The sequence below is a fragment of the Carassius carassius genome, chromosome 31, assembly GCF_963082965.1.
Source record: "Carassius carassius chromosome 31, fCarCar2.1, whole genome shotgun sequence".
Taxonomy (NCBI): Eukaryota; Metazoa; Chordata; class Actinopteri; order Cypriniformes; family Cyprinidae; genus Carassius; species Carassius carassius.
This window is the reverse complement of record NC_081785.1, coordinates 5,205,639-5,266,586: the sequence shown is the minus strand read 5'-3', so window position 1 is coordinate 5,266,586 and position 60,948 is coordinate 5,205,639. Positions and strand designations below refer to the sequence as shown.

The 60,948-nt window shown below is 36.0% G+C and overlaps 2 protein-coding genes across 4 annotated transcripts; one reads left to right on the top strand and one right to left on the bottom strand.

The window, feature by feature from the left end:
• Positions 1-4,391: 4,391 nt before the first annotated feature.
• LOC132111390 (disheveled-associated activator of morphogenesis 1-like) lies at positions 4,392-55,772 on the top strand. Of its 3 annotated transcripts, none has more exons than XM_059518632.1 (26): positions 4,392-4,491; positions 33,332-33,565; positions 36,170-36,259; positions 40,094-40,165; positions 40,586-40,680; positions 41,102-41,435; positions 41,685-41,795; positions 41,882-41,985; positions 42,076-42,142; positions 42,223-42,340; positions 43,254-43,392; positions 44,291-44,349; positions 44,541-44,728; positions 45,208-45,486; positions 46,004-46,111; positions 46,351-46,377; positions 47,838-47,935; positions 48,639-48,723; positions 49,526-49,632; positions 50,528-50,616; positions 50,715-50,883; positions 50,969-51,076; positions 52,310-52,370; positions 52,668-52,799; positions 53,834-54,004; positions 54,427-55,772. In XM_059518632.1, exons 2-26 carry the CDS (start codon positions 33,380-33,382, stop codon positions 54,634-54,636), a joined length of 3,207 nt encoding a protein of 1,068 aa, XP_059374615.1. In that variant the 5' UTR covers positions 4,392-4,491; positions 33,332-33,379; the 3' UTR covers positions 54,637-55,772. The 3 variants fall into 3 exon arrangements, with proteins under 3 accessions (XP_059374615.1, XP_059374614.1, XP_059374616.1); XM_059518631.1 differs by lacking the exon at positions 4,392-4,491 and adding an exon at positions 15,493-15,823; XM_059518633.1 differs by lacking the exons at positions 4,392-4,491; positions 46,351-46,377 and adding an exon at positions 15,493-15,823.
• Positions 55,773-58,915: 3,143 nt separating this feature from the next.
• LOC132112012 (G-protein coupled receptor 135-like) lies at positions 58,916-60,725 on the bottom strand. The gene has a single exon (XM_059519609.1). It carries the CDS (start codon positions 60,503-60,505, stop codon positions 59,156-59,158), a length of 1,350 nt encoding a protein of 449 aa, XP_059375592.1. The 5' UTR covers positions 60,506-60,725; the 3' UTR covers positions 58,916-59,155.
• Between the last annotated feature and the right edge of the window lie 223 nt (positions 60,726-60,948).

Here is a 60,948-nt window from a genome sequence, read left to right as displayed (position 1 = left end):
ATGCCAGCAAGCATTTGAGTACAACAAACAGCCCAGTGTCATTTCAGAGGTGGTGATAGATCTGCAGGCCCTGGAGGCAGTGGAGCTGTTCCTGGGAAAGCTCATTGATATGATTAAGGCAGTCAAACTGCTCAATAACAACAAAGCTTGCTTTGCAGTCGATTACTGTATACTGTATGCAGATGATGAATGAGTGTTGGTGGAGTTGGCCTGCGGAGCATCATTGGCTGCAGTGTACAGCGGTCTCATCCAGAGGTTACAGGAAGAGGGATACCTTCCTAAACCTCTCGACTCGCTGGTAATGATCGTGTGTGGGGGTGGCAGCGTGAACCTGGCTTAGTTGCAGTCATTACAGGCAGTCATACGGAAAAGACCACGTCTGTAGATTCTCACATCTGAGAAAAATTGTAAAATCATCTGCTTTTAGTTGCACTGACATTTTGTGTTACATAAATGAAATGAAAATATGGATAATCTACTGTATTTCAGACAGCTGAGAGCAAACTATCTATCAGAGGAGTCTGTTTTGAGCAAACTTCTAGAACTAGAAAAAAATCTCTGTAAATTTCTGTAAAACCTTGTTTTAGTGAATAAAATCCTTGGATGGATTGCCTCAGAATGTTGTCACTTACCACCTGTAACCAGTAAGTGGTGCTAAAGTCTGTCGGTTTAATATTTGTGTCTTAAATCAAGTGAACAATAACCGGTGCTTTTTTTAGGGCAGTGTACATTAAACAAAATGTTACTTTAAAATATGCTGTTAATATTATATTGTAACTTTAAAGTTTAATTATTAACTGTAAGGGATAATGTACAGTCATCATGTTATTATTGCAACAAATCAAATCAAGGTGTTTAAATCAACTTATTTTTTTCTCTGCATGCTAATTACACTGCTACTTAATAAAATTAATTAATTTAAAATAAGACATTTTATTTTCTAAGAGAGACATTAAACTATTGCGTGTGTAGAAGTTAAAGTGACTTGCAGAAAACACCTTTCTCTTGTTTGCTTGAAAACTTTCTTGTGGACATGCAAAGTCTTCAGATTAATGAAATGAATTTCACCCCAGAATAAAAAAATAAATAAAATAAAGATAATTGTGACTTTTTATCTCACGATTCAGATTTTGATCTTACAATCTTTATATATAAACTCTCAAGTCCTTGTAGAAAATTGCAAGATATAAAGAGTTTTTTAAATTAGGTTTTGGTGGAAACAAGCTTGTCACAATATCTTTTTTTCTGGCCATTGTGAGTTCATACATTATAATTCTGGGGGGGAAAATTGGACTTGTGAGACAAATTTGCAATTCTGAGAATATTTTTTGAATTGTTGAAACAAGTCTGAATTGTGAGTTATGAGAAAAAAAGTCAGAATTGAAAGACAAAAACTTTTTTTTTTTAATACATTGGCTCAAATAAGCATTTTTTCTGGCAATTGCAAGTTCATGTCTTAATTCTGAGAAAAAAGTCAGAATTTTGAGATGCAAACTCAGAATTAAGATATAGAGTCAGAATAGTAAACAAAAAGTCAAATTATTTAGAAAATGGTACAATTACTGTTTTTATTAATTTTTTTAGATTAATTTTGTAAGCTTCCATATCAGATTTTGGAACTAACGGAAAATTGCTCATGCAACAATATAATGTAAACCACTTGGCTTGTTTCCAAAAGCTGCTCCATGATCAATGTAAATTTTGATGAAATTGCCAAGTACTTTGTCATGTGATTGGAAAAGGGCAGGTAATTTTGTTAGAACAAAGTCTGTGATTGTAGTAGCTACATTACATGCTTTATGGTACACTGGAAATGCGGGACAGCATACAAGATACTTTACTGTGATTAAGATATTGTACTGTTTTTGACATGAGCAATGTTCTTTTTGCATTGATTGATGATTGTTTGAAATGAGTGCTATATGAGAATGGCGATGACATACTGCAGGGGAAATTAACGCTTGAAGATGAAGCCTTAGTAATGGATATTTGTGCTCTCTGTGCGGAGTTAAATGAATGAATGCTGTTCCAAACCCATCTTAATTTATTTCTTCTGTGAACTCCAAAGCAGAAAATCCTGGCTGCTCTTTTCCATACAAAGAAAGTGAAGGATGAGACTGCCTAAAAAAATCACAGTGAAATATGATGCATAAAAACCCAGGTTTGATGTCAGATGTCATTTGTTCTGGCATGTCTCATTGTTGATGGCAAACTTGGTGTAACTAGTCTTGATTGGCTTTATTTCAGTGCGAAAGACAAAGACTTTTTTTTTTTGCAAATAATGCTTTACATTTTTTGTCTGCTCTTTACACAAACCTACTGAATGGCTTCAGGAGACATGGAATATAGTGCATACAATGTCTAGACTACTTTTATTGTTCTTTTTGTCAAATTTTGGAGCTCAGCAGCTCTCTTTTGCTTTCATTGTATGGAAAAGAGTTGATTGGACGTTCTGTTAAATGTTAAGAGTGTTTGAAACATCACAAGGGTGAGTAAATACTGTAATGTCATAGTGAACTGCCTCAACTTAATAGAATAACATTTCTAGCAACTCTTCTAAGCAGTTTGAAAGAGCCGTTTGTTTTTGAGCTGCTTATAGAGAGCACAGTCTCATTCCCATTAGTTTCTGTGCAAGTAACGATATGCAGACCTGGGCTGCTTAAATATTTACACACCTCTAATACTCTCTTAGAAGTGCTGCCTGCCCTCTCTATACATTAAACAGACAGTCCTTCCAACAATGACGGCTCTAGTCTGGCGTACTGACTCTGCGCTGAAGTGATTGCCAAGACAATGAGGCATGTTTAAAGCCAAGTTACATGTCCTTAGTGAGATTTTCAGACTAAAGATCTGTTGCCAAAACAGCTGAAGGAGAGATAGCGATTATGTACAGTTGTAGCAGGGAGTGCAGACGGAAATACTGGGACAGGAATTTTGTTTAGATAAAAATAGAAACAAAAGATGTGGAAAGTTTGCATAGAGAACTGAGAATAGATGATTGCTGTGTTCTCAGTCTAGTCGTCATAGTCACAACATGATGATAATAGTTACCTGCATGTCAACGAAGGCTGTGAAAGCTGTTTTTAATGACTTCTTGGTCCACTGACATTTGTTATGACATACACTTTGAATATTGTAATGCTCATGATAAATTTTGTTAACTCTACAAAAAGTAAATCCACTTTACCAGCTAATTACTCTTTAACAGAAGTTCAAAAACAAAATTCTAAAGATGGCTGCTCACTTGTTTCTCTGTTATAAGGTCTGTAGTCTTTAGTTAGTTAAAACTTTCACAAGTTAATAATCATTTATAAAGTATTTTTCCACAAACGCTATATATATATATATATATATATAGGACTATACATCAACAATAAGGACATTGTAGTAGTTAGTAGTAGTATAAACATTGATTCCTGGAAATAAATTAGAGCAGGCAGTAGGCCTATTTCTGCTATTGTAGGCCTACTGTAGATTTGGTAATTAAAATTTGATCATGGGTTAGTGTGGCCCCATGGCCCAATCTCCATCACCAGCTGTTGCCATGTCTGTAATTCCATCATACAGCCCACCATCATACAGTCATTCCCATAATCCTCTGTAAGTCTGTCTGTGGCCTGCTTTTGCCTAAATAAATAGGGACCCTCTTCCCTCAATTGCTTTTAAATGGAATGAGTGCTCCAGCTTCACGTGACGTATATTTTGGGATAGACTGTTAATGAAACACTAGCGTTCAATTGTTACTTCATGCATAAAAAAGTAAAATTAATATTCTTCATTTGTATTGTTATGAGCATTCCATCTTGACTCATTGCACTGCTATGCTTCTTATCATTGCATTACAATTTACATCTTATTGTATGAATACTTTTTGGAAAGAAAGAAAGAAAGAAAGAAAGAAAAAAAGAAAGAAAAGAAAGAGAAACTGAGTGATGTATTCATCCGGCCCATATAAAAATGGAAATTTTTGTCTAAAATGTAAGATTTGCTTGCTAATTAGTGTTCATTATGTTAATGGTCACATAATTGTGTGTTGTTGTGAACTAATTTCATGTTTATCTACTCTAATCAACCCCTGAGATTCGGCAGGACTTCCAGGTGTTCATATTATAAAAGAAATTATGGTAGTAATTCAATGTTACAGAATGGAAAAGAAAGCAAGATTTGAGACCACAACAGGATTTATTTGCTTTTCAAAAAATATTTTATTGTAAAATGAAAACTTGTCTATTTGTCTATTTTTTTCTGTCTATGAGAAATGCAAATAAAAACAATTAATTGTGGTTTAACGGTCCAAACAGCTTTTGTGTTCACCTACCATTCTCGTTGTCTAACTACATTTCCCATGTTAAACATGCGCCCAAAGTTTGCGCATGCGCACTGATGTCAAGCCCGAAGCCTAAAAGGGATGGCGTCATGTGCTTGTCGGATCGTGCTGTATTGTTGAACGGGAATGAGAGCGCTCGCGGGGAGGATGGGACTGTTTACAAGGTAAGTTCTCAATCTCAGACCTCAAACTGACAGCTACATGACACGTCCAGAAAAGCAAATATTGTAAATACAGCCGACTTTGGACTTCTTTTGAAGTGATTTGGCTTTAAAGGGTGGGACATAGAGATCCATGCAAAATCGGCGGAAGACTCTCGTCTGATTTATAAAACAAATGAAACCCATTTGTTTCCATTTTCAGTACGTTTGTTTGTATTGAAACCCTTTCTGTTTGGGTTTATTTCAACACTTTGATGTTGTTCACTTAAGAAACTGCACTTTATAGTGTTTCTCTTTAGTCCACTTGCCACCTCATGACAGTTTGATACAATGTTGCCATTTAAAACTCATCTACACGCTAGATTTACTTCAGTTTAATTCAGACAGTAGTTGTCACCGTTTACCAGATGTTTTGCTATAGTTCAGAAAGGACAAAGGGAGGGTAATGATTAACCAAATGAAGATCTACTTTTCATGCACTGTAGTAGAAAGGTGGGTATTTATTGAAAAAAAGAGGTTTCTCTTGATGTGACTTGTGTTTTGATAATGAAATGTTTTACAAAGTTAAACTTGGAGATAAAATATCAGGAGCAAGATGGTGTTCATTCACAACAGAAGTCTGCAGTAAGTGTAGTGCAATGGAGCACAGTGATTGTTAGTAACTTGTGGTTTTGATGGAGTATGCATTGTTTTATGGCACATTTGTAGTAGATTTTTTTCTCCTGTAATAAGCTTGATACTGCGGTTGTTGGGGATAAAACTGAGGCCATGGCATTCTTTGGAATATGATCCAATCCATGAGGACCCTATGAGTTTGTGGCATTTAGTCTGCTAGATTTGAGGTCATGTAGTAATATGTTTGTGTTCCCCTAAAAATAATCAAAGGTAACATTTAGTAGATATATGCATCTAAACTTAAGTCTTTCTTAAAGTAAATAATATTGGAGCAAAATATTGATGATAATCAAGTGTTTGTTAATGAAAGGAACAGTTCACCCAAATATGAAAATTTGCTAAAAATGTACTCACCCTCAGGCCATTCAAGATGTAGATTGAAGATCTAGATTAATGTAGAGTTTGCTTCTTCTTCGGAACAATTTTGGAGAAATGTACCATTACATCACTCAAGAATACGCTCAAGAAGTGGATCCTCTGCAGTGAATGGGTATCATCAGAATGAGAGTTCAAACAGCTGATAAAACATCATAGTAATCCACACCACTCCAGTCCATCACTTAACGTCTTGTAAAGTGAAAAGATGCACGTTTGTAATAAATCCATCATTTAAGGTGTTTTAACTGTTTAACTGTTGCTTCTGGCTGAAATACTCTCATTCTGACGGCACCCATTCACTGCAAAAGATCCATTGATGAACAAGTGACTTACTGTAATGTTACATTACCCCATATCTGTTCCAATGAAGAAACAAACTCATCTACATACTGGATGGCCTGAGGGTGTGTAAAATTTAAGCAAAATTAAATTTTGGGGTAAACTATCCCTTTAAATCTTCACCATTATTCCAACATCCTTCTTTACTTCAAAAGGAAATGTCAATTTGACAAAAATGACTCCTTGTCAAGCAATTTCGCATTGGGCTTTTTGCATGCATAGCTTTACCACAAAGATCATAGACTGACACTGAAGCTGTGTGGGGTCTGTTTTCTGATGGTTTGGATTATTAAAATAATCCTCCTGGGTGATAATTTGTGTGATAATAATCTCTTTTGTCATTCATTTAAAAGTAGAACAGGTATGCCATAGGTGATATCTGAATGCAGTCCACCTCAGCATTTTAAATTATTTCAATAACAAGCAGTTATAGCATTCTTCTATGATCACGCTCACAAGCACAGACTTGCAGTGACAGTGTAAGTATTAAAGTGAAGAAGAGTCTCTGATCCAACTGAAATTGCTGCTCGCTCATGGATGTAATGCAGGTTTGTTCACATAAAAAATCATTGCCACATTCCTTTATATCCGTGACTGCTCATCCAGAGCTGTTTGATCTTATTATTTGTTGCACCGTGCAGTGTTCAGCATCTCACCTCTTGTGTTTAACATGCTAGGCAATAAGCCAAATCCCTCCAGCATGGCCCATAATTCCTGTGTGGAGTCCCTGCCCTTGGTCTTGTCTTGTTTTTTTTTTTTTTTTGGGAGAGTGTTGATATTGTATGTGAAGGGTGTGTGTGCATGTCACGCACAGCAACGAGAGTTTGTTTTGCCTAATTGGGGAGGCTGGTAGAGATGCTGACATAAGACGTGTGGGAGATGTCTTTAATTACAGAGGTGGGGTCACATTAACACTTCTGCAGTATTTCAGTGCTAGAGGATGCCAAAGTATCGCCAAGACATGATATCAAGACTTCTTTCAGAGTGCAACCAATACCCGACGCAAGACTCCACCCTCTCATGGACTCTGCCTCTGAGCTAATCTGTTTTTTTTTTCAGTTTTCTTTTCTTTTTAGGTTTTACATGGTGTTTATGTGTAGTTTCTGTGTCTCCCAAGCACATAATGTATTATGAAATCTGTTATAAATAGAAAGATGCATAATATGTCTGTAGAGCTGGTTTGCTTTTTTTGTGCTTACAGGATTGAAAGTAAGAGAAGGACAAGTCAGTTTGGATGTTCTGGTCTGTTTATAACATCCTCATGTTGCTTTGATGAGATAGAGAAACTGTAATCTTGTTTCTGGTTTGAAGACAACACCCAAAACCCTCAAGCCCATGCCAACCCCTCTGTTGTATCCATGGCAACAGAGATGTCTTTAAAGCTCTGTGAAGTATGTCTCTAGTTTGTCAAAAGTGCTATGCTGTACTGTACACCTATTATTGCCCCCCCTCCAGTTTGATATTCTCGGTTTGCCACATTTACAGTACGTAACTTTAAAAAATACAATTTTGCATTGTGATATTTTCATGACAATTAAGCACATTTCCCCCCAAGTTTCATTACATTGATGCTAAAACCCCCTTTCTTATAATATAATATAATATAATATAATATAATATAATATAATATAATATAATATAATATAATATAATAGTCCATTATGGCTTTTAATAACATTATTCTATTTACAATTTCTATAATACAATAGTACAATGTTCTAATAATACAAAAAATATATATATAATCGAAAATGTTATATTGTAAAATATATATTATAAAATATATTATAATATTTTATTAAAGAAATATAAATAATTAAATATTCTATTAGAATGTTATCATTGCATTGTGGTGCATAAACAATGATTAGATTACATCTAATCTAATAATCATTGGTGATTTATACAGCATATTGCTATGGAAATATTCAAATTAATTGTAATACATTTTACATGTTTTTCTGTATTAAAATGTAATATTATCCATTGTGATATTTTTTTAATATTTTACATTAGAATTTTATATACATTAAATACATTATATTTACAATATTGTAATTTATTTATTTGTTTTAAGAAAATGATCTTGATTGTCATAAAAATAAGTAAATGAAAAAATCCAATGGTTATAGAATTATATATTTTTTTCTTTTGATTTAGCGGTTAAATATGACCCGTATTATCATTTCAGTTTCCTTTTGAGCAGACTTTATATGTTGTCATTGTAAAGACACCCTCTGTTTCTGTTTTGAGGTAAAAAAAAAGCAGTATCTGCCGATACCGATTACTGATACTGTTCTTTTTAAAGGCTTATTTTTTATCATTTATAACTATATATATATATATATATATATATATATATAGATAGATAGATAGATAGATAGATTTTAGGTTTTGTGACTCTTGTAAGAGGGGAAGCGGACTGTGGCACACATACCGTTGAACTGATCTGTCCTTTTTAAAGGTTCCTGTGGTATCAAGTATTGCCATGGCCAACTAAATGTCTGCCTTTAACATGTTTATGTTATGTTATTTTATGCGCGAGCTTTGTCCAGTTTTAAAATCCATGTTCTTTAGCCTCAGTGACATATGGGCAGGCATGTCAGATAGAGATGGTGGCGGCCAACAGCCATTGTTCTTTGAATCTACATCAGAGGCTTGAGTAGTTTACAGAATCAGCTGAAAGAGTGTAGCCTTGCTTGCACTAGGAAGACGACAAGCTTGGTGATTAAAACAAAGATGTTTTGAAAGTTGAGACATTTGCCAAGTATTGGTAACCCATACTCTGAACTGGTGCTCTGCATTTAACCCATCCAAGTGCACAGACACAGAAGTGAGTAGGGAACACACACACTTCAGCCATGGGTTTTGAGGGTGGAAGAGAGCGCTGTTCATTCACTCCCCTTACCTACAACTGCTGCCGGCAATGAGACTCAAACCTGCAACCTTCGGGTTACAAGTCTGACTCTCTAACCATTAGGCCACGGCTGTCCCCTAGAGGTCTTTTTATTCAAGAACTGAGGGCGATAGGTAGCTTTGCAGAAGGGAATGCTTGCAACCTGCCAGCATCAACTAAACATTTCAGTGGGCCATGAAATGTGTGCAAATGTGGGTATAGCTTAAGTGGAAATGCAAGTTCTCAACAAGACCACTGAAGTTAAAATGCAATCAAGTCTAAAGGTTTCTAATTGGCTCTGGGTTGTTGCCGGCACATGTGGTACAGGGTGTTTCCAAACAGTAGCCAGTGGTAGTGTAATTTTCGGGGGGAATTTTATTGCTCTTTTTGTTACCAGGGTGAACCAATATGCTTCTTTTTGGTTTGGCAATGCCTAGAACCCCATTGGGGCACACATTAGAGCAATAATGGTGGGGAAAACTGACTACATTTGTCCTGCGGCGTGGAAGAAAGGGCACAGAGCTCTCAGTTTCATGCCCTTGAGACTACGGACAAAGGCAAGTCTGTGCCGCCATTATTGCCAGAATTATATATATATATATAAAAAATTATTCATTTTCTGCTGTATTTATTTTTAGTTGCGTTAGGGAATGCTGGGTCGTGTCTCCTTGAGTATTTCCATGTTAGCTACCACTAGCTGTCAGACTGAATGGTTAAAAGGCACTTGTCAACAAGTATACAGCTATATGTTTAAATAAATCACTGGTTGTTTCCAAAGGGTGAGGTTATGAGTTGTCAGACCTTGAATTCATCCGCCTGTCTGTGTGACACACCTATAATGAAAAAAAATAGTTTCCTTCATGGACCCAACACATTGACTGTATTGTTCATAAAACATTAGACCTTTTGAGTTGGATTGTTCTGAACATCTTTGGATTAGATTTGGATTTTATCAAATAAAGAGGACAAGGCACTTTCACCAGTTTGGACTAGCTGCTGTGATTTCAGGATCTTTCTGGCATGGTTTTTCTGTTAGAATTTGAATTTGTCTGTTTGGACAATGAATTTGTGCTTGTTTCTATTTTGAGGAAACAGGATATGCCTTCTTTTTTGGCCACAAAATAGTTTTGCTGTGTAATGTGTGGGTGTGTTAATATTACTCATGTAAATGAGATGAGTGATTTCTTCTGGCCTTTTTTTTTTACCTTTATACTTTTCCATGTAACCAATTCTGATTTATTCAAGACAAGCTTTTATCCATTTCATTATAAGAGGTTTTTGGCCAAAGGGAACAGTGATATTTCTTTACTTTTGTTACAGTATTTTGAAAGGAGCAGGGAGATTGTTCTGGGATAATCTGGGTGAAGGTCATTGGTGGGTGGTGGAATAGCCCTCTGTAGATAATGTGTGGTCATGTTATAAACAATATCCCTTAAGGAAAGCACATCCTGTCATCAGACACACCCACTTCCCACACCCGTCTCTATACCTGACAGTCTAAGGGTGTGAGAAATCCCTCAGAGAGGATACAGCTGTATGTTTTCTGAATGTTGACTTAAGACACACCTTATGCCTGAAGAATCAAATCAGGTTCTTTATCATATGTGTGTTGAAATCTGATCACATGCTTTGCATTTTGAGCTGCACTGATGGAAGAAAGAAAGTAAAAACAGTGAAATAGTTTCCTCTTGTCACAGTCAGGAGGTCAGGTTTGTGGTAATTAAAAACTGGTGCTGTGATGATGGTAAGCAACTGTAAGTGCAAAAGGTCAGCAAGAGTTCCCATATTTGTAATATGTAATTTATTTTGCACTAGCATCACCAAACATGCAAAAATAATTTTATTTTATTTTATATTGCAATAAATAATAGCATTTGATGCTAATATGGCAGTAAAAAAAATAGTTTAACTACAGTGCTTGCAAAGTAAACACTTTTATAAAAGCTGGCAATTTTAAAATATCTTAATGTCATTTTCTTGCCATTTTAAAATAATAAGTCAATTTGTTTCATCATTGTCAGCTTTGTTAATTTAAATGCACAAAATTTGTATTCAAATAATTTTATACTACAAAAAAATATTTAATTAAACTTAATTTCTACCACCTAATTTGTTAATTACATTTTAAATTTCCCTTGTTAATATATTTTTAATCAAAATGTAACACTGCAATGATGTCAGTAATATTGCATTCTAAATTGAAATTGATCTTTTTGCATACAGAGTGTCATCTACACTGCATAGGCACAAAAACCACATTATGTTTTGATGCACAGCTGATAGAAAACAAGATTTGTCTCTGTGGCATTTCAGCCAATGCATTAATGAGTGTTCTTTTGTTGCTTTGATAACACTGCTGTTTCCTTCAGGAAAGCATTTGTAGTCAGTAAATAGAGATGTTCCAATATATAAACAAGATATTGCAGTTAGATATTCTATTAAAAAATGTTAATGTTAACAAAATTGGTATGGACTCTGACCTCAGATGGAAGATGTTGTTGTGCTAATGCAGTGAAGTGAATGTATTTGTCTGCTCCACTGATGCAAAGAGCAAAGTTCATGATCAATAACTGTTGTCGACAGGAACACATCACCATTAGTGGTACCTACACTTCCTGCCGATGAACCTAACCTGACCTCGCTGACCTGTGCTCAGCATACAAGAGGAAAGAGCCAGATGCACTCTGTTTTGTGTCCTTTAAACAGAGGAAATTTGATCTTCTCTTGGAAACCAAGATATTCATTATTGCTTCCGAGTAGTATTTTGGAAAATAATGGCATTTCGTATCTGAAACCGAGTGCTCTAGGAATGCAACCAGACATTGTGTACGTGTTTTTGTGTGGGTCTTTGTGGAAGAACAAAGCTGATTGGATGATGGAGATCAATTGAGTGACGTTAACTAGTGATTAATCAGTTGCTGGAGTGATATGGGTGATGCTAACTGAATGATCAATCAGTTCTTGTTAAGATAACAGTATGTGACCAACTTTAATTTTCAGTTGGTGAATGTTAACCAATAGCTGCTCAATGATGAAGTTCAGTATTCATAACCAATATTGACAGTATTGTTTATTTTTGCTCGTCACAATTTAATTGGTCAATTTTAACTTAAAAAGCCATTAAAAAGTAAAATGTGTTGCAAATAACAAATCATGTAAAAATTGAATGTTTTTTTTTTAAACCAGTACTAAAAACTTTGATTTATTTATTTCCCTGAAAACCCAAGGCCTATTTGCCTGGAATGCCTGAGAGCTCTGTAATGCTTTGCTACAGAAGGTCAGAAAAAAAAATGAACATTAAAAATTTTTAACATTGTTTGGGTTTTTTAAGATACTGGTGCCAAATCGTAACTTTTAAAACTGTACCTGTGTCTGAACCAATTTTTGGCATTTTTTTATTAATCGGCATCGGCTGATTATGCTGCAAATTAGACCGATTTAAAGGCAGGTGCACGGCGGCAGCTAAGCGTTGTTGTGGAACCTCCCTCTGAAGCTGAGTGAAAGACGGAGCAGTTCATACTCTGCAGCAGCGGCTTGTTCACACAGAGCTACAGCTAATGGAAGGTTATGCACATTAACTTTCCTCATGAAATCTGTGTGTTGGTCCGACAATATACAATATTGTCAATATTATTATATATTTTTTTCATTTTTCCTGTAATGCTGTTTGTGAGCAGCGCTTATAACAGCCGTTACTGGGGAAACCGCTATATCTCCCATCTCTGCTCCAACAGCACCTCCTGCTGGCAGAGAATTAATTAGTGGTCTGTGGGAAACACTGGTGTCTGTCAGTAAACATAAACAAAAAGCATGCTTCAGAACTATTTTGAAAAGGTCCTAAGTTTTGAGCCATGTATTATTACTTTAAATTGGGCTACTACTACTATTACTATCTGCAATAACAATTTGCTCAAACTAACTTTTATGAGATGAATGGGGAAAAAAATAAAATCGGCCAAACGTATTGGCCAAAAAAACACATTAGGCCTAAAAAAAAAAAAAGTTTGGTTCCGGTTGGTTGTCAGTTGAGGTCATTAGTCGGTAGGGATTTTTTATTTATTTATTTATTTATTTTTTTCTCCAGTGGCAGTTTTACACACACACACACACGCGCGCTGATTTTAAATGTGTGTACCGGTACTTTTACGACAGTGATTCTGTATTCCCGTTTAAAGTCTGTTGTTGCCATAGACACGCAAAACGCACACACACACACACACACAAAGCCTTCGCGGGAGTTTGACAGGCGATCTCATAGTAGATTAACATGGAGGATTTGAACTTGAAAAACGGAGTGTACAGACATCTTTTTGTAGTCAAACAACATTCTTTGTTATGTTCATTTATGTGGTTTATTTGATTTTGATGCTATAAATTAACTAGAAGCAAGAGACGATCAGTTAGTTTTAACTGATGATCTAACTTACAGCGATCTGTTCGACACATTCAAGAGCCACAAAACGGTATTTATTGTTTACATTTCTTTAAAAAATGACCACATTTGAAAGGTGAAATAACCAAATGAGACTTTGTTTCATATTAAAAGTAAGCTGGTAATGTTAATGTCCTGTCTGTCAGCATGTTGTCAGTGCCCTCTCTGTTCCGCGATATATTGTTTACTCCCCCCTCCCCCCGTGTTTCTCTTAATGTTACGATTTCCAAACCTTAAGTTATAGCTCACTTTAGGAATTGACAGTTAAAGGGTTTTGATGCAATACTTAATGGTTTTTAACGGATTACTTAAGTGTAAAACAGCATTTAAAGGAAACTGTAATTTAATTAACGATGTGTGAAAGACCGTTCTTCCCCAGTCTCATAAAATAAATTTGGGTCGCACATAAATTGACAGGGTCGGTCGGAAACCGGAACCAAACAAATTTTTTTTTTTTAGGCCTTATATATTGGCTATTGGCTGCCCTGATATCTAAATATCGGCACCAGCTGCGGCCAGTGAAAAACTGTTCTATTGTTATTAAATAGAGTTACGTTATGCCAGATTGCCCTTCTTTCAAGTCGTCGGTTTACCCGCGCTCATAACATTAATACCACAAAATAAGTTGTCCAAAAGAACCAGTTTGGTTTAGACATGCTGTCAGTCATAGTAGTCAATCATGTTCTGTTCGGTTGCTTCACACTGATTCACGGATGTGCATTATCATCAGTTTATCGGTTCTCATATTGGACACGTCCGAAAGAAACGGTTCTCGGTTCAGTGTTCAGTGAATAATTCAAGTAATTTGTGTTAACTGGTTCAACAGGTTCACTAAGAAGAACCGGTTAAATCAAACGACCGGAAATGGATGGAAATGTTTTGATTGAATGATAAAGCAAAGACAATAAACACTCGACTGCTAGTTTATCTGTGTTATTCAAGCCATCTCTGGGATTTGCATAATAATTAAGTACATTTATAATCCATTGCTAATCGACATAGCCTTTATTTTTTTATACAGTATAGAAATTATTTTCTGGCTCAATCTCTGACAAGAAACCACATGAGATCTCAAAAGGAAGCAATAGACTGGTGTTCTGGAGTAAAAACTTTATAATGTTCTTTAACAGGTTTAGAAACGCTTCTCATTGCAAGTCATTACAAGGGGAGTTTAGCTTAAGCATTTTAATTTAAGCGTTTTTAACTTAGCTAGTTAATGGTAGCATGTTACATCAGATCAAGTGTAATTACTGCATTTGCGTACTCCTCGGACGTTCTTATTTATCGAGTTGTGCTTTGAAGGCGAAATGTGAAAACAACATGGACACTCACGTTACTACAAAGATATGTTGGATTTGTATAATAAGAGCTTTCCGAATTGTGTTCATGGGTATTTTCTCAGTAGGGAAATAATTTGTCATGTGCGGTTCCGGTGATGATGCTTCTTACGTCTGTTTCAGAGAACCTGAGTACAAATATTTCAATCGATCACTCATGCATTAAAGTGGCAATGAAATCTGCATTCTAATTCTGTTCTAGGACATACCAGTTATATAGGTTTCGGTACCCAACCCTAATCCTAAGTGAGATTGCTTAGAAAAGTAATAGCACACCTCCGTCTCAGTTATTCATGTCTTTCACATTAATAGTTCAGTAATTGTGACAGTTGCCTTAGCAATTTTAGTAATATACTATTATAGTATTTATTAATATTTTGAGTTAGCTTTTGTTTTTTATATTTTCAGTTTTGTAATCAGTTTTTTAATTGTATTTTAAGTAATTTTGTAATGGGTTCTATCATTTTTATTAGTTTTTGTTTTAAAATATTTTATCTTATGTAAATTTTAAGTCCGTTTAAGTACTTTTATTTCTTCAACTTACAAACTTTATTTATTCCAGTCAGGGCAACATTTTTCAAGGCAAGAGTTTTTTAGTTGTTTTTTTCTTATGTTTTTTTTTGTTTTTATAAAATAAATTATTTGTAAATAACTTTGTACAAATTATTTTTCATATATATATTCATTTTTGTTTGTTTGTTTGTTTGTTTGTTTGTTAATACTGCTTAGCAAGCACAATACTAGATTAGTGATTTGTTCGTAATCCATGTTATTGTTTTCCTCTAACATTTCAAATCTATTTGTCACTGTACACTTATCAGCTCTGTGACTTGAGGGCAGAGTCAAACTCAATGCAATACCTCTTACTGCCCTCCCATTGGACAGTGCAGAAAGGAGGTGTGGTGTACAGGAAGAGGGTGGTCCTACTCAGACCGGGAACATCTGTGTGTGTGTGAGTGTGGATGGTGCACTTATTCAGAGTCTGAGCTCAAGCTTACAGTTGTAGTCAGATTTTAAAATATTCAGACTGCTTATACTGTAAATCCAGTGGAGAATTAAACCGAAGACAGAGCTGTTTCGAAGACTAATTTTTGTGTTGATTTTGTGGAGTAGAGGGAGTTTGGTTGGCTATTTCAGGACCAGATTTGATGGTGAGAGATGTATGAGCCGTTGTGGTCTGCGTGCTTCCCACACCGCAGCATTCAGGGCTGAGATCAACAAAGCTCTCACTTTCTGGATTTCACACGACTATGTGCTCTTGACATGCCTTTCTGAGAGGTGAGCGTGCTGTCTTTGATTTAGAGAAATCAAAAATGTGAAGTCACTTTAACATTGACATTTTAGGATGATTGTTTTTGTTTTTCTCAGCTAGTGTAGCTTTGTTAAAGTTTGTTGTGTGGGTTGCCATGTGAAGATACATACTTGCCCTTTAGCCTCAGATGAACTAGTGTGTGTGCCTTTGTCTTTTTCGTCCCAGGCCCTTATCTAAGTGAGTCAGGTGAAGCAGCCGTAAAGTTCTGACCTCAACTGAGGAAGTGTTATGAATGGAATGAGACTGGTGTGCATTTTTCCTGTGGGTGTGCCATGTGACGCAATTACATATTTAATCAGCTATACATAAACAACCTGTCAATGATTTAACAATTTGTTACTGTACCTTTTGATTTATGCTTGTCCATTTTTAATGTACTCATCTGTTTTATTTGGATGTGGGTCAGAGGTTAGACATCTATGTGTGTGTATGTGTGTGTGTAAACCTTTACTTTTAAGAGTGTATACAGTATCTTTGTCCTTTTCAGTATAATTGTGCATTGTGATCAACACCATGGGGACATTTGGATGGTGCTTTATTACCTGATAACCAATATCAGCATGTGTGATTTAATATTTGCTTGTCCAAACACTGTTGTGCTCAGGGAAACTCATTATATACTAAGCTCGACCGCAATCCCCAGTACTGAATCCATGGGATTAGCACATGTAATGCAGGCTGCTGAATCACAAACGTGCCTGACAACTGCAGACAGTGAGCGTCAGCTGGATAACACTGGTTTTCTGGACTCTGGGGATTCTGGCTTAAATGAGGCTATGGAATGAAGTGGGTTAGGGGTCTGTGTTTGGAAAACTATTCGACTTGCCTGCCTGAAATTTTTGCATCTTTCCTCTTTAGTTGCCTTTCTTGTTTTGTCTAAGTGCTTGGATCCCAGAGAGGTGCGGCATATGACCCCTTTGGGATAACCCTCCTACTGTCCTGATGTTATTGATCACACATATAGCCCAAGTGAGCTTAAATGTGGCTATACGGTATCTGGTATACACAACAAGCTTACTCTCTATCTAACTTAACAGGAACATAGGCTAGATAATGGTTATATGTGGGTGTTTGATGTGACTTGTTTTTTTGTTTTTATTTTTTGACATTTTTAGGTTATCTTGCATGATTTAATAAATGCATAGATAAGAATCTTAATATTTTCTCTGTTAAATAAAATTAGATTTAAACTAAATATACAAAATGTCTACATTTTATTATTGTTTTTTTTTTCAGTTGATCTTGTATGTTCATGCAGAATACGACAGAGTATATCTAAATACCTACACAACAAACAGTTACATTAGTTTTATGTTCTCTAAGTTGGCTACGTTTTATGACATTCACACAACAATGAACCTCTGAACTTCTGGCTGCCCGCTGCTCCGGGTGTGTTTTCACTGTGTGTGTGTGTGTGTGTGTGTTCACTACTGTGTGTGTGCACTTGGATGGGATAAATACAAAGCACAAATTATGAGTATGGGACACCATACTTGGCCACTTGGTCACTTCACTCACTCACATGGTGGATGAATCTCGCACATGCCAATAACAGATTTAGCATCGCTTTGATTAGGTCAATACTGTAACTTGCCATTAGGAACATTGGCTTTTGACTGCTGGATGACAGACCAAAGGCCAGGATTTGTTTTCTAGCTGGTCGTAGACTGGCCTGAGAGCTGCACTGAATGACCTCCATTATGTAAACTCTAAAATGGAAACCCATTAACTCTTCTGCCGGCCCAGTGATCAAGGCTTCCAGAGTTATGGATTCGCTTTTAATGAGAGAGAGGCAGAAAATTACAGACAATGTCTCAAGCCTATGGAGCTGTTGGTTTAGAGTTAGTTTCATGACTGTGTTTGATATCAGAGCACTGATGATGATGGATTTTTTTCAGTGTAGATGAGACGGACACAAGATAAATGGCACAGGGGGAGAAAATGTCACAGAGAAAATAAGGAAAGACAGACTAACAGCCACACACTCATTAGATTATTCACTGTGGTCTGTTGTTAAAGTGCTGTTGTCTTCCCTAGGGTAAGAGCTCTTTAGGTCATATCCTGGAAGAGATATGACTGTTGGCTACATCATGGGACCTCAAAATCCTACTTCATCTGTCCACACAATTGCTGTGCAATTATGTTATTATGGAGCTCCAGTGCTTGAGAGATGTTTGCTCTGGGATGTATGCATTAGTGCTGGTTTGGTTTAAAGGCACAGTATCTTAGTACTGTCTTTGAAGGCCTTCACTATGCTCTTTGCAATCGAATAGCATTAGAATGCTACTGTTCAAAAGTTTGGGGTTTCGTGAAATATTATAGCAATTTAAAATAGCTTTTCTATTATTACATATATTCAAATGTACTTTATTTCTCTGATTGCAAAACTGAATTTTCAGCAACCATTACTCCAGTCACACATTCTATCTGTTGAATATTTTTATGGAACATTGTTCATTTTTTTAAGATTCTTTAATAATTAGAAAGCATTTTTTAAAATTGTATTATGTAACAATTTATTTTACAATATAACAATGTCTTTTCTGTCACTTTGATCAACGTAATGCATATTTATTGACATTTCAAATTTAAAATTATTTTAAGACTACATATTCAAATATCTTGTTCCTATTATAACCGTTGCACCAGCAGAGAAAGAAAATGCAAATTACCCATGAGCAGTACATTTCCCATGACATCACTTGAGTTGTGTGCCTCTTTGAGAACCCTCTCTTTTACAAATTCAACCACCCAAAATCTTTAGATGGTGCCTTAAATGCGGTGAGACTGTTAATGAAAGCGATTACAACTCTTTAAAGCAACACAAAGCTGAAACAGGCACACTTGTCTTTCCATGGACTGTATTTAAAAAATGCACATATTTTTATAATCTTTAGAATGCTTTACTTGCAAGCTACGCATGTAAGATTGTTCATTCCATTGGCGATTGACCGATAAACAAATAGTGATTCGGTCTCCTCCACATTCAGCTGTTTGCAGTGAAAAGCAACAACAAGCTAGACAGACATACTGACGACAACTGAAGACAAAGAGCTCTGTGATCTGAAGTGGTGGAAGTGTTGTTGACCACGGTTACCAATATTTGTGCGAAACTTGAAATTTCAGTTTCTACTTTTAGTTTATTTATCTTGTGATCTGTATGTAGATTGAGGATAATAAGATTTTTTTTCATTTTATAGCTCTTTAAGGCAAACCGAACCCTTCTGTCACAGCGTATAAAAGCAATCAACATCCTGCCATTGCCATTGACTGTTAGTATATAAGCAGCAAGCAGCTCTACAGATGCCCTCAACATGCCACAATGCTATTCAGGGAAGGATCAAAGTACAGTGGCCACAAAAAAGGTCACTTTTGAACACTTAAGTCACATTTAATATGTCTGAATGTCACTGCACATATCAAGTGTCAAACCAAATGGCATCTACAGAAGTAACATCACTTTTCTGAGCCATTTTTTTGCTATAACTTTTAACCAAATGGTCTCAAGGTGATTACAGTGATTATCAGGTGTTGTGCTTTAAAAGTATACTTTAAAACAAATGCTATGCAAAGACATTTACATATTTTTAAGTGTGTCTTATTGCATTTAGAAATGTAAAGTTTGACTGAAGTGTTATATTTTTATATATTTCATATATTTTTTCCCCAAATTTATCGTGTTTGCTCTCAACTTTCATTCTTGAAACCATTCGTTTGAAATGTGCTAAAGTGTGCTAAAGAAGTGTAAACATGCTTCCTGATTTTGATGAATTCCCTTAATTCCCTGACTCATGATCCAGCATGGGAATTGCTTCTCAGTGCAGGATCAACACAGTCATTCATAAAGATCGAAATTTGCTTACATAAAGAGGCCTGGCCACCAGGGTGGAGCACGGACATATGAGGGCTGGGCTCTCGTGGATTAGCTCCACTGGTGTATGACAGAGAGAGATATTTCATAAGACAAGTGGGTTATGTAGTCATTTTCATGCCAGTTGCTGCCAGACATGCACACTGCTTGAGATTTACCTTCCATCAGATGTTCCCTTCCACTTTTCTTGAATGTGCTTGTTGTCCGGATTCACTTTTATAATCTCTATATGCTTTTATAACTGATATGTGCATGTTTTTTGTAGTGAAATATCGGTCTTTCCGTGGGTAGACCTTGATTTTAGTCTCCTGTGACTTACCTCTAATAGAGATGGTACAAGGTTTGCAGAACTTGATACCATTCCCCTCCAAAAATTTATCTGAATTGCTTTGGAAAAGGAGGCTGGGAGTATCTGGACAAGTGCTCAATGCTGTGAGTTAAAATAACAGTTTTTTCTTTTCAGTTGACAGACATCCATTTAGAAAAGACAAGCTTATACATAAACAAACAGTTTTATGTGTTTTACAAGCACAGCGAGACTCTTATTTCAGTTGGGCTTCAGGAAAGATATCGTTTTTTATTAGGATAAAATGTTATGCTCAGTTCATAGCACATATTTGCTTACATTTAGGCTAGCTGCTGATTCTATTACTATTTTAGTTGTAAATATTTGAGTCACCTGTCTCATTACAGACTGTGGTGACCCATAAGCAAATGAGCTGAAAGATGAGGAGCCGACTGTTGATGTTTTTTATACGTTCACACATTTGTTGGTTTTGTAATAATAACTTTCCTGCACTAGTCTTTTAAAAAAAAATGTATAAAGATGTTTACATTTCAGGGGTTTCCCAGGATGTAAAGTTTATTTTGCTCCCAAGATGTGGATTTGAATTACCAGTTTTTATTTTGACATTTGTCATATAAGCTCCTGCATTGTATGTGTTTTGAATAAAGGAAGAGAATATTTGCTTAGCGGTGTTTGTGGATCATAGTTTGGATCAGACCTTGTGAACAAGGACATCTAGCAGCGGCACGATTAAAATCTTCCACTTGTTAATGATATACTGGGATACTGTGTGCTTGCATTATTCACTTAAAAACAAAACAAAACAAAACAAAAATATCACAAAAAAAGTACAAATAAGTAAATAAAAAAATTATGTGACGTGATGTGGGCATGTTTTCATGAGATTCACTAATCTGCTAAATGAATAAATGTTACTGAGAACTTCTTGGTTCTCAAAGTTTGCCGTCATGTAAAAATTTGAAAATAAGCAACCTAAAATACCACAAACCAAGACGCAGTTTATGTTGTTTTTAATTTCAAGTTGATCTAATAATAGACATGGTATCCATTCTTATGGTGTGAAGTGAGTGGTCCTTGCCCACTGATCGTTGGACCAACTGGCCGGGCCGGAGCTATTTTCACACCAAGAAATAAACCCATGGTGAGAAAATTCCCAGCCTTGAGAACAGCTGTGTCTGGTCTGCGGGTTATCGCTGATAAATAGTTACAGTGTGAGAATTGAGATTCTCTTCCACATTGAGAAAAAAAATCACACAAGGCTGTGTTGACATGGCCAAGTGAATCATTTTTTTTCAGCGCTCCGAGAAAAAAAGAGGAGTTTCCTCTGCAATTTTGCTTTCTCTTTGTCTTCCTTCCTTCCTTCCTTTTTTCTCTTTCTCATCTGTGAGCCATGGTTTTACATTTAAATCTTGTTTGAGCTGAATGAGTTTACTTTCTTTGAGAATATAGTTGAAGATTCGTTGCATTCATACTAATTTACTTATATTTTTCATTAAAATGACAGATGTTTTCTACTGTAGCTTTTCTGGCATCAAACTTTTTTCTCTAATCAGACATGTTATATCATAACAAAATGCTGACAAAACTGTTTTTTTAAATGCATACTGTGCATGCATCCTTATAACCTAATAAGCTGAGGCAATAATCAAGCACACTCGTATAGAATATCCTTAATAGATTTCAAAAGCATTTGAAGTTTCATTTGATTTTTAGTAAATCGTTCTGAAGATTCCTCTCAAAGAAACCAGTCCTAAAGAAATTATTCACTAATTCATTTAAACTGTACACTGTAAAAAAAAATTCCGTAAAAAAACGGATAATGTACTGGCAGAAAATTACCAGGACATTTTCTGTTAAATTTACGGACACTTTACGGACACTTCCTTCAACATTAAAATGGAAATTTCTGTAGATTAACATTTTCTTCCGTACCATAAATGGAAAATCCGTTATGCAGAGATTTAAAAAAAAATCATAGCATAGGCCTCTTCTGTAGCAAAAAAATCCAGCACAATATGTACAAATTGAACATGGTTTATTTTTACCTCATGTGAACATTCTTAAAAATGCGTTCAGTAGCTTTTTATTTGCCTTAAACAGGTGAAGACAAAAATATTATGACATCAATTTAACAATGTGAAAAGCACCATTGAAAATGTTTGTATTATAGAACAATTTTAGTTTAAACAGCAACAGGAAATCATGAACAGGTACTTGTACAATATTGGTGTTGCACCAAACAGTGGTCACAAAGAATACATTTTCAAATACATGAGGTAAAAATTAATATAAAGAAAGGGCTGTCATTATTAACAATTGCTACAGACTTATAGTCAATATTCAAGTGAAATGACACCATTTTCCCATAGAACACAACATTATTTAAAAAGCACAAAATGTGAATTTTTGTCATCAGTTGTTCTCCCTCATACCGTTTCAAATCCATACGATTTCCATTCATCTTTGAAACACAAATGAAGAGTATTTTTAATGAAATCTCTGTGCTTTCTGTCCCTCAATTGACAGCCTATGCAGCTACCATTTCAACGTCCAATACAGTACAGCTGTCAGATTTAATTAAAAAGGATCTTCATTAGTGTTCCAAAAATGAACAAAAGTCTAACAGGATTGGAATGAGATTATTCATATAATATTATGGGTGAACTAACCCTAGTTAGATTACTAACTTCTTATTCATGCTAAATTATCTGCATCTACAATTGACATCGAAAAAAAAAAAAACTTTCTTGTACAGCATTTGAAAATAAAGAACAAAGATTTATGCATTCATGCCTGACATTACAATATTAAACTAAGAAAACTATACAATCCAAATTAAGATCAGGGCTTTGTGTTCGTGTGTTTAGTATCTCTTACCATGTGCCCGTTTGAGGAAACGACTTTTTCTTTTTCTTTTGCTGCATGTTTAGTCCAAGTCCTAAATTGAGATTTGAAAAAAACTCAAATTTACACGGAATCTAGAAGTAGTTCATACATGAGTCTTGGAAGCGTGGATTGCCTTCATCTGAACCTTTGACGCTCGTTCAGGATTTCTTCACAGGAAGACTGTTAATGACAAGAAATGAAAATGAATGAAAAAGTACAGAATAACATGCAGAACAGGTTGAGATTGAATTATAAAGTTCCAGTTTAAACATTGCTTATAAATATCTGTTAAGTCATTCAGTTATCTTCAGATCACAAATCAAGATATTTCTGATGAAATCCGAGAGCTCTCTGACCCATGGGGAATGTGTGTGGTGCTGTTGACGTAGACCCTCCATGCGCTGCACCTTGTTTACTGGCAAATTAATGCACACGCATCCGTAGTGGTACTCTAGTTAATGGTGGCAGATTCTCCCATGAGAGAATAAATCATTGAATAAAGTTGTCATTTTGTTTACTTTGCACACAAAAAGTATTTTTTATAAAAAAATATTTTTGTAAAATTACAGTTGAACCACTGATGTCACATGGACCATTTTAACAATGTCCTTATACTAGGTTTCTGTGCCTTGATCGTGGTAGGGCCCTTACTGTCTATGCAGGGTCAGAAAGCTTTCAGATTCCATCAAAAATATCTCAATTTGTGTTCTGAAGATGAACGAAGGTCTTACAGGTTCGAAACAACATGAGGGTGAGTGATTAATGACAGAATTTTCGTTTTTGACTGAGCTAACCCTTTGATTATTTTCCACTAAAAGGCAACATAAAATGCTTTATACACAGTTTCATTAGATATGTTCCTTACATTTGTATGAATTCCAGCGTAGGTGCCATTCTCCTCCGGATGTTTGTTCTTCAAATAAAACAAAGGGAATGTATAGCTCAGTCTCAATAGGGGAGGGAATGGTAACTTGTATGACAGCAAACTGGAATCACCAATAACAATAAACAAAGAAATTATAAACAACACATTGTAAATTCAGAAAGCCACTCCAAACATTGATTAAATCTTTCCTACACAAACAACTTCACTAACCAAGTTAACTGAATAAACAAGTCAATGACAATTTTTTTGTCAGTGTTGAACATCCCTAATGGCAAATAAATATGGAAACATATGGGTAGCAATTTGAAATATGCAAAATGGCAATGCAATACGTAAAATTGTAATGTAGTTCTGTGTTTTAATTTACATTTTACCATACATGTGTCCAAAATTTTGTTCAAAATAAATTCTGTTATATGATTTACATTTGCCATTTTCTACACTAGTTTTAATATGCAAATCAAAAACATTTAAACACTTTATAAGTTGCAAAATGAAAATGAAAATGTATTACTCAAATTGATTAGATATGTTTAACATTTCCAAGCAAAAATTATAGCAAAATTATTATTAATTGGCATTTTTCCTAAATGCAATTAGACTTGAGGGAAGAACACATTTTAATCATAATACCTCATAATAATTGTAGCAAAAATGCTGTGAGAATTTCAGAATGCATTCTGAGCCAAATGTGCAGCGAAATGGTGATTTAAATCGTTATTTTTCTTAAATGCATTGACTCTTACATATAAGACGTTTCAATAGCATTTTCATTTAATACCCCGCGATGAATTTAGTTTAATTCAGTATGGAAAGCGTTTTGTTGACTGAATATTGACTTATTGTGTGTCCTGTTTAGAGCTGAAACAACTAATCGATTTAATCGATTAAAATAGTTGTCAACTAATTTAGTCATCGATTAGTTGCTAAATAACTTTTATTTGCCGTAAGCGGCTCATTTCGTGCATATTTCAAATCTGTGGTGACCAAAGTGTGGCAGTAATGAGCCACCGGAGGTTTTACTCAGCCAGTACAGCAGGAGAAGTAGCGAATAGCCAATAGCTGGCTTCGTTTAATGTCACGTGCTTCCCGAACAGCGTCTCTGCAGCATTCAGCGGGATGTGGGAGTATTTTACTTTAAGCATTCAAAAAAGAAGAGTAACCTGTAAACTCTGCACTACTGAACTGTTTAAGGGGCCGTTCACGTATCGCGTCTTTTGCGCGCTCAAGTTCGTTATTTCCAATGTAGGTATGCGCGCTCATAATGGAAGCGACGCGCCCGTTTTTCCAGGCGCGTCCGCACCGCATCGAGTTAAAAACATCTCAACTTTTCAGAGAGCCGCAAGCGCACCGCAGGTGCGATTTTTAGAGCTGCAAATCCATTTACCCTTTGCTGAAATTTCCACGTTTTCAAGAAGAGAGCACGTCATGGTTGCTTAGCAAAGGCAGACGCCTCAGGGGCGCAAGAGCCCGATCGCTTTGGAAGGAGAAAGCGGCGCGCCTAGCGTTTTCCACGCGTTTTTAAGCGCGATTATGTGAACGGCCCCTAAGACTTTTATTTGTGCAGATTATCCAGTACAATGTTGTTTACAAATGTTTAGTCGTAAAAGCTAATAACTTTGCTCTTTAACAGTTAACATTTAAAGATTTACAAACATGTTCTGTGATCAGTTTGTCGTTTACCAGTTCATAATTCAGTCTTGCAGCCTAATTATGACTGAATGAGAGAGGTAAATGTTTAAATATATTTGAAATGCACTTTTTTTCTAAGTATTCACTGCTCTTTTTCACACAGCAGTTTTTTTGTGTGTCCAATTTTTTTTTCTGATGGATTTTACTTTAAATTGTGAGTTCCATTCAGGTTTCATGCCATTGGCACTTTTTTCGAAGGATTGTTTACAATTTCACAGCATAAGCTAGAAAGCTGTTTCCCAGTAAATAATAAAATGCAATGTACTGCAATTTTTTTCTGTTTTATCCTTCTTCTTCATGAAAATATGTTCTGAAAGATTCCTTAATAAGCTTTGTTCGGGATGTTAAACTACTTTAGGAGCTCTAAGGACTGCCATGGTGAAAACATTATTTGAAATCTCCTTGTGAAATTTGCTATGGGTCAGTGTTTTGATTGCAGAAGAGTTCGACAAAGGATTACTAACACATAATAAAACAAAACTCCAGGTATATTTTTGATGAGGATATGACAATGCAAAATGGTTAAAATCTCTTAAAAATCTATGCTGAATGATAAAGACCCTTTATTAATAATTTACTTGGGGAAAAAATGGGCAAAACTAAAATATAAGGACATTAATCGATTAATCGTAAAAATAATCGACAGATTAATCTATTATCAAAATAATCGTTAGTTGCAGCCCTAGTCCTGTTGCCGAGCCCCATCTTGATGTAGCCTAAAGATTGACAGGCCAGGGGTGTGTTGCATTTTCAAATGCATTTCAAATCCACATTGACTTTTTATTCATCGCGAGGTATTAAGTGAAAATGCAATTGAAACATCTTGTATTGTAAGTGTCAGTCCACTTCTTCAATGCACTAAGAATAATAGAAATTTAAAACACCACTTTGCAGCACCTTTGCCTCAGAATGCATTCTGAAATTCTCACTGTATTTTGCTACAATTATCACGCTGTATTATGATGAAAATGCAATCCCACGTGTACTAACCCCAAGTCAAAATTTATTTAGGAAAAACTGCATTTAAATGATAATTTTACTACAGGTTTTGCTTTGACATATTAACCATATCTAATCAATTTGTGTAATATATGTTCATTTGAATTTTGCAACTTATAAAGCATTAAAATATGTTTTATTTTGCATATTAAAACTAGTGTAGGAAACGGCAAATGTAAACTATATAATAGATTTTTCATTTTGCACTAAATATTAAACATTTGTATGGGAAAATGTACATTAAAATACAGAAACACATTGCCGTTTTACATATTGCTTTGCCAACTTGCATATTACATTTCTAATTGAATTTTGCTACCCATATGCTTTCATAAATAAAAACTTAATAAATAAAACAGAATACAAACCCATGATAAGAATGCAGGTGGTGCTTGGGATGCAAAGTACTGCAGCAATTATGACCTGCCATTAGAAAAGAAAACAAAAAGAAACACCATGAATGTCATGAACTACTGTCCCTTTAAAACATGACTCACATCGACGGACATCTGACACAGACCCAACTCTTTACATCAGTCAAGACTTATTTAAGACTCACTCGCCAAAAATTCTCATTTTGACAATTTTGCGTGCTTTTGTCTGTGTAAGTGAGAGAGAACTCGATGCGCTCCTGGTGCGCTCTATGAAGCGGCATTCTCTGCGCGTACACGACGTGTGCGTTCATGGACAGTGTGCGTTCACGGACAGTGTGCCAGTAAAGTTACAGAATTAACTTATCGAGTGTGTGTGTGTGTGTTTAACATAAACAAGCCGATAAAATGTCTAAACCTAACGTTACCTCGTTTGGCAAAAAAGGTGTGTTATCCTTGAAGAACTCCATGATGTCAGATCTTTTCCTGGTCGTATAATCTCTTTTAAAACAAAGTCGTAACGTTAATGGTGTCTTCTTTTCTTGCCCATTAAGGGGGAAGTCGTGGCCTAATGGTTAGAGAGTCGGACTCCCAATCGAAAGGTCGTGAGTTCGAGTCCCGGTCCGGCAGGAATTGTGGGGAGTGCATGTACAGTTCTCTCTCCACCTTCAATACCACGACTTAGGTGCCCTTGAGCAAGGCATCGAACCCCCAACTGCTCCCCGGGCGCCGCAGCATAAATGGCTGCCCACTGCTCCGGGTGTGTGTTCACAGTGTGTGTGTGTGTTCACTGCTCTTTGTGTGTGCATTTCGGATGGGTTAAATGCAGAGCACAAATTCTGAGTATGGGTCACCATACTTGGCTGAATGTCACTTCACTTCACTTACTCTGCCAGCTCCTGTTGAAGGCATAAAGCGCTCTAAAAACGGTTGTAAGTTACCGCACTTCAGATTTAACGTTATCACAGCTGCTCAATATCACCTCAGTAACGATAATATGCCAGATGCTTTACGAGATCCTCATTAACAAAAAAACGTAACACTGCATTAACAACAATAAAAAGTTAATAAACCTTTATTTATAAAACTGAAAGTGAGTACTGTAACACCTACCTCCACGCTGTATAACGTTAAAAGTGTAAGATGAGACGGTTTACTTAACGTTATGCTGAAAATGTTGAATGCGACGGCTCCGACATCCATTTGCCAAACAAGCCAGGCTTGTTTGCCAAAACAAGCCAGGCTAAGTTAACGTTACAGTTTGTTACATGAACAAAACATAATTTACAAAGGAAGAGTAAGAACCATTCTCAAAATCCTAAATCCGACTTTAAAATGAGATTTTGACCGAGACTTTCTCTGTGAATAATGGCGCCTGCTCAAGCACTGGTTTCGCGCCAATTGTCGACTGAGCTTCTTGTACCCACAATGCAAAGCGTAATTTAAAAAAAATACGGAGAAACACCTGTAAAAAGAAAATACGGACAATTCCTTTAAATTATTACAGTATATTGTACTGTCTTTTTACAGACTTTTTTTACAGTGTAAGTGTTTACAGATGTTCTTGCATGTAAAGAAGCATTCAGTTAAATGTTCTTTTGTATTATTATTATGTTCAATTCAGTTAGATAAATCGTCTTATTTAGTTTTATTAGTTGTTTAAATTTTATAATCATAATTTTTTTTGGTCCGCCCCTTCTTTATCCTCATAATTTCCTGTCAGTTCTCCACCGTCTTCTAAATAAAAGATGCAAAAGCCTCTTAAAATAAAATTTTATATTTTGATTCTGATGGTTGTAGAATTACAAATTGAAAATTGATGGAATCATTTTTAGCTTTTTCTTTTCTCAAATGAGCTGCAGACAAACATTCAGTGGTCAAACCGCATGGTAGATCATGTTGAGCATCGCCGTTGAAGTCTGTGTTTGGGTATGATGGAAACCATAAACCTGCTCTGCAGGGTCAAGTACACAGAGCAGATTTTACACAAACATATGTACTATAAACTCCAGCCTAATCTTGAAGCCATTTAAGCCATTATGCCCCTGTTCTTCTAAAGGGAAACATCTGGTCACTTTGAGCTTCTGGGACTGATCGTAAATTCAGAGTGAAGTTTATGTTTGACGACTTTGGGGTCATGATGGCCTTAGCGCTAGAGCTCAGACTGGTCTACTCATTAAAACAGAACTGGATGAAGATAAAGTTGGGCACGGTAACTTTCTTAGTTATTCCTAATATGAAAGGGAAGATGAGCACGGTTCAGTATACTGAGAGGTCAGTTTCATTGTGTGAGGTCTGAGGATAAAGACAACAGACAGACACGTATGTTGAGTGTGTATTTTGTTTTATTAAATCTTAGACATCTGGGGATGTTGATGAAACAAAGTAATGTTGTGGCTGAGTGAAATGTAGTCATTTGGCAGCCACTTGTATTATGAAGAGGCACAAATTAAAAGGATAGTACCTTGGAGTACAAAAAAAAAAAAAAAAAATACAAAATTAGCCAGCATTTGTTCACCATTTTGTTGTTCCAAAGAACCAAGTTTTGTTAAAAGTTAATTCAGCACAAAAAGGATATAAAAAGTGGTTCATGCACTATATTTGAAATCGTCTTATGCCATACGATAGCTTTGTGTGAAGAACATACCATATGTCTTGATGTGCAGAAGCTCAAGACTTTTTTATTTTTATTTCTGTTTTACAATTTACTACTTTCACTGTGGTTACACTGTAAAAAATATTGTGATTTTAACAGTAAAAACCTGTTAATTGGTTATCAGTAAGTTTCCATACTATATACGGTGAATAATTGTAATTACAGTTTTTGGAAGTGAAAGAAAAAGTCATTGTTGAATTTACAGTGAAAAAGTGTAAATTGACAACCAGAATTCCCTGCATGACACTTCATATATATACAGTACAGACCAAAAGTTTGGATACACCTTCTCATTTAAAGAGTTTTCTTTATTTTCATGACTATCAAAATTGTAGATTCACACTGAAGGCATCAAAACTATGAATTAACACATGTGGAATTATTTATGGAATTATATACATAACAAAAAAGTGTGAAACAACTGAAAATATGTCATATTGTAGGTTCTTCAAAGTAGCCACCTTTTGCTTTGATTACTGCTTTGCACACTCTTGGCATTCTCTTGATGAGCTTCAAGAGGTAGTCACCTGAAATGGTCTTCCAACAGTCTTGAAGGAGTTCCCCGAGAGATGCTTAGCACTTGTTGGCCCTTTTGCCTTCTGTCTGCGGTCCAGCTCACCCCTAAACCATCTCGATTGGGTTCAGGTCCGGTGACTGTGGAGGCCAGGTCATCTGGCGCAGCACCCCATCACTCTCCTTCTTGGTCAAATAGCCCTTGATGCCTTCAGTGTGACTCTACAATTTTCATAGTCATGAAAATAAAGAAAACTCTTTGAATGAGAAGGTGTGTCCAAACTTTTGGTCTGTACTGTATATATTTTTTGTTGTTGAAATAACTGTTTCTTCTCAGTTTTTTCTTATCAGTTGTGTACATTAGGGTTTTATCTTATATTTTATGTTGTTAAATTAATGTTTATTGCATTATTTCAGTGTTGCGTGTTACCATGATGGTGTTTAGTGTTTGTGTGAATGACATTACACACACAGAAGGTGCACATATGTGTGTGTGTGTGTGTGTGTGTGTGTGTGTGTATATATATATATATATATCCCTTCTCAGCTTGTGGAAAGGCTGTTTGTGATGAGCTTTGATTCACATGTGACTTCCTCATCACCACCAGTATTTGGTAATTATCAGTGCATTACAATGGATCAAAACAGATATTAGTACTTCAATATGTTGGTTTATTAACATTAGAACATTAGCCCCTGGTTTCACAGACAAGGCTTAAGCCTAGTCCTAGACTAAAATGTAAGTCTGAGATGTTTTAACTAAAAGAAACTTGCACTCAGTGATCTTAAAATAAATCAGTGCATTTGTTTTATCTCAAGGTGCACACCAGTAATGTTTTTTTCTAAGCACGTTTATAAAAATTGCTTAAATGTCTTAATTGAACTATGATCTAATCCTGACTAAGTCTAAGCCCAGTCTGTGAAACCGGGCCTAGATCAGTTAATGAAATTTAAGTCTGTAAAACCTAAAATGTTGCTACCATATTTTTAAAAGTGAAGTTCTAGCAAACACAGCTGACGGTATTTTACTGTAAATGTCAGATTTTGTTTTACAGTGTATAGCTCATGGATTGGCCTTTTTGGTGTTCAAACCAAAAAACTTTTAGTTCCCATTCTAGATCACATATTACACCACCACATCTTGGTTTTTGTAAAAACAACAGTTGTTTACTCTTGAGAGTAAAAAAAGAAAACAAACAGCTGAAATTCATCAAGATCTAATATTTAAATTGAAACAATAATGAAAATAATTTTGTTGCTTTAGCATTTTTGCTTAATCCTTGTGAAGAGCATATCTGATTTATCCACTATTAAAATGCAATATTCTCATGCAGTTGCCTTTAACCGATAGACACAGATCCTCTTAAATTGCCACCTTGGAATTATAAGGTTCTATCTGTATTCTGAGCGGTTCTGAGATATTAAGCTTCTAAGATTTTGCATTCCATATACTTTACAGATAGAATCTTTTTGTTGTCATAGTAAAAAGTTTCAAAATGTACACAACTTAAACGGGTCATATGATGCTTTTATAGATCATTATGTTGTGTTTTTGGACGCTTAAGATTGCTGACTCCACTGTGATGTGACCCAGTCTCTCCCTCTCTCTATCTCACGTGCACGCACTCATGCGCACACACAAACAACGTTCAAAACTCTACATTTGAACAGTCAATAGCAAATATTTAAACTAATAACAAAACATACTTACAGTAGCTGATTTTAGAAGTGCCAGATTGTTGTAGCAAAGTCAGAATTACCTCCTCTCCTAGGTTTACGAAACGGTCGTCCATAAAATTTGTTGCTGTTCTGCTGCTACTTGTAACTAATCTTAAAGATTCCTAAATGCACACACAGTGTCTCCCTGACATGGCTACTTCAACACTAACTGTGGTTACTGAAACCACACCTTCTTTCTTTGCGTGAACATGTGGGCAGCATTACGCAAATATTTTCACATAGTGACATAGACATTTGGGGGCGTGTTTGAACGAGCCATTTTTGGAGGGCGTGGACGAGTCTTAACTTTTGATAAAGAATATCTCTTGGTTTTGAAACTTTAGCATTTGCAACTTCAGGGATCTTATCTATGCTCAATCAGCTTGTTACACTCCAAAGAGAAAGCAAAACTTGAAATTGCATCATATGAAAAAATGTCATAAAAAAGTCACATTATGTAAATAAGCTGTCTCATAATAATATGTGAATAACTCAATTTTTTACAAAAATGTCAGAACTGATAGATACAACCTTTATAATTCCAAGGTGACAAAATACTTAAGGATATTACTCGTAATGTACATTATAAACAAGGTTTAGTGGCAAAATAGTTTGTTATCTTTCTGTAAAGTAATTCACATAAGCATCTAATAATGTAAAATGATAGCTCATTGCTTTTATAGCTGTTTTTTCTGTATACATACCGCTTTGCATGTTGAATCATGCTGCTGTGTATTGCTGGAGTTAATGAGGTTTATGTGAGTGTTGTATTGGGTAATAAGATCATACAGTGCTGTCATCTTACTGCACAAACACAAATTGACAATCCAACATCTCAAAGGCTGCACTGAATTGAAAAATAAAGTAAAAACAATAATATTCTGAAATATCACTACAATTTAAAATAACTGTTTTCTAAATATATATCGTATACATTGTAACATGTATTTCATTCCTATGAGGGCAGTTTTTTACTTTTTAATTTTCATTAGTAATTAGTCTTTAGTGTCACATGATCCTTCAGAAATCATTCTAATGTACTGATTTGGTGCTCAAGAAACATTTCTTGTCATTCTCTTATCATTGATACTGTTTTTCAGGATTCTTTGATTAATATAAAGTAAAAAAAAACTGCATTTAATTGAAATTTTTATTTTTAGCAGTGTAAAAGGTTTTACTGTTGTTTTTGATCAATGTAATTTATCCTTGCTGAATAAAAATAGTAATTTCTTTAATAAATGAATGACTCAAAACTTGATTTGTTTTAGTGAGATTTTATGCACCAATACAGATACTTTGCATATTGCTACTGGTCTTCAGTTGGAGGTCCAGTGTAACCTGTTAGTCAGGAATATACTTAATACATTAACATTTTGGTTTGAATACATTACACAACATATGTGACAGCCCTGGTTGGCAGTATGATTTTTCAGTCATGTTGTTTTGTGTGGAGCTCTGTCTCAGCATAGCCGTCCATATTTTCAGTGAACTAAGAAATTATTCCCAGTGTTTTTTTTTTGTACCTTTGTCACCCCTCCTCATTTTCTCTCTTTGTTTCTTTTTTTCTTGGACAGGGGGTCATAGCTAAAGTGAGACACATTTGACTGGCTGGGCCTTTGGCCATGATGGCCCCACGTAAGCGAGGAGGGCGGGGTCTGTCATTACTCTGTTGCTGTCTAAAGAAGAGCGACCATCCCGAGATCACCTACCGCATCCGCCATGACAGCAACTTCACACTGCAACCCATGGAGCCCACCTTGCCCATGCCCCCCACCGAGGAACTGGATGCCATGTTCACTGAACTGGTGGTATGTGCTGTACCATAACCTCCATATGCTTTCTCTTGTTTTAGTTATTTTCCAAACTCTTAACTGGATGGATGGATGGACAGATTGGTAGATAGATGGATGGATAGGTATGTAGATACAGTAGATATGTAGATGGATGAGTATATAGATGGGTTTATGGATAGATGGGTGGTAGATGTTTAGATGGATAGATGTATGGGTAATTAGGTGCATTGATGGATGGACAGATGGATGAAGGTATGGGTAGGTAGATGCATGGATGGATGGATAAATTTAGGACGGATGGTAGGTAGGGCTGGGAAAATAAATCGATGCATCGCGAATTGAGAAATGATTCAGCATCGATTCTGAGATTTTCCAAATGCATCGCGATTCTCTGTTGAATCGATTCTGAGCTTAGTTCTGAACAGCAGATGGCACTGCATGCTTTAGAAACACCCGTACTCTGCTCATTTCCAAATTCTTACAGACACTTGAACCTAAAACAATCATTCATAAAAAAAAAAAAAAATTAAAGCGAATTACAAAGGTGTTCACAGTGGGCTGTTTACATTAATCTTGCATCATAAAAGCATTCTAAGATGAAGTGAAATTACATGACTCAGCTGAACGCACAAGCACTCTTTAGGACTCTTCTTCGTGAGCATTTGAGTGAATTGCTAGATTAGAGTGCCAGAGGAATCGCGATGCATTCTGAAAATCTAAGAATCGATGCACGAATTGATTCTGCATCGATTTATCGTCCCAGCCCTAATGGTAGGTGGATGGATGGGTGGGTGGGTAGATTGATGGATAAGTAGATGGATCAATGGATAGATGGGTAGATATGTTGAAAGATTGGTAGAGGAATAGATGGCTGAGTGTGTGTGGATGGACGGATGGATGATTAAGTATATATGTAGGTGGATGGACGGATAAGTAGATAGAGACCTCATTGTAGTTTAACTTTATTTTGGTTTATGTATTTTATTACACTTTCTATTTAGGCTTGATACTGTAGATCTTTGGACACAAGCCACTTTGAAAGTCAAATCTGGTCTTTGGTTTTGTCAAACATTATACTGGCAGGCATGTTAAGGATAACTTATTAAAACAGTCTTTCATTCCATTATGGGTTATCTCCATTGCATTTTTTGCTAAGGCAGAAAATACAGAGTTCATATGGATGCAAGCCCACATGGCCAAAAATCACAAATCGAGCCTGTTAAGTGGGTTCATTAAAAAAAAATCCCATCAGAATAGTTAGAAAAATGCTTGTTCTCCAGTTGAGCACTGCTTTGCTCTACCATTCCTCCATTTGTGGAGTAAATCAGTGCTTATCTTGGACTCCGTAATATGGGGAATCCAAGTATCCTCTACTAATGGTCCAGTAAAGAGTGTTAGACAGTGCATGTTCCCTCATTAGCTCTGCAGACTCCATTGAGTAGGAGAATGTCTGTATGTCTCATGCCCACCAGCGCGTGACCAGCAGGCAATTGGCACAGATGGGCTCATGGATGAATTCCATGCGCCAGACTCCATCCCATACGCAGCCTGTCCCCTGCTGAGTCTTTGAGGATTCATAGTGAGCCACAACTGAGGCATCAATCAGTGTCATGTTGACTTGATTAAATGGGAAAATGCTTCTAGCACGCTTTGGATTTTGTGTCTATTTGAGGTGAGAAAATAGTCCTCGTGAAGTTGAAAGATAGCTGCTTCTATCTAAATGGCTTTTAGTGAGTGTTGAGGGATAGCAGAACAAAATCTCAGGTTCAGGGTTTTCCTGCAGAGACATAAACAGGTAGAAAATTTGAGATAACAGTCTGGACAAGATCAGATTTTGACCTGCCTGCTTCTGCAATCGATGTGGTGTCTGGATATGATGTTCTCTCTCCGGAATCTCTGCTTAAATATACATGAGTACATACTAGTTGGATTATACTATTTCCCTGTATTTATCATTCTATTCATCCACATTATTTCCTTATGCAGCCTGTTAAAGTGGTCTCATGTGCCTCTTACATGATGTTAATAAACTTGTGCCCAAACATCTGGACTGAATATTACCAACTCAGGCCAGAACTGCATCATGGGAATGCACGGAGGTCACAGGATTGTACAGGCATTAATTGATGGTTTACATGACTAAATGTTTTGTTGGCCATGAAGAAACAAGGACTCTCTATCTCTCACATGATTGTGGGAAATTAACCCCCACCTGAGGGTCAGTGATATCCAGAGGCTGATGCCAGAATTTAAGTCATGTTGGTTTTGTCAGGTCTTTTTGCTGACTGGTTAGGATGCCTGTATGTGTGTCACTGCCAAATTAAATATCAGTTTGTTGTTTGTTTTTCATGAATTAATTATTCATTCATTCGTTTATTATTGTACATTTTACATTCCTTGTATATTTTTTTGTCTATATCTCTCTGTCTGTCTTTGTCTAAATGTATGTATTTATGTATTTATTTAATACCTATTTTTTTATTTGCATAAATATAATACATATTCACTACCACAATATTATTTTAGATTATATTACAAATAAGAAACCTAAAGTGTAAATTTTAGGCATTTTATGGTAATAAAATGTGACAAAAACATTTTTCCCTCCTTCTTCCACAGGATGAGCTGGATCTCACAGAAAAACATAGAGAGGCCATGTTTGCCCTTCCTGCCGAGAAGAAATGGCAAATCTACTGTAGCAAGAAAAAGGTAAGAAATTGGAACTGGAAGAGACTAGGCAGGGACTCCCCGGCACAGATACGTTTTGCATTTTCTGAAAGACCTGAACATATAGCCTGGCATTGACCACCCATAGCAGTTTCCTAAAACAAGTCTGTTTCCTGCGGAGACGTTTCATCTGACTTGACTGTAGAGTTTGAAACTGAACAGGTAAATGTATGAACACATCTCGGTCGTACTGTACATCCAAAAATGGATCTAAAGTAAATGCTGCTGCTCTAGCATAGGCTTGGCTTTGGGACAGAGAAGTGGTGTTGAGTGCAAGGGTTTATTTTCACAATACGTGTTATATGAGTCTGAGGAGCGAGAGGTAACAGAACCCAGGCTGCACTGTCACACTTTGTAAACCCTCATTTATAGGAGCCCTTTACACCAGTGGAACTAAAGAGCAAACCACACAGCAGTGGTCTGGGGTTTCTCTACAGCTGCCGGAGTGCATGACCAGTTACCTGGTCACGAGTCACGACCCACCAGGGGAGCGCTCTTCAGCTGCTGACCTATTGTCCTGTAAAACACTTAAAAAATAATACTGTCAGTCATTATGATGTTAGGAATGAAGTTTATTCTCATTCATATATTAAAGCCAACATTTATGTTGATGTTCTGTATGATGGATCAAGGCTTTGTAAGCTTATACACTGGTAGAGATGGACTTTCAGTTCAATTTCTGGCTAAAGAGGATAGTTCAGCTAAATTAATACCACCCTCATGTCCCTCCAAACATATGACTTTCATTCTTTCATGGAACACAAAAGAAGATATAATTTTTTCTATAAATTTTATTTTTAGTCATACAGTGAAATTCAGAGGGGTTTAGATTTCAATGTGTGTTCACCAGAAAAAAATACTTGTCATGTTAGTTTTGTTTCGTCTTGTGGCTGACTGGAGCATGTCACTGCCAAATTATATATTTAATGCAACAAATAAATAGTAAAAATTGTAAAAAAAAATTACTCTGTTTAATCTACTTCTATGGAAGGCAGTTTCCACCACAGGATCATTTTTCTTTTAAAGGTTTGTGACTTATTTCACAATTTTGACTTTTTTTCTCACATTAGCAAATTTATTTCTCAAGATTCAGACTTTTTTCATTTCAGAAAAAACGTCTAAATTGCGAGATATAATCTTGCAATTCTTACTTTCTCACAATTTTGACTTTTTACTGGCAATTCCAAGTGTATATCTTGCAATTAAAAAAAAAATTCATAATTGTGAGTTTATCTCACAATTTTGAGTTTACATCTCACAATTCTGACTTTATTTCTTGCATTTTTGAGTTTATAAACTGAAATTGTGAGATACAAAATTGGGTCACAATTGGGAGATATTAAAACAATTTTGAGTGTAAAATTCGAAAAAGATATAAACTAACAATTCATAAAAAAAATGTCAGAATTGTAAGAAGTTAACTCGACTTTATAACTTTGGTTTATTCTAAATTGTGAGATATAAACTTACAATTCGTAGAAAGAAAAGTCACAATTTTGTAAGATGTAAAAAAGAAAGTCTGATTTGTGCAAATAAAAAAAGTCGCAATTACCTTTTTTATTTTTTATTCTTTGGTAGAAACAAGCTTCCATAACTTTCACAGTATTTCATTTTATTATTTTTATTTTACTTTATTTTGCACCCAACCTATTTCAGAAAAATGAGTATGCTGCATTATCCCAGCTCAATAAAACACTGAATACACACACATACATTTAAATAAAAACAATAAAATTTATTAAAACAAAATAAATAAATAAGAAATTTTTCTCCCAAAGATGAACCCCGGCTGGCCAGCCATCGGTCTCTTTCTCTGTGTCAAGGCTGATTTATACTCTATGCGTCCGCAAGTTCGCTTGGGTTGAAAATATGACGTCATTGCGGTGTTGCCGGAAGTTCGCTTTGAGGGCATTTTTTTACATTCCACATAGCTCCGCATCCGAACATGCACAATTTCAGGGCGATTCTAGCACGTCTGTGCTGACATTTGTGTGAAACAGAAGCAGTTTAATGTAAATTCAAACTCCATCAGGTGCTTTTTGATGGAACTTTTTAAAATATATTTTTTATATATTTTTTTGCATTTTTTTGGCTTCTTATTTGAAGTACGTTTTATTTTTATTGTATAAAATAGAATACAAATTAATTTAGATATTAATTATACACTATTTGCTTACAGTTGTCTTGTGTTTGATGCGAAATACAGCCAACAGTTTACGATTGTTTTAAGTTTGTACATAAAGAAATGATTAATTCATCAACTCATTCATCACAAGACTTGTACTGGCAAATGACTTCTTCTTCTCACCGGTGATTCCCGATGGTTTTAGAGGACAATTACTCCTGTCGTTTCAAAGAATAGTACAACGCCGAACATTTTGTTTTGTCTAGTTTTGGTCAACGAAAATGAAGAGACATTTTAGAATATTTTTTTTGGAAACCACATTTAGTCTCGTTTTAATTCGTCAACTATTGCATTATACATTTAATTATAGTCATCGTTACATGACCAGCATTTACGTTGCATCTCGTCACGTTTTTATCACATGATAAAGGTTCGTTGACAATGATATTTAGTCATAATCTTCGTTGACGAAAGCAACATATATAATATATAGTATAATAAGATCTTTCCCACCCTTCGTTTTGGTTTCAAGCTATATTTTTTATTAATCTGTAAGTTAAATTGTTTAATTGCAATATGTGGTTATAAAACAATGGGTGGACTTATTAAATAAGAATCCTGGAAGGCTATCGGCTCATGTGGTGCGCAAAACACCCCAAAAAAACCCAATTCCCAATTCCAAACTTACCCTGGCCCGCACAAGTCAATCTTAGCCTGAAAGAGCAAGCAGCTGCTATATTATAGACACTTGAGCATAGCACAAAACACTGTGGTATTGTTTCCCATACCCAGGCTTTGTATTAAAAGCTTTAAAGAATCAGTTACTGTGGGACTGAATTTTTGACTAATCTGTAGCATTTAAGCCCTCTGCCAGAGCATTTAACTCAACATTAGGAGTGGAGTAGTGCTGAAGCTCAGTGTCTTGTGTCTGATTTCAGGTGACAAGAAGCATTGTAAACACGGTGTCAGCTGTGGACATTCGCACACTTAAAATATATCTGTTCACAAGCACTTTTGGATTGTTGGATGCGAGTTTGTGGGATCTGCAATTGTTAGATAAGCTATGTTTTCACACATTGTGACTGGAAGTGCTTGAGAACCTGACAGTACAAAGAGTTCTGTGTTGGTGTGGAGGACAGTTACGTGACGTTTGTGTGTCAAACGCTTGCAGTTTCAAATCAGAATTCTCCCAGTTTACTTTTGTGCTGTAAATAATTCATCAGCCTATGTTATTCTTATCTATCTATCTATCTATCTATCTATCTATCTATCTATCTATCTATCTATCTATCTATCTATCTATCTATCTATCTATCTATCTATCTATCTATCTATCTATCTATCTATCTATCTATCTAGCTATCGTTCTGTTGTTCTTTCTGTCTCTCGTACTTTCTATTCATTGCTGTATCTTTCTTTCTATCTATATATATCATTCTATTATTTTTCTATATCATTTTATTTATTGTCTATTTATCTATCTATCTATATCTATCTATCTATACGTATAAAACATATTTGTTCTGTATAAACATTGGTTTAGAATAATTAGTCTTTGCATAACATTTTCAATTGCATTTTTCAGTTTTCTTTTTCTTTTCTATTTGGTTAAAAATTTCTACCAGTTTTTATATAAATGTGTGTTTATTATATGATTTCAGTATCCAGGCTAATCTTTCGTTTTTCCATAGGAACAGGAAGAGAATAAGGGGGCGACCAGCTGGCCTGAATTCTACATCGATCAGATCAATTCTATGGCTGCTGTAAGTATGACTAACAAACTAGACAGCAAATAATCAACACTGCCCTGACCACACTCATTTCCATCTTAACCCTAAGGACAAAAAGTCTCTTAGTCAAGTGGGAGTCATTAAACTCACATATGTTGCCCTTGAGGAAGTTTTTGGGGATGTAGGTGTTTATCGAGTGGTAAACAACTATAAATATTTCATAGGACAAAGAGCGCTGATGCTCTAAATTGGTGAAGCTATAAATGAATTCACATGTTTTAGCTATCTTGTATATTTTTATTTGTATTTAACACTTTTTGTATTACAATTTATACTAGTGTTAATTTTTTTTTCCAGTTTATATGCAATTACATACTTTAACAATACTGGCAAACTTGGCAAATTTTGTTCAGTCCATTAATTGTTTACCTCTACGTTAAATATTACCTCCAGAGGAAGTCCCTGCTGGCCATGGAGAAGGAGGATGAGGAGGAGAGGAGTAAGACCATAGAGAGCTTGAAAACTGCTCTCCGCACACAGCCCATGAGGTACTGCCTTTAGCACACACACACACACACTCTAGGGGTCATTCCATGACAGTATAATTCTTTTTAATTACTCTGATTGAGCACATTCCCTTACACATGGCTGTGTGCAAATGGAGCGTCTCTCTTTCACTAAGTGCTTCATTAAATTATAAGTGCATAATTTGTCTTTCCAGAGCATTAGATCTACTGCTGAATTTCTGTTTTCTTTTGAGTGATTCAGTTTTACTCTTTTTAGTAAAGTCTTTGCATCCATATTAATGAGTGCATCTCAAAATCTTTCTCCCTAAACAGAAATTTTACATTTAAATGCTTTCAATTATTTAAAATATTATGTACAAAAGATTATTCAGGTAAGATTATCTTACCTGAGTGGAAATGTCTTTTCATCTGCTTGGCCCTGACCACTTTGCTGCCCCTCAAGGTTTGTGACACGCTTCATAGACCTCGATGGACTGACGTGCATCTTGAACTTCCTAAAAACGATGGACTACGAGACTACCGAATCTCAGATCCACACCTCACTGATCGGCTGCATTAAAGCCCTGATGAACAACTCTCAGGGACGTGCCCATGTGCTCGCTCATTCAGAAAGCATCAACATCATCGCTCAGAGCTTGGCCACCGAGAACATCAAGACCAAAGTGGCTGTTCTGGAGATCATGGGTGCTGTTTGCTTGGTGCCTGGAGGACACAAGAAAATCCTGGAAGCCATGTTGCACTATCAGAAGTTTGCATGGGAACGTACGCGATTTCAGGTTGGCAGAAAATTCAAGACTTGATGGTTTCCCTCACTGGGCCACATTGGGCCTCATTCTTTAAACATAAATCATTCATAAAACCAATTGTTCATAAATTGTTCCTTTAAATTGAGTGCAACGATTTACACAGAAATTCATTCTGTTTTTGTATCACAAATAAGGCAATTGAGACTTATGATTAAAATATTAAGAGATCTTCTTCCTTTGTTCTCATTCGTTCTCCCCATCTTCTTGGTTTTCATGTAGACCCTTCTAAATGACTTGGACAAGAGTACGGGCCACTACAGAGATGAGGTGAGCCTCAAGACGGCAATCATGTCCTTCATCAATGCGGTCCTCAGTCAAGGAGCAGGGGAGGTAAGCGCTACTTTCTCTACATCTGCATCTCATTAGATTCAAATCATCCAAGAGTTTCTCCATGACTTCCAACGTTTCATTTACAGACCAGTTTGGAGTTCAGAATTCATTTGCGGTATGAATTTCTAATGCTGGGCATCCAACCAGTGATTGATAAATTACGGTCCCATGAAAACTCCACGTTAGATCGGTAAGTGCTGTATTTTGAGACACATCATCCTTAAGTGCTTGGCCGGGTTTTGTTGAGCTTAACATGCTGTCATCTTTTATTACTCTTCAGGCATTTGGACTTCTTTGAGATGCTACGAAATGAAGATGAATTAGCCCTCGCCAAGCGGTTTGAAAATGTACACTTGCTGTCTTAATTTGCCTCTAAACACAGGAGTTTTTTTCAATAGTGATTTCATTGCCTGTTTGCTTGGTTCAGGTTCATATAGACACTAAAAGTGCTACTCAGGTGTTTGAACTCATCCGGAAGAGGATAAACCACACAGACGCCTTTCCACACTTTATATCCGTCTTACAGCACTGTCTTCATATGCCTTGTGAGTGATGACACTTCCCCTGACACCTCCATAACAGTGTGAACAAACAGACGTCATAATATTACCTCATCAGAACTAGAGCCATCAAAGAATTAAAAATAATACCGTGGTATAAAGTTTTGAACATGGCAATACAGTAATACTATGTGTTTTGGACATCTTCAAGTTTTTTTATTTCCTTGTGCCATGGTAATACCATTTTTATTTTTTTGTAACAAATACCATTTTTAGTGAAAAATTAATTGTTGTAAATGATTTTTAGTCAGCATTAAATTTCATTGTACATTAACATTTGAAAGTTTAGGGTCAGTAAGATATTTTTTATTTAATATTCAGAAAGAATCCATTAACTTGATAACAGTAAAGACATTTATACAAAATATTTATATTTCAAATAAATGCAGTTCTTTTAAACTTTATCAATGAATCTTGAAAAAAATTGTTTTCAAAAAAATATTAAGTAATTGAACTATTTTCACCATTGATAAAAAGAAGATTATGTTTTGAGCACCAATTCAGCATATTATAATGATTTGTGAAAGATCATATGACACTGAAGACTTGAGTAATGATGCTGAAAATCCAGGTTTACCATTGTATATTTTAAATTACATTTTACAATATAATAAAATAGAAAACAGTATTATATTATATTATATTATATTATATTATATTATATTATATTATATTATATTATATTATATTATATTATATTATATTATATTATAATGGTATTATACAATATTGCAGTTTTTACTGTGTTTTTTATCAAATAAATGCAGCTTTGGTGAGCATGAGTGATTTCTATCAAAAACAATATATATATATATATATGGCATGCATTATATCAATCATTATAGTGAACATTTTGTTTGTTTGGAAGTGTTGACCATCATCTTTGCTCTTTGCTCAGACAAGAGAAATGGAAATACTGTGCAGTACTGGCTCCTTCTCGATCGAATTGTCCAGCAGATTGTCCTACAGAACGACAAGGGTCATGACCCCGATGTGGCTCCCCTTGAGAACTTCGACGTGAAGAACGTAGTGCGAATGTGAGTGAGAGATTTGACCAGCTTGTGTCATAACATTTAACAAAAGTGTCCCCTGTTGTCCTCATTTCTTCACAGTTATTAATATCTGGAGCTTTTAATACTCTCCAAAACTGTCTGTCATTTCATTTTTTAGTTAAGTAATTTAGCTCCGAAAAATATAATCCCAAATCCATAATCCAGATCCAAAGTCACCAAGCAACCCATTCACCTGTGTTTAATCACATTTTAGGAAAGCGCCAGACCGTAGATTTATTTGTTTTATGTTTAGAAACCAAGACCCATCCAGAATAGGATTGAACATGACAATCGCAGAACTGTGTGTACAGACTGAAGGTTGCTTCCTTTTGGTGGTACAAGAGTTAAAATAAACACATCTTTGTGTCATTTTTCTGTATGGGATTAATTAGAACTGAGACACAACTTCACTCTAGTTCAAACAAGGCTTAGAGACGGTCTGGGACAGTTTCAGTCAAATAAAAACAAATATGCAGAATGCATATGGAAAACATTTGGTGGTTTGATCAAATGTTACAGAGCTGAATTTTGACTCCCATATTAAGGCGACAGGGCCATCTCTGATCGCTTAACGTTTCGCACCAAGGTTCCATGGTTTCCTGCTGGTCCTACCCGACTAATATTAAGTCATCTTTGTGGTTTTTTTTATGAATTATGGGTTTTGTGGTTTAAGGACACATAGAAAATGATAGTTCACCCAAAAATGAAAAAAGTGATCTTTTACTCTGTCCAATGTTGTTCCAAAACTGTATGACTTTCTTGTGTGGAACACAAATTTTTCCTTTTTGTTTTCTGCTGAAAAAGGAAAATCATAGAAGTTTTTTTTTTTTTTTTTTTTTTACTAATGAAGCACCTAATACGGTTCTCCTGTTTGATTTTACAGGTTGGTAAACGAGAACGAAGTAAAACAATGGAAAGAGCAAGCGGAAAAAATGAGAAAAGGTACATGACCCCTCTATGAGCCGTATATTGATTTAAGTGACTGTTTACTCTCAGGAGGCCTTGAATGTGTTTACATGTGCCCTTCATCAGCATGGGAATCAGCGATGACATTGCTGCTGTTGTCAAATACTGAACCGTTTGTGCATTTTGATTTCAACTTTTTACTTTGTTTTCTCTGGCTTGAATTGTAGAACATAATGAACTTCAGCAGAAGCTGGAAAAGAAAGAAAGGGAGTGTGATGCAAAAGCCCAAGAAAAAGAAGAAATGATGCAAACTCTCAATAAGATGAAAGAGAAGCTGGAAAAGGAAAGCAGCGAACATAAACATGTTAAGCAGCAAGTTGCTGACCTTTCTGCCCAGTTACACGAGATGAGTAATGTATGTTACATATGCACAATGTGCCTCTTTCAAAACCCAGTGAATTGTTTTCTCTACAGCAACCTAACTGAAATGAAAACTCAAAAGTGATAAGTGATTGAACTGGTATGAGCATTGCGCTCCTTACCGAAAAAAAAAAAAAAGCTTAAACCAGCCTATGATAGTTAGCTGGTCTGTTTTGGCTTCTTAGTTGGCTGATCTGTCATAAAAGAAAACCAGATAATACAGCGTAACCCTAGCTTGACAGTCGGGGTGATCAGACCATCTTAAACCAACTAAAACCAGAAAACCAGCATAGGATAGTTTACATTTGTTTTTAATTAGTATGAAATGGTTGATTTCTAACTAGTTTGAACTATTTTTTCATACATTTCTGAATAATGTGTGTGTGTGTGTGTGTGTATATATATATATATTCGTTGTAGATCCAACACTTTTGCTTCACATTCCTATTGTGTCTTGTTTTTTTTTTTTTTTAGAGGACAAATGTCCCAGGAGGCCCCCCACTCGTCCCCTTGGCCCCTGGTAGCATCCCACCTCCACCACCAGGTCTGGCTAGCATTCCTCCTCCACCACCTCCAGGTGGAGCACCACCGCCACCGCCCCCTCCCCCCGGCGGACCACCACCTCCCCCAGGCCTGCCCGGCTTTGGTGCTCCTCCTCTGCCTGGAGGACTTCTGGGCTCCATGCTGAAGAAAAAGAACATCCCTCAGCCATCCAATCCACTCAAGTCTTTCAACTGGACCAAACTCAGTGAAGTGAGTTTGTACAGTTTATTACGAAAGACTACAAACCATTTCAGACCATTGATTGAATCAATGTATTAAAAAATAATATTTTGATACTTCAAGACTGCAATATCTATGAAATATCCTACACAAGAGATCCATCATGTTTTTTTTTTTTTGCAATTCAGATTCCTTTTTATTAAAGAAATAAGCCATGGGCCATTTTCTTTTTTTTACCATTTTAGATATGAAGTAGAACAGTTAAACTATAGCAGCAACAATATTGTAAAAGATACCAATGTTTAATAAATAATTATTTTTGATAAATATTAATAACCAAAATAATTCTTATTTATATATATATATATATATTAGTATTAATGTAAATGTTTTATAAAATTTCCTTTTATTTATTTTTATTTTTATTGTAATTAACCTGCAATTTAATGAATTAAAAGTTTTTAAAGCATTTTTATTCTATTCAATTACATTCATTTTTTTAACTGTAGTGTATTCATATTATTCACTATTCATCTCCGTATCGCAGAATAAACTGGAAGGGACCGTGTGGCTGGACCTGGACGACATCAAAGTTTTCAAACAATTGGACTTGGAGGATATTGAGAAAACATTCTCTGCTTACCAGAGACAGCAGGTGACTTATTAGTAACGTATAGGAATGATGAGAATTATTGCATGTCTGCTTCTTTATTCTAAACGTCTCACACATTTTTCCAAATTCTGAGTATGAATAATGAGTAATACTGCACTATCCGACAGTTTCTATCCATCCCTCTGCATTCTATCGCTGTTTTTACCTGCATGATGTTTACTCCTTCCCTTTTATATATTTCCTGATCTAACTAACTTTCCTGCTTACTGCTTGCCATAAAGGACTTTCTGTTGAATAACTTTAGACAGGTAAGTGGTCTTTGGACCTTTTTAGTTTGGTGATGATACCAAGGTACTCCGAAGTACATTGTTGCAGTGCCATATGAATGGGTGAATTTCACAAATAAATGTCCTGGTCTCATTTTACCCTAAAATCAATCTTAAAAAAATAAAATAAAATTATATATATATATATATATATATATATATATATATATATATATATATATATATCTATATATATATATATAGATATATATATATATCTATATATATATATAGATATAGATATATATATATAGATATATAGATATATATATATATAGATATATAGATATATATATATATATATATTGCATATAGAAAATGTTGTTGCATTGTGACATTATTATGGAAATTAAGCACATTTCATGGTTTACTGTGTTAGAACAAGTGCAACACATAAAAATAATACAAGAAGTACTACAATGATTTATAAATAAGTTAAAATTAAAACTGTACTTTTATTATTTTCTATATATTATTTACATGTGTCTTTTGCTTAATTGTTATTTTTTTTTTTTTTAATTGTCTTAAGATAGGTTTCATGTTTTATCCTTGCAAAATATTATTTCTTTGTTTTTGAAATTAAATAATAAATTTTCTTAAGTTTTTGTGAGATTCACCCAAATAAATAGTAAGTATCATAATCAATAAGTACCTTGGTATGTATCAAAGAACCATCTACTGATACCATCACAGTACCATGGTACCAGCATTGTACTTTTTATGTAATGTTCAGCACATTCTTTATGCAGATAATCACCAAATTGTTGCCTTTTGTAGCATAGCTTAAAACACAATGAACCAAATGACCTATTTTAGTTTGTTAGCGTACATTTAAAGATTCCTCTGTTCATAATTAGCCAAGTTAGTTACGAGGCATGCAGTTGGTTTTGCATGCATCTGGAGTTTATGCTAAGTTGAAGGAGACAGATTTCTACCAGCTAAAAAACAAATATCCCCCTGTTCTTGGACAGATTCCCTTCCACTCATTTCTCCCTCTTCCTCGTCCAAATAAAGCCCGGCGTGACATTGTCTAAACACGCAATTTCTTGCTGTCTGCTTCCCAGCTGGCACTAAAGAGGAAAAGATGAAGATTTTCAGCCTCTGTTGTGGATGTCTGGTTGTGTCATGAGCATGTTGTCCTGTGTTTGAATAATGACTCTGTTTGGATTTTACATTTTAGACGTAGGTTTCTACGTATGTTTTCACATTCGTCCAAATCAGCATTTGATTGTTTCTCATGAATGTGATTCTGCTTTTTAAACTGTTATGATGTTCTGAAGCTGCAAAAGTTTTAGTCTTTAACTATCAGACCTGACAATTACCCCAACTTTTTGGACCATTTCACACTAAAACCTCAAGTGTGAAATCAACATTAGCTTGCTCTCTCATAGATTTTGCTCCTCATTTCAATGCGATATTGACCTTCAATGCGTCCTTTGCAGAAAGAATCAGAGGATGACACTGTCACTTCTAAAAAGGTCCGAGAATTGTCTGTGGTCGATGGACGGCGTGCACAAAACTGCAACATCCTTCTCTCCAAGTGAGTCTGTAGCTTAGGAACCCACAGCCACCATCTTTGACCATTTAAGATTCATTCACAGTAATAAACCTTCCCTGCATGACTCAATTTAGAACAATTCTTTGTTTACTTAAGCCATTTTGTTAACGGTTGACGATGTGTTTAAAACACAATTGCAGCCAAGCGTTTTATTCATGAGACGATCCCAGCCGGGATTTTTTTTCCTGTTGCATCACACATCGCCATAGCAGTGGCAATAAACAGAGATGTCTGTGATCTCTCCCATAGACTCACTTTGTGTGTTTGATTAAATTGCACAGCTGTTAATAAAGCCTGGAATTCAGCAATTTTAAACATTTACTGCACCAAGAATCATTAGTTCAGTTATTTCAAAACTTCATTTTTTTGTGCATATGTATTTATTTATTTAGGTTTTACTCATTGATTTATTTATTTTGGTTTTACGTATTTGGTTTATTATTATTTTACATTTGTTTTTATTTATTAGGTTTATTAATTAATTGTATTTATTATTATTTTTTTTTAATTTATTTATTTATGTCATCTCTTTTAGAGCTAAGTACAATCAGATATCAAAATGGTGAATCTCAAGATAATTGTCATATCTCCCCAAAATCAAAAGAACAAAAAAAGATATGGAAGTATGACCAGGGTATTTCTTTGTTCAATTCACTCAAAATTCGCTCAAATCTTCATTTTGCAGATTAAAACTCTCCAACGAGGAGATCAAGAGAGCATTACTGACCATGGATGAGCAAGAAGACCTACCCAAGGATATGCTGGAGCAGGTGAGATGCATCACCACATACTCCTTCACTTAGCTCACACTTTGACTCATAACTCCAGGTGGCTTATATCCAAAACAAACCTGTTTTACTGCAGTGGATTGACGTCAAACATTTCAGAACTGTGATTAGCTGATACAGCGTCTGCACAGGGCTCTGGTTTAATTACGTAAGCCTGACAGTCCAAGCCAGCATGCAATTAATGTTTTGCAGAAGCAGTTTTGACAAGACACCTTGCACTTTTGTCATTCTGATTGATGGTGATATTTGCTGTAGTTTGCAAAAATATGAAACATACTAAAGCCTTTTGATATTGTACCAGCTTTTCACATGCCTGAATAACGTCTGTTGTGTGTATCCTGCGAGTGAAGCACACTGTAGTGGCTTTTTGTAATTAAAACCTGATCTAGCCATGTAACTATATTGGTAATAAAATGCAGCTTTGTATACCTCACCCTGTTTAAACTTTAAAGCAAATCACCAAATAAGAGCAGCAAGTTGTAACATTTTCCAAATGGACTCGAAAAGCAATATAATGACAATCAGGTTTTATAAGTCTTCTGATTGCTGTTGTTTTAATCTTAACAGCAATCAAACAGTGGAGCCACATTGCCTTAGCATTGCCTAAAAGGATTAGAATGTGCTTAATTGTATCTTTTTTTTTCTTCATAATTTATCTTTACAGTTTATTTTATGAGTAAACGGGCAATTTCGCTACTGTGACTTTTAAGACTTTACTTTCAAAATGATTTCTGATTGGTTGGCCCGATTTAGTCACGAGTATGCTTGCTTTCTTCCCTTTCAGCTGTTAAAGTTCGTGCCAGAAAAAAGTGATGTGGACCTTCTGGAGGAACACAAACATGAGCTGGAGCGGATGGCGAAGGCGGATCGCTTCCTTTATGAGATGAGCAGGTAGAGATTAATTTAGGTCATGAAAAGCCACTTAGTATTTGGACATAATAAATAGAGATAATGTTCATCAGACTGGACAGAGCCATCAAAACACACAATATCTTCTAAATGGTGTGTCTGCACAAAAGCTCAAGGTGGTGTAGAGGTCAGTATGTGGAAAAGAAACCATTTAACAGAATGACATTCTTATCTCGGTCTGGCTAGTCTCATGCTATAATTCATGACTTCAGTTACCAAATTTGATTTTCCTCAGTTTGGCATGAAGCCTGAAATTGGCTGAAACAGGGCTGGAAACATGTCGTCATTTTTTATTTTTTTTTGACCTCTTCATTGTACATTGTTATTAATCTCTGGAATGTCAGCCAACAAAGACATAAATATTAAAGCCATGACGTATGGGCAGCTTTATTAATAAAAAAATAAACAAGTTGCAGGTGTTATTGGACTATTTTTTTATTATTTGAATATGGTTAACAGGACTCGTGTCTCATGAACAGGCATGCTTTAACAAAAAAAAAGAAAAACCACAGAAACATATTTGGCTGTTAATGTTCCAGATGTTTTGTAGCAATGCATTATGGGTACACCCCTTGTTAGATTTCTTTCAAGATCTGTTATATATTCTACTTTACTATACATCAATTTTTATATGTAATATTATTTTATATAAATTACTAGTCCGTCACTTAGACTTCTTTAATCCTTATTTTGACTATTTTCCACAATTTATAATCAAATGTACTTCAAATACAAAACTTATTTTAATAGAAATCTATACGTTTTAAGATCATACGAAACTTAAATTCAACAAAATATGTCCATATATTTGTCTGGTAATGTAAATGAGATATTATCATACATGGGGTTTCATTTCAATTCTACTTTTAAACTACAGAATCAACCACTACCAGCAAAGACTGCAGTCTCTTTACTTCAAAAAGAAGTTTGCAGAAAGAATAGCAGAAATCAAGCCGAAAGTGGAAGGTAAATCCTGTCATGCATGATCTACAGTAATGTTCTCAATTATGTGAAATAATGCAAGGTGTAGGCGTAATTTAATTACATTTTTTTTTCTCTCTCAGCTCTCAGTAAAGCCTCTAAAGAGGTTCTTCAGAGCAGGAATCTTCAACAGCTTCTGGAGGTGGTGCTGGCCTTCGGCAACTACATGAACAAAGGCCAGAGGGGCAATGCCTTTGGCTTCAAAGTGTCCTCTCTCAACAAGATCGCTGACACCAAGTCCAGCATCGACAAGTAAACACAGGGCTTTGGTTTGTATGAGTACTGAATATTAAACTCCTACCAGCCATGCAGTTACACAAGCTGTGTGTGTCAACAGGAACGTCACTCTCCTGCACTACCTGATTACCGTTCTTGAGCAGAAGTACCCTAAAGTCAGCCTGATTCATGAGGATCTGCACGACGTTCCAGTAGCAGCCAAAGTCAAGTAAGCACCTAAAACGATCAACTATTGCACCCAATAATAAAAGCAAATATCAGTCCTGGAACAACACTTTTAAAGGATTTAGTACAAGTTAAGCTTAATCGATGCCACTTTGTGGCACAATTTTGATTAGCACAAAATTCATTTACACTGGTCTCTCACTTTCTTGAAACAAAGCAACATTTTGGCTTACAGTGAGAAGCTTAAAATGGAAGTGAAAGAGGCCATTCTGTACATGTTGAAATACTCTCGCAATCGTATGCCAACAAGACAATATGCAAATTACCATGATTTTAATATAAATAATTAATCTACTGTCCTTTTATATGTGAAGTTATATCAAAGCTGTAAAGCTCAAATAATGCACAGGTTTTAACAGAAGAATTAATGAAAGTGCTTTTATAAAATCATAAGCATTATGTTTCTGCTTTTAAAATCCACTAAAAATAATTGCTGTTACCTCAAAGGGATGAGTTGGAATGTTTTATTTTTTTTTAAATGATCAGTGTTTCACCACAAATGCTTCAACTGTTTGGGGCCAGAAAGATTTTTTAATTTTTATTTTCAGTTTTAATCCAGCAAGGACACATTAAATTGACAATTAAAGACAATTATGTAAAAGACATATATTATGTTTTAAAAAAGACAAAAAACATTTCTCTGATGGATCATGTGACACTGAAGACTGGAGTAATGATGCTGAAAAGGAGAATATTTTAAAAGTACATTTTAAAATATATCAAAACAGAACATTTTACAATTATTATAACATTTCACAATATTACTTTTTTTACTGTATTTTTCTTCAAATAAATGCAGGCTTTGTAAGCATGTCCTAAAAGTTGTAAAAAAAAACCTTCCCAACACCACACTTTTGAACAGGACTGTGTATTGAACCCGCAATATTCCTTTAACAGCCAGATGTTAAATCAGATGTTAGGGGTACGGTTAGTGCTGAGAGCTTGAACAGTTTGAGCCCATCATTTCTCATCTCATTTTAGGGGTAGTTTATAGTTCAGGTGGGGTTAGAACATGAGCAAAATGTTAGACAGGAATGTTGTTCCAGCACCAACAAAAGTTGTTGATCCAGGAACAAGTCCTATTTGGCAAAACCACTGTCACTGTGTGAAGATACTGTTTGATGTGAAATGAGATTAAAGGGTCTGCAAATTGTCCAGTGAAACTTAATCTCTCATTATCTCTCCCTCCAACTTATTTTTCTTCCTTTTTTCCCAGCATGACTGAACTGGAGAAAGACATTAACAATCTGCGCACTGGCCTAAAAAGCGTGGAGACGGTAAGCACCATTCCCATTTTGTCTACAATTACAAGCTTTACAGCTTATGAGGTCATCCAGTCACACAAATGTATCTATTTATAGAACAGCCATGCAACATCATTGGCTAAAACATAATTTATGATTACAACTCTTTAAAACTTCATAACTGAGATTTGAAGTTTGAAGGCCTTGCTAGATTGCTAAGGTGTTTTCTTGGGATGAACCGGCATTCACTCTTTCTGATTAAATATCTGGTATTTAAGTCATTGCATTACTTGTGTCTTGATAGCAGCCTGTCTGTTTCTCTCTCTACAGGAGCTAGAGTACCAGAAGAGTCAGCCTCAGACCAACGGTGATAAGTTTGTGTCTATTGTGAGTCAGTTCATCACTGTGGCTGGTTTCAGTTTCTCTGAAGTTGAAGACTCTCTTCAGGACGCCAAGGATTTGGTAAGAACGAAAGTGCACCACAGTTTACTGAGCCTGAGAAGCTAATAGATGTTAAAGGTTTACGAGAGGTTTGAGCATAGTGAGGCCTGTCACTCTATCTGGCTGCTTAAATATGAGAGCTCCGCTGCAGCTTTGAAGTCACCGTTACACATCTGAAATGGCAGATTTTTTCGCTCCATGCTGGCAAACATAGCTTGGCCTTGTAGAAGTTAAATCACTGCTTTCGCTAGAGTTTATTGGGCTTCTGTCTTTGTGGACATTGGAACTGCTGGAAACATGGACCGTAATCTTTAACTGCAGTAGGCTGAAGATCAGTTTCAAAGGCAGGTTCTTACAGTCTAATCCTGCTCATGAAGCTGCTCATGGGATGGATTTGATGCTACCGCAGTGGTTAAGTTTTATGTTGGGATCTAGCTGGTTTTCTAAAGGGTTGGCAAAGGTGCAGATGAAGCTTTGATCTTAGTTAGAAATGTGAGGGCCTGTAGTTGTCTCACATTGCAATACATTCATACACTACTGTTAAAAATGTTGGGGTCAGTATGTTTTTTTAAGGAAATTAATACTTTTATTCAACAAGGATGCATTAAATTGATCAAAACTGACATTTAAAGACATTTATGTTCCGAATGATTTATATTTCAAATGAATTCTGTTCTTTTGAACTCTGTATTCATCAAAGAATCCTGGGGAAAAATGTATCTCGGTTTTCTAAAAAATGTTAAGCAGAACAACATTGATAATAATAAGAAATGTTTATTGAGCAGCAAATCGGCATATTAAAATTATTTCTGAAGGATCATGTGACACTGAAGAAAAATCTGCTTTCCATCAGAGGAATAAATTATAGTTTTAAGTAAATTCAAATAAAAAAAAGTTATCTAAAATTGTAGTTATTTCATAATATTACTTTTACTGTGATATTTATTTTTGATCATCGAACCAAGTTCAAGTACTAAAGAAATCCCTCGTAAAATAATGATTACATGACATAAAGAATCTCCTTCCTTAATGTCTTTGTCATTCATTCTACACAGTTTGAGAAGGCCGTGAAGCACTTTGGTGAGGACGCCACGCGCATGCAGCCCGATGAGTTCTTTGGCATCTTTGATCAGTTCCTACAGGCTTTCAGTGAAGCTAAACAGGACAATGAGAACATGCAACGACGCAAGGAGGAGGAAGAGCGCAGGGCTCGCATGGACGCGCAGGTACTGTATCAACAAGCATGCACTGTGTCCATCCCAAACACATGCACATGCAAGATCCTCTCTAAAGGTGTTGTACTAACACCCTAAACAAAAATCTATCAATTCTGTATGCTGCATTCTGTACTATTGTAAATTTGGGTTCGGTAAAATTGAACAATGTTTTTTAATAATTTGTCGTATTTACGCTCCTGTAATATAACAGTAAAAATCCTTGTCATTCAGAAAAGTGAGAATACATCAAAATAAAAACAGGCAATAAATTAAGGAGAGGGGGGTTATAAAGAAAAAAAAATTCTTCCTATAGTGTAAACTGTGTAGTATGTAGTATGCAGTGCTTTACCATTCCATTGGTCAAACTAAACACCTCCATGCAACACAATGAACAGTTAAAAAAATAACATAAAAAATATGTCTGTGAACAGCTCAAGGAACAACGTGAGAAGGAAAGAAAAGCCCGGAAAGCCAAAGAGAACTGTGAGGAGGATGGAGAATTCGACGATCTGGTGTCTGCACTCCGATCCGGAGAGGTGTTCGACAAAGACCTGTCGAAGATGAAACACAACCGCAAACGTCCCGTCAAACAGAGTGCAGAGAGCAGCAGAGAGAGGCCCATCACCAAACTCAACTTCTGAGGAAGCTGAGTGAGTGAGTGAGTGAGTGAGTGCTGCCAACTGTTGGTAGAGCAGAGACGTTACTCCTGCATGCACAAGCTCTACCTCTGTTTAGAACCGGAGAGGATATCCAGGCCCTGTTTTGTGCTGACTGCCAAAATACTTCTTAACGATTTCTAGTCTTTTCTAAACCTGTAAATCAGATGTGACAGTGTTTGTGTTGAAGATGACAGGAGTCACACAGAAAGAATGAGCAGAAAGGGCTACAAACTGAAATGCAGAAACACCCATTTTCACTGTTTTTCCTGCCTGGCCATAAACCCCATTTATATCTGTCTGTTCAGATACTGCATACATTTTTGTTGAGTTATTGTTGGTGTACAACGTGTACTATCAAGAACAGGCCTTGTTTTGCAATATGTGGTGTGCTAAACACTAAATGTCAGTGTTTTGGAAGCAGAAGTGATTTTTGTTGAATTGTGGGACGCAAGTAATAACCAGTGATACTTGTATATCATTGGATGATGAGATTGATGTGATTATAATAAGTATTTCCTTTTGTTACATTTGTAACTCGAGCACAAGCGATTGTTTATTAATAAACTGTCCATTCCAGACCTGTTAAAGCACAATGCACCGTTTAAAATCCAGAAAACAACCTTTTGTATAATATGTTATTGAAGTTAAACTTTTTATTATAAATCTCCAGATGCCATGTATTAAATGTACTGACAGGAAGTTTAGTGGAAAAGTAAAATATGCTGAGGTCAAACTTTGATTGCAAATATATTTTAGAAGATGACAGAAGGACAGTTACCAAAAAGAACATTCATTAAAAAGAGCTGTGGATGCAAAACCTTCTGTGCATGTATATTCTTGTAATTTCTTTTGTTTGTGTTTAAGGTTGTATATATGTACATATACCCATTGTTAACTCTTCTGACCAAGGCTTTTTTCTTAGCCCTTGACACTACTACTATTCTGTGCTAATAGTATTTTTCCTGTTGATCAGATGCCATTAAATCTAGTTCTTTGTAATATTGTATTACTTTGTAATAGTTTCTTCTGTTGGCAGGATTTTTGTTTTCTTTATTTAAGAATTCATTTGGATGTGAGATATGTAATCAATAAATAAACCCTGAGGGTCATTGCATTGGTGTTTGACTGCTAACTTGTCTTCAGTTTCATTACTTGAAATTTTTCTTGAATTGCAAGAAGATTTAGGGTTAAGAAAGTGCTTCATAGTCATAATTACCCTTAAAACTGAATTATCAAAGAGTGATTTGTGAATAGTAATCAAACATAAAGCCAAAAATGGATAAAACATATTCAAACATTTATTTCAGGCAAACTGCTTTCAAAGACAATGTATGGCAATGTTGATTTCAATGCTTGTCTGAAATCTTAAATGTAGTTGATATTTAAAAAAAAAAAAAAAAAAAAGAGTAATTTTAGTATTTGAAAATGAGAATGCATCTCCTATTACTGAAACCAACAAGGTTTAAAAAATTAATACGTCTCTTTTATGCCTGCTTATACGCTCTCTAAAGTGAATCTGTTCCAAGGAAGGTTGGGCATATCAAAGACCCTGTGCTTTTGTTTGATTGGATTATCAACACAATATACCTCTCTAGATCTCTAAGGCTGGTCTTCCACATATAAATACTGATGAACATTTGCAGAAAAAGTCAATCCAAACTGATTTTTATAAAATATAAAAGACTAAGAAGCACAGATATCTACAAACATGAATGGTGGTTTAACCCATCACATCAAACTAATAAAGGGCAGTCTGATGCTACAGTCATATAAATTCTGAATTTGATCAATTCATGCTCCAAAGTGGCTGCCTGAAATATAAAAAAAATGTATAGAAATTGTTCCAAATAGTTAAATACTGACATTAATTTCTGTATTCTGTAAACCATGCTACAGTACATCCAACAGTTAAGGCGCTTTGTTGGTTGTATTTGTTACATGTTTTATGTTGATCTTTCAAAATCTCATAGAAAATATATTGGTTTCCCCTCAAAAATATGATCAATTATTTGTCAGAAATGTATACTGTTTACAAATTAATCAAAGAACATTATACCCCATTCCTATTTTATTTGACGTTTTCTGTAAATGTAGTTTGCTTTTGAGGTCTTTTTTTTATAGTATAGCAGGTATATGTTTCTGAATGCCTGTGTTTTCGAAAACTGAAGTGTGAAGGGTGTAAACCTAAAAGCAAAGACAATTCACAATGAAAAGAAAACGTTCTAGCCCTATTTCTTAAATGACCGATTGTTCAATTAAAGAGTTATAAAATCCTCTCACCTCTTGTAAGTTTCACTGTTAATATTCCAGGACAGCATTAACACCCCAGAACAGATGATGAACAGCATGAATATGGTTTTGTGAGAGATTTCTGTAAACCCTCAGGTTCATTCACAGTGTTGTAGAGCCTTTGCATTAGGCTCAAGAGTGACTTTCATCTTGGCACTTCGCACACACATAGACACACACGAGTCTACACACTTTATCTGCTGATTCATTACACTAATGAACTCATGCTTGGAGAGTTTGGTTTCAAATATAGGTTGATGATTACATAAATCCTTAATCTAATGCATGATAATGCATCTTAAATTCATTTACATTCACACTTTGACAGTTTTACTTATAGGCTTGTTTAAAGCTGAAGAATGTAATGTTTTAACAGTGTAAAGAGCGAGACTAATCCTACAGCCATGGCCAAAAGTTTTGAGAATGACACAAATATTAATTTTCACAAAGTCTACTGCTGCTTTAGTGTTTTTAGATTTTTTTTTTTCAAATGTAACTATGGTATACTGAAGTATAATTACAAGAATTGTATAAGTGTTAAAGACTATTACAATAGGTTTATGCAAAGACTCAATGTATTTGCAGTGTTGACCCTTTTTTTCAAGACTCTGCAATTCACCCTGGCATGCTGTCAATCAAATTCTGGACCACATTCTGATTGATGGCAGCTGATTCTTCCATATTCTTGACACCAGGCCATCCTCCAAAAGTCTTGGCCTCACTGTGCATGCAGATGCGCTCACACCTGCCTGCTGCCATTCCTGAGCAAGCTCTGCACTGGTGGTCCCCCGATCCCACAGCTGAATCTACTTTAGGAGATGGTCCTGGCACTTGCTGGACTTTTCTCAGGCACCCTGAAGTCTTCTTTATAACTGATGAACCTCTCCCCTTGACGTTCTCGATGATCTGATAAATGATTGATTTAGGTGCAATCTTATTAGCAGCATTATCCTTGTGTGTGAATCACTTTTCGAGCAAAGCATTGCTAACTGCATGTGTTTTCTTGCAGGTAATCATAGTTAACATAGGAAGAACAATGATTTCAAGCACCCAGCTCCTTTTAAAGCTTCCAGTCTGTTGTTCTAACTCAATCAGCATGACAGAGTGATCTCTAGCCATGTCCTCATCGACACTCTCACCTTTGTTAATGAGAGAACCACTGACATGATGTCAGCTGGTCCTTTTGTGGCAAGGCTGAAATGCAGTGGAAATATTTTTTTAGATTAAATTAATTTTTTATGGCGAAGAGGGACTTATTTGCAATTCATCTGATCACTCTTCAGAACATTCTCGAGTATATGCAAATTGCCATCATAAAAACATTTGAGATATTTGTTTCATTCTCAAAACATTCGCCTGTACACTATAATACCGACTCGACCGGTAGCATGAGTTGTGTGCGGGTTTTATCTGTTTCTTCGTAAAGCGTCGCTTTTAAAGTTTGCTAGGTGACTAGTGACATGGAAATTAACCTACATATACTTCAGCTTTAAAAACAGGCAAAATAATGTTGTTTTTAAACATTATATAACATAATAATGCTGTTAGTTAATGTGCAATCAAATATTTGGAACTGACATGAAACTTTGATTAGTAGGCCTTTTTCCATTTATATGAATGCACATGATTTACTGAAATATAAAGGGAGGTTCTACAGGTGATTTTTTAATTGCAGCTAAATGAAACTGTTGTAATAAAATAGCCCACATAAGAACAATGTTTTTTGCATTGCATCTTTACCCCTAATGAAATAATATATATATATATATATATATATATATATATATATATATATATATATATATATATATTATAGCTACAATAAAATAATTATGAAAAGAAAACCTTTTTTTTCAAAAGCTTAACTAAAAGCTTAACTAACTAAATACCAGAATAAATATAACTTAATAAGAAAATTATATTAAGGGTCTCTAATAAAATAGGCTATATGTTTACTGTGAGCAGAGAAACAGAAACAGCCCGATATATACAAACAATGTGAATGTCATAAATTAACTCTCTCTCTCTCAGTGTGTGTGTCTGTGTGTGTGTGTGTGTCAAAATGAGTTGCCATGGACTTGGCATGACTTGACATTTTGTTATCCAATGCAATAAAATATATTTTTGTAATTTTTAAGTGTGACCCAAGTAATTTTGGGTCCCGCTGTACACCTGTAGCACCTCCCGTTATCATCATAAAGTTTTGACCGCGTTACAGACTGGTGTCAGCAGTCTCAACTTTGGGCACGGCCGGTTCAGTGATCGTGTCCGGATGCGCATCTCTACAGAAGAACACCGCCGGGTTTTTACAGGCCCACATAGCCACTTCTCCGCCGTTTGCCGGGCTTGAAGAAGATAGACGGCTGTTTGCGCCGTGTCGGCTCACGTACCGATCCCGAATCCGGTCCGCCCGGTCCCGGACCGCGTCCCTGCGCTGCGTCTGCGTTGACAGGTACGCGGCTATGTTTCTAGTCCTGTATCCCTCCTCTCTGCTCCGACCCAGCAGCATGGATATATTCGGGTTCCTTATGGCATAAATCAACGGGTTGATGGCACCGTTAGCCCACGCCATCCAGATGGCCACAGTATCCATAGCAGGATTGAAAGAGTAGCTCCCGAGCGCGGTGATGATGCCCATCAGGCAGTAGGGCCCCCAGCAGAAGATGCTGAACACGATCATGATGAGCACGGTGGTGGCGGTGCGCATCTCGCTGTAGAAGCGCAACAGGTGCGCGTAAGTGGTCACCGGCCGCACCCTGATCTCCGACAGCCGGACGGTTTTGCAGATGTTGTAGTGGCAGAAGCACATGAGGGCGAAGGGAAGCAGATAGCACACTACTATTAAAGCTACACTGTATTCAGTACCCATCCTGGAGGTGCCAGAGTGGAACACGTACATGCAATGGTAAAACCCCTGTTTGTGCACCACCAAGCGCCCGGAGGTCTCCCTAAGCAGGTACCAAGGAAACGAGAAGACCACCGCGCATAACCAAACTGCCGCCAGGAGCTGGATCGCTCTCCTCCGACCGATTTTGGCTTGCGGCTGCCTGACGATAGCATAATAGCGGTCGAATGAGATGAGCGTCATGGTCAAGGTGGAGATGATGCCGAAGCAGGTGTTGAAGAAGCCGTTGGCGATACAGAAGGGCTCACCGAACATCCACTTGCCATCCTTGCTGGAGAGCATCATGAAGGAGAAGGGTAAACAAAGAACGGCCGTGAGGAAATCCGAGAGCGATAGGGACATGATGAACGCGTTAGTCACGGTTCTCAACTGCCGGTGCTTGATTATAACCACCACGACCGCTGAATTCCCCAGACTGGACAGTAAAAAGATGGCCAGGAGCAGCAGCGCCTGCGCTGCCACCGCGATGCCCTGGAGGATCGAGTTCCCCTCCGAGCTCCTCACCGGGGTGTCGCGGTGCACCCCGCCCGCGGCTGTATAGTTGCTGGCCTGAGTGCTCAGACTGTTTACAACGGGTTTGATGGTCACAATCTCTAAAATGAAGCCCGAACCTGACATGTTGTCCACGGTCGTGTTGCTGATGCCGGGGAGATCCATTGGACACGGTTAGGGCGCATCCACGGGGTGGAAGAGAATTCATCCCTTGTCAGTATCTCCCGTGTCCGTATCACAGTAAAAATGAGTATGAGCTGCGATGCCACAGATGGTCCCTACATAGTCCTTTGATGCCATACACTATGCTTGGAGTAAAGAATGTCCCCTCCCCTGTTACAGATGATTGCGCTTACAGCGCTGCTCGGATACTGTTAACACCAGACGAAACATGGCTATTCTTCTAGGGGGCGCTTGCAGGCTCAGAAAGCCAATTCACGCATTTATATTTCAGGACATTTTGTGACATTTTTGTGCTAACGTGTCTAAAATCTTTAAGTCTGATACTTTCGTGAATTAATAGTAAAAATGATAATGTAAATCGGACAAAGGTACGTCCATAAAATTATTATTTAAACAGTAGCCTATATTTGAGTGCGCTCCAGCGT

Bases quoted from the DNA above. Each gene is read 5' to 3' on its own strand.
- LOC132112012 (XM_059519609.1), bottom strand. From the start codon at position 60,505: ATGGATCTCCCCGGCATCAGCAACACGACCGTGGACAACATGTCAGGT.
- LOC132111390 (XM_059518632.1), top strand. From the start codon at position 33,380: ATGATGGCCCCACGTAAGCGAGGAGGGCGGGGTCTGTCATTACTCTGT. The intron at 42,341-43,253 runs GTGAGTGATGAC...CTCTTTGCTCAG, and splicing joins GCACTGTCTTCATATGCCTT to ACAAGAGAAATGGAAATACT. The intron at 48,724-49,525 runs GTGAGATGCATC...CTTCCCTTTCAG, and splicing joins CCAAGGATATGCTGGAGCAG to CTGTTAAAGTTCGTGCCAGA.